The sequence below is a fragment of the Diceros bicornis genome, chromosome 23 (genome assembly GCF_020826845.1).
Source record: "Diceros bicornis minor isolate mBicDic1 chromosome 23, mDicBic1.mat.cur, whole genome shotgun sequence".
In the NCBI taxonomy this organism is placed as follows: Eukaryota; Metazoa; Chordata; class Mammalia; order Perissodactyla; family Rhinocerotidae; genus Diceros; species Diceros bicornis.
Window position 1 is genome coordinate 51,357,391 of NC_080762.1, and position 72,089 is coordinate 51,429,479.

The following is a 72,089-nucleotide window of genomic DNA, read 5'->3' on the forward strand; positions in this document are numbered from 1 at the left end:
ACAATTATATACAGTAGATAGTGAATGCATTCTCTTCAGTTACCAGACAAGAAGATTGAGCCACAAAAAGACTAGTGACTTGCCCATGTCCACACACCTTAGGACCAGAGATAAAATGAGAACTGAGGCCTCCTGATTTCTGGTCCAGGATGCTTTCCATTATAACACACTATCTTCCTAGTTGCTCTTCTTAAAGTCTATTATCTGTTGCAGACAAAATGCCAAAAGAAAATCCCATCAGTAAAATAAGCAACCTACTAGTTAGGATCTAATAAAATATGCTCAATATATGTTGCATTCCTTTAGTCTTATCCTTATTTATTCTAGACCAAAAAAGAGTAAATAAATGCATACCACCAGAAATTTACCAAGAGACCAATTATTTCACAATTTTGTGCTCAACACTAACTCGTATGTCATCCTTTATTTGGAAACCATTTGTGTTATTCTGGACCAAAATATTACTAATAATATAAGAAATGTTGCTGAATCTAATTCATCTTTGGCAATTAAAATGTGTGAGTTTGCTTATCAGTTAAATTAACTCTACCAGATAGACCTTATTTTTTATAGACTTGATTCAGTTTCTCGGTAAAATGATCTTAGTTGGGCATGAGGACATAATATTTTTTTCACTTTCTAGTTTGACTTTATAATCAGGGAGAGTTTTATGATCATTTAAGTCCTATTCACTGCCAAATGCCTGCAATTTAATTCCGTATACTATGCTTTGGGCAGGACATTTTCCAGTTTACAAAGAAATTTTTCTCCAAAGAATACCTGTTGGCCCCAGATGTGAAATTGACTGATGTCAAACATTTAAAAGAAAACAAAGGTTATGGAAGGCAGCAATGGAGTGGGGAAATCATTCTTGATTTGATTTTCAAAAAATAATGGAGCAGTGCCTGACATACACAGTAGAAACTCAATGAATGTTTGTTGAATGAACACATGAATTAGTTAATATTTATTCCTGACATGTATCTTAGCTACTACCTTTTCTGGTAAGCCACAGACGTTCCCAGTCTAGGTTAGGAGATCCTCCTGTTTCCATTGCACTCCATCATACTTAAGTCTTAATTTGTCATCAACGTAGTTGTTGAGGTTAATATCATCATTATTGCTATACTTATTGGATGCCAGAGGCTGAGGCAGTGAGATTGACTCATTTTCCAAGGTCACATAATCAGTAAGGTAAGAGCCATTTATCATCACTTACTACACTTTATCATACTCACCTTTTTAACTTATCTCTCTAATCTACTGTTAATTCCTTGAGGATTGTACCTGAGTCAGAGTCAGCTTTGAATAATAACAAAAACAGTAGCAACCAACAGTTATTGAGTGCTCGTACTACTTTACATGACTGACCACATTTAAGCTTCACAACCTGCTTATGCTGTAAGTACTATTATTAAACCTACTTTACATAAGATACATAGTAGTTATTTCTTTAAGAGATATATTCCTATACTTGAACTTATTGCAAAATGTTATAAGTATTTTTTCACTTTTTAGTTATTTATAATTTTTAAAATAATCTTTTTTTTTAGAACAGTTTGGATTTAAACAAAAAATGCAAAGAAAGTGCAAAGTTCCCATATACCCCAAACTCAGTTTCCCTTATTATTAACATCTTACATTAGTATGGTATATTTGTTAATTATTGTACAATTGTACACTTATTGAACCAATATTGAGTCAGTACTTTATTCAGATGACCTTAGTTTTTACCTCATGTTCTTCTTCTGTTCCAGGATCCCATCCAGGATACTACATTACTTTTAGTTTTCATGTCTCCTTAGGCTCCTCTTGGCTATGACAGTTTCTCAGCCTTTCCTTGCTTCTGATGATCTTAACAGTTTTGAGGAGTACTACTTAGATATTTTGTAGAATATCCCTCTATTGGAATTTATCTGATTTGTTTCACATGATTCGATTGTGGTTACGAGTTTGGGGGGAGAAAGTCCACAGAGGTAAAGTGCCATTTTTATTCCATCAGAGCAAGGGTACATACCATCAGCATTTCTTATCATTGTTGATGTTGACCTTGATCACCTGTAGTGTTTCTCAGGTTTATCTGTTGTAAAGTTACTCTTTTTTCCCCGTTTCCATACTGTACTCTTTGGAAGGAAGTCACTACATGTAGCCCTTACTTAAGGAGTGGGGTGTTATGCTCCACCTCTTTGACGGTGGAGTATCCATGTCATTATTCAGAATTCTTCTGCAAGGGTTATTTATCTCTTCCTCCCCATTTATTCATTTAGTCAATCATTTATTTATATCAGTATGGATTCATGGATATTTATTGTACACTTTGGGTTACAATACAATACTACTTTATTTAGTTTCACCAAGTGCTCCTGCTTTGAGCATTGGGAGCTCTTCCAGTTGTCTCCTGTGTCCCATTGCTGTACCCACACCAATCTGGGTTTTTTTCTTTGAGCAATCCGTTTTTGTTTTTTCTGAGGAAGATTCACCCTGAGCTAACATCTATTGCCAATCTTCCTCTTTTTTTTTTTTTTTTTTGTATGTGAGCTGCCACCATAGCACGGCCACTGACAGATGAGAGGTGTATGCCCATGCCAGGGAACCGAACCCAGGCCACTGAAGCACAGCACACTGAACTTACACTAGGCCACTGGGGATGGCCCTCTTTGAGCAACTCTTTACTTTCTGATACTAAGAGATATTTCAGGATCATCTTATACATTTCCTGCCCTCAGTCATTTTTCCAAGGATCCCTGGTTACTTTGATTAGAGAATGCTATTAGAAACCAAAATCTGTGTACTAAGTATATATACACATAACTATAAATATATCTATATGTAACCATCTGTATCTATATTAAGCTAAAAATGAGTTCATACTGGTGTCTCTAACACTAATCTATTACTACATGGATCATTCTAGCCTCCTCTCCTTGCTTTTTTGTAAACTACTCCAACAGTGAGAAACCTGGCTCACACCAATTGCCATCCATTTACTTAATTGTTCAATTCCAGTATATATGTTTAGCAATATCAGAATTGTTGGCTCACACCCCAGTGGCAAACAACTTTATCAACTAGAGTACAGTGTCTATGTGCAGTTCCTTTTGCCTTTAGTCTTACCAACTCTACTCATTTCCAAATTTACTTAGGTTGGCAAATTTTACCCTGATCCTCTTCAGTGAGATTGTTCTATACATATTTTAATACATTTAGATTATTTTGTCACAGCCTGTATTCCATCCTGGGATTACCCAACCTTCTAAATGATTTAAAAAAAATGTTCATATGTTAAGGTTCACTCTCTGCTGTAAAGTTCTATGGGTTGTAAGAAATGCATAGTGTTATTTATCTGCCATTATGATATCATACAGAATAATTTCACTGCTATACTAGGCATATTCAACCTTCCATCTCCCTGATTCCCTGGAAACCACAGATCTTTTTACTATTTCTATAGTTTTGCCTGTTCAGAAATGTCACATAATTGGAATCATACAGTATGTAGCCTTTCTGGACTAGTTTCTTTCACTGAACAGTATACATTTAAGTTTCATGCATGTCTTTCATGGCTTGATATCTTATTTCTTTTTACTGCTGAATAATGTTCCATTGTATGGATGTACCACAATTCATTTATCCTTTCTTCTATTGAAGAGTAGCTTGGTTGTTTTCAGTTTTCAGTGATTATGAATAAAGCTGCTATAAATATGTGTAGGTTCTTGTGTGGACATAAGTTTTCAAATCAGTTGGGTAAGGACCCAGGAATACAATTTCTGGATTGTATGGTAAGGCTGTGTTTAGCATTGTAAGAAGCTGCTAAACTGTCTTGCAAAGTGGCTGTACAATTTTGCATTCCTACTATCAGTGAATGAGAGTTCCTGTTGCCCTGTAACCTCACTAGCAATTGGTATTGTCAGTTTTCTTGTAATTTAGCCATTCTAATAGGCATGTAGTGGTAGCTGGTTGTTTTAATTTGACGTTCTCTAATGATAAATGACATTAAGCATCTCACATGTTTATTTGCTATCTGTATATTTTCTTTGATGAGGTGTCCAGATCCTTTTCTTATTTTTAAATGGGGTTGTTTCTTTTATTATTGTTGAGTTTTAAGAGTTCCTTGTATATTTTGGATACAAGTCCTTTATCAGATAAGTGTTTTGCAAATATTTTCTCCAAGTCTGTGGCTTGTTTTTCATTCTCTAAACATTATTTCACAGAAGTTTTTTATTTTAATGACTTAATTTTTTTCTTTCATGGATTATGCCTTCAGTGTTGTATCTAAAAAACTCATCACCAAAACCAAGGTCACCTAGATTTTCTCCTATGTTTTCATCTAGAAATTTTATTATTCTGCATTTTATGTTTAGGTCTATGATACAATTTAAGTTAATTTTGGTGAAAGATATATGGGCTCTGTCTAGGTCTTTTAATTATGATTTGTTTTGTAAATAAACATACAATTTTTCCATTTGTTAAAAGACTATCTTTTCCCCATTGAATTGCCTTTGTTCCTTTGTCAAAGATCAGTTGACTATATATGTGTAGGTCTGTTTCTGGGCTCTGTATTATTTCCATTGTTCTATTTGTCCATTCTTTCCCCAATACTACACTGTCTTGATTACTGTAGTTTTAGAGCAAGTCTTGAAATCAGGTAGTTTAAGTTCTCCAATTTTGTTCTTCTTCAGTATTGTGTTAGCCATTCTAGGTCTTTTGAATTCCACAAAAAACTTTAGAATCAGTTTAACAATATTTACAAAATAGCTTGCTGGGATTTTGATTGGTATTATATTGAATATGTAGAACAGGTTGGGAAGAACTAACATCTTAACAATATTTAGTCTCCCAATCAATGAACATAGAATATCATATCTCTCCATTTATTTATACTTTTATTTACTTCATTAGGGTTTTGTAGTTTTCATATGTAGATCTTATATATAATTTAGATTATATACCTAAGTTAGATTAATACCTAAGTATTTCATTTTCTTAGATGCCATTGTAAATGATACTGTTTTTTAAATTTTAAATTCCAATTGTTCATTACTAATAAAGCAATTAACTTTTGTATATTATCCTCATATCCTGTGAACTTCCTATATTTATTATTTCCAAGAGTTTTTTGTTGTTGTTGTTGTTGTTGATTCCTTGGGATTTTCCACATAGATAATCATGTCATCTGTGAATAAAGATAGTTTTATTTCTTCTTTTCCAATCTGCATACATTTATTTCCTTTTCTTGTCTTATTGTACTGGCTAGGACTTCTAGTATGATGTTGAATTGGAGTAGTGAGAAAAGATATCCTTGCTTTGTGTACTATTTTAGGGAGAAAATGTCTAGTTTCTCACCCTTGAATATGATGTTAGCTGTGAGTTATTTCTAGAGACTCTTTGTCAAGTTGATAAAATTCCTTCTATTCTTTGTTTGCTGAGAGTTTTTACCACCAATGAATGATGAGTTTTGTCAAATGTCTTTTCTGTATCAGTTAATAAAATTGATATGATTTTTCTTCTTTAGCCTGTTGATGTGATGGATTACACTGATTTTTGGATGTTGAGCCAGCCTTGCATAACTGGAATGAAGCCCACTTGATCTTGGTGTCTAATTATTTTTATACACTGTTGGACTCAATTTGGCAATATTTTGTTGAGGATTTTTACATCTATGTTTATGAGAGATTTTGGTCTGTAATTTTCTTTTATTGTAATGTCTTTGTCTGGTTTTTGTATTGGGGTAATGGTGGCTCATAGAATGAGTTAGAAAGTGTTCCCTCTGGTTTCATTTTCTGGAAGAAATTGTAGAGAATTGGTATAATTTCCTCCTTAAATGTTTGGTAGAATTTGCCAGGGAAACCATCTGGAACTGGGTGTTTTCTTTTTTGGAAGGTTATGAATAATTGATTCAACTTCTTTCATAGATATAGTTCTATTCCGATTTTCTATTTCTCCTTGTACGAATTTTGGTAGTTTGTGTCTTTCAAGAAATCGGTCCATTTCATATAAGTTATCAAATTTGTGGGCATAGATTTGTGCTGAGTACTAATTTATCATTCTTTTAATGCTCATCCTTTTAATGACCAGTGATGACAAATCTTTCATTTCTGATGTTAAAAATTTGTGTCTTCTTTCTTTTTTTCTTAGTTGGCATGATCAGAGGTTTGTCAATTTTATTCACATTTTCAAAGATGTAGCTTTTGGTTTTGTTGATTTTATCTGTTGTTCTTGTTTTCAATTTCACTGATTTCTGCTCTAATTTTTATTTCTTTTCTTCTGCTTGCTTTAGACTTATGTTGCTCTTCTTTCTCTAGTTTCCTAAGATGGAAGCTTAGATTAATGATTTTAGATCTTTTTTTTTCTAATATATTCATTTAATGCTTTAAAAAACACCTCTCTAAGCACTGCTTTAGCTGATTTTTGGATTTTGAGCCAGCCTTGCGTTACTGGAATAAATCCCACTTGATCTTGGTGTCTAATTATTTAGGTGCTGCATCCTACAAATTTTAATATTATATTTTCATTTTCATTTAAAAATATTTTTAAATTTCTCTTGAGACTTATTCTTAGACCCATGTGTTATTTAGAAATATGTTGCTTAATCTCCACATAGTTGAGGTTTTTCCAGTTATTTTTCTGTTATTGATTTCTAGTTTAACTGTATTGTGGTCTGAGGACATAGTTTGTATGACTTCTATTCTTTTAAATTTGTTAAGGTGTGTTTATGGCCAAGAATGTAGTCTCTTGGTGAATCTTCCATATGCACTTGAGAATAAGGTGTGTTCTGTTGTTGGGTGGAGTATTTTATGTTGGTTAGATCAGGTTGACAGATAGTGTTGTTTAGGTTAACTATATCCCTACTGATTTTCTGCCTGTTTGACTTATCAATGACTGAAAAATAGGTGTTGAAGTCTCCAGCTATAATAATGGAATATTCAATTTCTCCTTGCGGTTCTATTAGTTTTTGCCTCATGTATTCTGACACTCTGTTATTAGGTGCATACACATTAAAGATGTATTGTCTTTATATTTTGCTGAATTTGATTTGATAAATTTTTAAATGGTTTTTACATCACGTTCATGAGGAATGTGGGACTGTAATTTACATTTCTTGACAAGTCCTTTTAGATTTTGATATCAGAGTTGTGCTGACATTATGAGTTAAGAAGACTTCTCTTCTATATTCTGAAAAAATTTGTGTAAGATTGGTATTATTTTTTCCTTAAATGTTTCATAGATTGCAATGATGTTTAAAGTTTAAACTATAAACTTAATTTATTTCATAGTTTCAGGGCTGTTCAGATTTTACATTTCTTCTTGTTTTGGTTTTGACAAATCACATTTTTCAAGGAACTAGTTCTTTTATCCAATTTATCAAATCTTCTAGCATAAAGTTATTCATAATATTACCTTATTATCCTTTTTTTTTTTTCCTGAGGAAGATTTGCCCTGAGCTAACATATGTTGCCAATCTTCCTCTTTTTGTATGTGTGCTGCTACCACAGCATGGCCACTGACAGACGAGTGGTGTAGGTCGGCACCTGGGAACCAAACCTGGGCCACCAAAGCAGGGCATGCCAAACTTAACCACTAGGCCACTGGGCCTGGCCCTTTATTATTCTTTTAATGCCTGTAGGTTCTGTAATAATAACTTTCGTTCATTCTCTATTTTTTTTTTTTGATTAGCCTAGCCCAGGGTTTATCAATTTTCTTAATCTCTTCAAAGAGTCTACTGTTGGCTGCGCTGATTTCCTCAATTGACTATTTTCTATTTCCTTTTATTTCTGCTCTTATCTTTATTATTTTATTTCTTCTACTTATTTTTATTTTAATTCACTTTTCCCCCCATCTTTTTAAGTTAAAAGTTTAGAACATTGATTGTAAATCTTTCTTCTTGTCTAATAAAATTATTTGAAGTTACTTGTTTCTCCAAAGGCTACTTTAGCTGCATCCCACACATTTTAGTATGTTGTGTTCTAATTATTACTCAGTTTGGGCTATTTTCAAATTTCTACCTTGAACTCTTTTTTGACCCATGTGTTATATAACCTCATATAGCTTAATGTACAAGTAGTTATCTATTTAATGGGTATTTTGTTGTTAATGACTTCTCATTTAATTCCCTTGTGGTCAGAGAACATAGAGTATATTATTTCAATTCTTTGAAATTTATTGAGAATTATTTGATGGCCCAGAAAATTATAGATCTTTGTGAACGTTCCATGTGCACTAAAAGGAATGTTTATTCTGCAGTAATTGGATATGGTATCCCATAACCCTCAACCAGGTCAAGTGGTTTACATAGTGATACAAATATATATTTTTGCTTATTTTTGTCCATTTATTCTATCAATTATAGGAGAAGGGTATTAAATTCTCTAACAATGATTTTGAATTTGTCAAGTTTTTTCCTTAGTCTGTAAAAAACTGCTTTATGTATTTTGAAGCTATTATAAGGTGCTTACCTTTTTTTTCTTTTTGTGAGGAAGATCAGCCCTGAGCTAACATCTGCCAATCCTCCTCTTTTTGCTGAGGAAGACTGGTCCTGGGCTACATCCATGCCCATCTTCCTTTACTTTATATGAGATGCTGCCACAGCATGGCTTGTCAAGCGGTGCGTCGGTGTGCGCCTGAGATCCAAACCGGTGACCGTTGGGCCGCTGCAGTGGAGTGCGCGCACTTCACCGCTTGTACCACCGGGCCAGCCCCAGGTGCTTACCTTTTACCGATCCTTTTCTCTCTACTAGCTTTGGTCTGCCTACTTCCTGACTTCCTTTAAATCAGAAAAAAAAAAAAAACCATCTATCATGTGTCAGGTATTCTTATATGGAGTTTTCCTGTAATATATATCCAGACATAATACTAAATGATACAAATAGTATGATAGAAAAGTACAAGATACCATGAAGGTGCATAAAACAAGGAACTAACCTAGTTATGGGATCAGGAAGAGCTTCTCCATGGAAGCGATATATTAATGGAAAGGTGGGAGTTAGTGCTAATAGGAGGCTGTGAAGGAGCATTCCAAGAAAGAGAAAAGTCATGTGCAAAAGCCCTGAGGCAGGGAGGAGCTTGGCTCTTTGGAGAAAATGAAAGTCCAGAATAGCTTTACTCTAGAGTGAATGCAGAAGTGGCAGAGGAGTGTTGAACAGAGGCATATGTGGAGGCTTTGGAGCATCCTGAGAGCAGTAGAAGCATTAAGAGGTTTTAAGTTAAGAAGCGCTATGATCTGATGGGCAATTTTAAAAGAATACTGAAACTCCTAAGTGAGAATAAGCTGTAGAAAACAAGAAATGGATGCTTGGAGACCAGTTAAGAGGTGACTTAGGTGATTAAGGTAAAGAGGAGATGACGGAGGCTTAGGTTAAAGTGTATGCTGTAGAGCTGAGGGAAGTGGAAGGAATCAAGACATATTTTGCATGTAGAATTGTTAGAACCTGATCACGGATTGAATGTGAGTGGTAAGGAGAATAAAGTGTCAGTGATGACTTTTGGCATGTGTTGAAATAGATAACTATGAAGAAAGAGCAGATTGGGGGGAGGGAAATAGGTTTTAACATGCTGAGATTCAGATGCCTGAGGCACATCAACGAAAAAATATCACACAAGCTGTGAAATATATGAGCTTGAAAGGAGGATTTAAGCTAGAGATATATATTTGGGAGTTATAAACAGATGGCAACCAATGCCATGAGAGTGGATCAAATAATTTAGATAGGAAGTATAATATAAGAAAAAAAGAAGACTATAATGCAATCAGAAATAATTCTAACATTCAAAGGTCAGAAAGAAGAAAGGCTGGTGAAAAAGAATGAGAAAGAGGGACCAGATATACAAGGGATGCTATAGGAGCCAATATTTTCCCTCAGTTGTTATTTGCCTTTTAGTTTTGTATGTGGATTCTTCCGGGTCCAGGCTGTTTCTCCAAGGTCTGATGGAGGTCATTCATTTTTGTGTGGTCATTCATTTTTCCTGAGAGTCCCACTGCACACCTGCTGGGCCCAAAACTTACAGTAATTACTAGCAAATTTCTTTATATTCATTCACATATAGCCATTTTCCTTAAGGCAGTCCCAGAGTATCAGGATGGCTGGCGAGGAATTGCTTCTGTAATCAGTTAAATGCTGGCCTGGAACCAAGAGTTGGGTTTTTATACTAAGTCCTTGAAATACAGCCAGTTTATTTCCTTTATCATGGTGAATTAATTTCCTCTTAGGGGCCCCTTTTGTCTTCTCCTACAGTTAAACCAGCCTATTCTTTAGTAGTGAGAAGAGCAGGGTGACGAGGCATTCTCCTTAACACCTTCCATTTATTATCAGATTTCTTGGTCAAGGTTTACATCACTGGTGAAGATGAGATGTTATAGGATATAGTAAATTAAGTAACTGGAAACCCAGACAATATTCATTTGAGAGTGACAGAACTTTCCTTGGTGTAACCCAGCCAGGAAGAACCGGCAGAAATACCATGGTTTGGGAGTCTTATCACTATGCCCTTGAATGCAAGACTTGAAGTATGGCTACATTGCCTTGAAGTATGGCTATGTGAAGAGAGATGAGACCAATGGCATTCACCTATAACAGAGGACGAATATAGACCGGGTGTATAGATGTACATACTGAGTGACCCCCAAATAATGAATATACATTAGGTATTTGTAGTTGAGATTTTTGGGAAGGGAGTAGCATATACTCCTGGAAGTGTGGATCAGAACTGCCAAGGGTTATACAGTTTGAAAATACCATGAGGCATTCTGATACATAATTCTGGTGGAACCTGACTTATCCTGAGCCTCCAGTACGCCCAGTTAAAAATTATTATAATAAATCCAGTATAAGACAAGTAAACTGGGAAAATATATTTGCAACATATATAACAAATTGTTAATAACCTTAATACGTTTCTTTTAAATATGTGAAAAAATAGACAGAACTAATAGAAAATGTGCAAAAAAATGCAAACAAGTGCCAAGAAACATGATAAACTGTTAAGCAACAATGAAATATCAATATTTGCCTATCAGGCTTGTAATGATTACAAAACATAATTAAATTCAGTAAAGAGAATGGATTGTGGGGAAATGAGCACACTTTCATAGATTTTGGTGGAATTGTAAATTGACATAACATTTTTGGAGGATAATCAGGCATCATGTATCAAAATTTTTAAATTAAAACTCCCTGACCCAGAAATTTCCCTTGTAGAAATTTATGCTAAGAAATAATTAGACAAGTTCACAAAATTGTGTATACATGGCTACTCATAGCCAAATTGATATAAGAGCTCATACTGGAAACAATCTAAATACCCATATATATTGTAGTGTTTAAATGAATTATGGTATATCCATATAATGAAATTTTAAGTATTCAGTATTTTTATGTTGAAAAGTGCTTCTGATATATTGTTAAGTTTTTAAAAAGCAGATTATGGAACATTATTATAATAAATTACCATTTGTGTAAAGAAAAAAGAGCTTATATAAGCATGTTAAAATCTGGAAAAATAATCTCTATTAAGAATGAGAGATGAGATTATGGGGAGATTTTTGCTTCATTGTACTTTTTGTTACTTTTTAAATGCTAATGTATTATAAGAAGAATCTATATCCATTTAATAAAATAAAAATAATTGAATACAAGGTAACAAAAAAGTAAACATCTTAAAAATTTTACCATGAAAGATGTCTTAAGGCAAGAATGTAATTCCCAATTAGTTAAGAACCTGATTATGTCATGTGTGCTACATATTTTTTATCATTGTGGAGTTGGGGAGGAGTGGTGAGTGGAATAAAACAAAAGACTGGAACTAATAGACAGCAATTAGTATCATCAACATTTTCTCCATTTTCTGTTAAGTATTATCCACTTAGCAAAATTTACTTCTGTAAGATTGAGGGTCTTTCTCTGGTTCTTCTTTATCAGACTACTTCTTTTTTTTTTTTTTTTTTTTTGTGAGGAGATCAGCCCTGAGCTAACATCCGCCAATCCTCCTCTTTTTTTGCTGAGGAAGACGGCCCTGGGCTAACATCCGTGCCCATCCTCCTCCACCTTATATGGGACGCCGCCACAGCATGGCTCACCAAGCAGTGCGTCGGTGCGCGCCCGGGATCCGAACCAGCGAACCCCGGGCCGCCGCAGCGGAGCGCGCGCACTCAACCGCTTGCGCCACCGGGCCGGCCCCCAGACTACTTCTTTTCACTCCTGATTCAACAGGCTGCCAGGTTCACTTTTCTTTGAAAGCACAGGTTGCTGACAGTATTGCCAACGTGGAAAGGTGGAAACACAGAAAAAAAAATAGATAGCTTGATTCATATTGTTAACTCTGTAAACATATAAGCTGTAAGACATTTAAAAATATTTTGCTATTTTATATAAAATCATTTGTATTACAATCATCTTCTTAGTTTTTGCAGATAACTGTATCCTATTTGTATTCAACCCACAACAAAGAATTCTCTGTTCTCAAAATTTTGCAGATATTATCAATACTTGTACTTGATATTGTTCTGTCATGACGCCACCAAGATCTTGGTTAGATGGCTGTCACTCCAGATGAGTGGACAGGCAGGTCTCCCTCCCTCTGCACAAACAGCCTAGGTGGGTTTTGGTGTTTGTTGGTCACCGGTACTTGTAAACTACTTAAGAATTGAGTACCAGATTGTTAGTCTCCATGTTGGGTAATAGGGCTCCAGAGAGGGTAAGTTCTAGGGCTCTGGTTCTTGGTGTATGTTTGGACAGCTCATAAATGCAAACAAACATATTACTCTTCCAGGTGGAATGTGGAGGAAGTATAAGTGTCACTCCTGACTTACATTTGTCATCGCTTGTCTAGGATTTTCTTATATGAGACAGGCGCCCCCTAGTGAATAGAGGGACTGAAGTTGGCCTCCACTATAAGAGAGGCTGGGGAAACAGCTGAGGCAGTTTTAACAATTTCACATTGTATTAAACAAGATGCTGAGGTTTCGTGTATGTGAACGCAGGTGAGGGTGGGGATCTGTTCTCAGTAAAAAGCATGCAGGATTTCACAATAGAGAAGAAGTAATCAATTTTCTAGATGAAGTTTGGAAATTTCAAACTAATCCAAACTTTGCTAGATCATCAAAGTATATGAGTAGATCATTGATCTTGATCCACCTGCCAAATGTAGAAACTTCACTGGACTTTTTTTATATAGCTACTAGAATCTGTCTGAAACATATAACTTGGGGTTGAGACTTGAGAAACTATAATTTCAATCCAAAAAACTTTAATCTGGCAAATACATTTGATAAATTACATTTTATTTGGTTAATTTCAAGAATAGAGCATTTAATGCAGACTGGTTCCTTGAGTGATATAATAAATCAGTTACTTTTAATTATCTTCTCTCCGTAAATTTCCTGCACTTATAATGGTCTTTATTATGCTTGAAAGACATATAAACTGTAATTTTTCATCATCCAGCACTGAGTTAGGTCCTCAACAAGGAACCAAAAATAATTTTTATCCTGTAGGATACTTCCAATATAAAATACAGTCAAAGAATATATAGCCAGGTTAACTGGAAAATAAAGAAATCAAATAAATATGATAAAAGCATTCACATTATTGTAACTGTCCAAGGGCAGAAACAATCACACACTTGACTCAGTGGCCTTTAAATGTCGCCTCCTAAATCAACAGTTGGAGAAAAGATTAAACAAAAAGTAGGTGACCTCTTTAAATAAAAATTAGGTGAAAAGGTTACTGGACTGTTCTCAAAGGTCTTGTTTGATGTCAGAAACTATCAAATTATGAATTGTATGTAGTATATTTTTGTTATTTTGCAAGGGTTCACTTTTCAGGGGTAGAGTTTCCTATTTCCTCCCACCTTCTTGTCTAAACAATTTTTTAGAATAAAAAATTACTTTTTCCTGTCTCGCCTAGATTGCCCCTTGTTCCCTGAGCAATTACCCTTTAAGATTCACCGCAAATCCTTCAGGTCCAAGCGGACTTCAACTGTAAGGCCCCTCTAGGCCCTCCCTCTTCTCTGAACTCCTAATGGCTTCATTTAACACAATTATATTGCTTTGACTAATTCATGTATATTAAAAGTGTCTACAGCACACCGAGTAGACCCCAAAGTCCATTCTCCATCATTGTAGCATGGAAGACAAACATCCCTTCACTTATGTAGAGGGATAACTTGTGCATTTCCCTTGTCACGGTGACAATCATGTGCTGGTGTGGGTGCAGGAAACAGAACACAAGGTAAATCGAGGTGGGTGACAGATAAGGACCAAAACACCTCGTCCATCTCATCTTGGCCCAGACGCACCCCGGGCCGACGCGAGGTTACCCGTGGAAAGGCGGCGTACTCCTCCTCAAGAGCCTGATGCCGGGGAGGGAGGCGGGGAAGGAGCTTGGGGAGACTCGCGGGGGAAGGCGACACGCAGAAGCCCACGTGTTTTGGCTCCGGCGCGACCGCGGAAGGGGGAACGAGGAGCGCGGGGCGCGCGCCTGCGCGGACCCGGCTCCGGCCGCCCCCCGACGGCGGCATCCCTGCGCGCGAGTCCCCGCGCGCGGGCGGGAGGAGGGGCGCGCCGGCCCCTCCGCCCCGCGCGCGCTCACGTGACGCGGGCCCAGGAGATTGGAGCGGCTGCGGCGCGAGGAGGCAGGCTGGTGCAGTGCCCGGCGCTCACGGCAGGGTCTCCTTCTCCTCCTCCTCCGGGGAGCCTTGACGGCACCTTCTCCTCCGCCCGGCTCGCAGCCGCCGCATCCCCGCCGCCGCGGCGCCCCGAGGAGGAGGAGAAGACGCGGCTGGGCCGCCGCCGTGAGAGGGGTCCCCGGCTGCCGCTCCCTACCTCGGCCGTCGCCCCCGAGGTCACCCCTCCCGCGGGGTCTCCGCTTTCTCCTCGCGCCGCCACCAGCGCCCGCTTACCGCCGCGATGGGGCTCCTGGACTCGGAGCCAGGCAGTGTCCTGAACGTGGTGTCCACGGCGCTCAACGACACCGTGGAATTCTACCGCTGGACCTGGTCCATCGCAGGTAAAGCCGCCGCTTCCCCATCTGCGCCCAGCCCTGCGGGACACACCGGTCCCCGCCTCGGAGCGCCCCGGCCCTGCAGCCCCACCGCCTGCGGCTCTTGGGATGCTGCGGATCAGAGGCGGCGCCGGGCGCGGGGGCCGCGGTCGGGCACTGGTTAATCTGATCCGAACGTTAAGGCCTCCTCCCCCCGACGCGACGCTCGCAGGGTTTTCCTCTGAGCTGCCACCATCTCTCATCAGCTCCTCGGATGCAGGAGCTGACACATCAGATGGAGGCTGTGCAGCTAAGGGCTCGTCGCAGGAACCGCCCCACCCTGTGCTCCCGCATCTCCCCTCATCTGACAGTTCTAACTGAGGCGCGGGATTGGTTTTAACATTTAATAATATTGCGCACGGAGAGATGGCTGGAGGAGGGGGAGGCTCCATTGGTGGCTGTCTCTGCGTCTTCGCCCTCCTGGTTGCTTTGACACAACCTGCTAATATTTTCTAGTCTAGCTCATCCATCTACAGTATAATTTGGAACGAAAAGTAAAAAGCCATTGTTTGGCCCCTTGAACCTTGAAGAATGCTGGTTTCTGAGGCCTCTTCAACAGCACATCCGTTTGAACTGTTGTCTGTAACCGCTTGCGCAGTGCAGTGCGGTCAGGGGGAGGGGGAGGCTAAAACACTGGGAAAGAAAGAAGTCTTTACGAAGAGGGTCTCTACAGCAGCACCTAGAGGTTGTCCCAGAAGCCTACATATATACGGTTTTCTTAAATCAGCAAACTTTTCCCTTTAGCTGTTGCAGTTTATTTGACAGGGCTGTCAGTTGGTTGATTTATGCAGCTCTTCTGGCGGGAGCACCTGTAATATGTTATTTTTACATTTACCATTTGTTTGCTTCATTTGCTTCACTTGCTTTTGGTTTTAAAGAATTTAAAAGTTTTTGAAATAAAAAATAATGTTAACAGGATTTTGGAAATGATCTTATGATTTAAAATTTTCTAGTCCTTTTGCGGTATTGCACTGCATCTCAGCAGTGGAGGAAATCCACGTTCCGCCGTATGACTCTGCCTTCCGTCCCTAGAACTGAAAATATATTCCTGTAGTGTTTGTATTTGTTGTTAGAGTAAATGGGGTAGTGGGTACAGCATGAGAACAGTACAATACATGGAATATATGTTGTGGAGAAAATGTGTTGCTGGAATGATTTCTGTGTGAGATAAAATGATTCTTTGACATTGATGTGGCTTTAACTTCTTTAGAAAAGTGTGTTTTAGTGTGTTTTTTTCTAGATCTCAATATTGAGAAATAAGCTATTTAATTAGCCATTGCAATTGAAAATGGTTAAAAGGCAGTTTTTAGTGGATTTTTTCCTTTTTATGTCTTTTTTCTATGTACTCTTACACGGAGGATATGCTGTACCTACAAAAACTGGGCAAGATGCACCCTTCCCTTCATCTCTGTGATTTTGGTTATTTGAACATTGCATCAGGGTTTCCCATTACACAATCGGTCAGAGCTGAACATCAGACTAGCTCTTTGGCAGGTAATTGCACTTTGCATACTTGAGAACTCAGACATTGTTGAGGTCCTCCAATCTTGGTATAGCGCCACACCTGGACGTTCTCATTCCTGTCTGTCATTCCCTTCCTATCGCAGAGCTTTCCCATCTCTTGTGTCTCAGAAAGAACAACTGAGAGCAAAGGTAGACTACACCTTTCTGTGATGGTTCCTAATGATGTTTGGGTAAAAAATATCGTGAATGAAATAGGAAATTTTGTGCAGTTGCCTCATGTGAAGGCTTGCTACTAGCGTGTGAAGGGCATATAAAATAATATCATATTGTGGCCCAAGCCTTAGAAGTGAGAGTAGCCACTGGAACACAAGTGACCTCTCACTCACAGGTGGGAGGGGAGGTATTGGCCCATGCCCTGGCTATCCACTTAACGAAACCTGAGACAGCTTCCTTGCTTTCTGTAACGAGCTACTAGTGTAGGTGGATGGTATTTCTTAACCAGCATAGAGGCTTAGTGGGATATAGTCTGTTGTGGCTTGCTGCTGGGTAAGGAGGAATATTTTTCAGATTGAGGCAGAATAGACCTGAAACCTGTGGTATCCCATTTCCTTTCCCTGCCTCCCCCCTCCTTTCCGTGCTCTCCACCTTCCTTTTCTTTGCCTCCTTCACACTGTTCCAACCCCAAGAGGATCTCCTCTCACTACAATTTCGTGAAAATCTGGGTGAAGGAGTTTCGAAGTAGAAAAATGAGGCTGAAGAAAAAGTTGATGAGTCAGATGTTTGGAAAGAGGGGGAAATAAGAATGGGTGGAGAGAAAGATGATCTTGAGAAATAGTGGGGTGAGTGTGGGGAAAGGATACAGATTATTCAGGGAGAGCAGGAAATGAGCAAGGAGCTGTGCCATGAGTGCTCCCGTTCCCAAGACTGTGGTTATATGCACAGTCCTGTACAGATCCTCTACAGATCTGTAGAGTATATTTGATGATCCAAGAGATTTTTGCCCTAGGGAAAACAGTTTCTGGAGAAATATCATTTTGAGCAATTATATCAAATGGTGCTATTTAATAAAGCATGTCCAAAGCAATGTTTGAAAAGTGGACTTTTCAATGGCGCATATCTAGCAAATACAGAATATGGTCCGTAGTGTATTAACACAGAAGATGTTACTGTTACTATATTATTAACACTTTATACATTGGAATTTAAACTTTGAAAGAGATGTACTTTTAGAAAAGCAGCAAAAATAATTTTCTACTTCTCTATATTATATTTTTAGATACTTTGAACAAGTAAGTTAATCTTGGTTTATTTTATATATAGAGAGAGACTGATGTGAGACTTTATACCTATTAGTGGTATGGGAATAGGTCCTCTGATGTCATTGTGTTTGTTTTCTTCTTCTATTCTTTCACTTTATGAGTACATTAAAATTATTAGCACTGGCATCCTGGTCACAAAGTGTATATCTAATCAAGAAAAGTTGTATCGAAATTTTTTAAACAGATGCATCTAAATATTCCCCAATCTATAAATACCCAAATTATCTACATTATCCATTGCATTCACTGATTATTTTAATAAGTACTTATTGGTAGCCTTTTGTGTAACTGACATTTAGCCTAGAAATGTCTTGGAAAGCCAGTGTGCCCACGGTAAGGCCAGGTGTCTCCTGAGCCACCATATTTCTTTTTGATCACATGTTTTTAAACAGCCATTGTTCGTGGAGTATGTATACACGTGCACGTGTGTGTGGGGGGGTGGTTGGCATTGCTCTCTGTTCACATTTTGGTGAAAAATTTATGTCTATTTGAGAGTTGAAGTTAGAGCATAAAAGGCCAGCGTAGCTGGGTCCTTAAATTCACTTTGGAGGGAGCAGAAGGGAGAAGGGGATGAGTGGTACAGGAGGAGGAAGGATTCCTATAAGAGATAAAATTTGAAGGCTAGGCTTATATAATCATTCATTCTTTCCACACGACTCGCCATGTGCAGGCACAGTACTGGGCTCTGGGGAGAGACTGAAGACACTTGGTCACTGCCCCCGTGCAGCTTACGAAGTCTAGGGGTCATGGCTGTGGTCTGAGGTGGTGTGATCTGTCAGTCAGGCCTCCCTGGGGGCTAGGGAAGGTCAGAAAAGTCCTGCTCTACTCTTCTCATCTCTGCTTCTGTCTTTACTGCAATCTTGAGTTGTGACGAGAACATGCGAGCTCTATTTTTAGAATCTTGTAGCTGTTTCACCATGTGAAGTTGATGTGGCTGCTGTCCGAGAGTACTTGGATAGGTAGACTAAGGAAAAGGGTGTCAGAGACTGAAAATGCATGGAAACTGGGAATGTGCTTAAGGGCCAGTGAGTCATCTGGTTTGCCAAGACTGGGGCTTGAAGTCAGCTGGGATGGGAGCAGGTCGGTCCCAGGAGTGCTAGGCCCCAGACACCGTGTGTCTTACACTGTACAGTGTAGTTACATTAGTTTTATTATTCGTCATAGTCAGTGTTTGGTTCTTCATCCATGTTATGTCTAGAATAGGTTTTGTTTTTTTGGTTGGTCCAGCCTGGGAACCCTGTCACCATTTTTGACGTTTCTTTGAGAAAAGACCTTCTAAGTTCCAGGCAGCTAATTCAAGACGAGTGGAGCAGTACCAGTTCTGAATGTGGGATCTCCCTTGGTTGGTGTTTTAGTGATTTTCTAGAATTATCCTTCTCTCATAACCTCCCTGAAGACTCTAGCAAGTCCATGCCATTTTAGAGTTCTGTTTGTTTGTTTGGTTCTTGTTATTCCCTTCACTGAGGTCTGGGTCTGCTGGACTGTAGTGGCTGATACTCTTGTCTGTTCCCCAAGAGCACAGAGCAGAACATCCTATCGCAGATGGAATTCTAGGAGGGTCAAACAGTGCAGATTCTAAAACTGGTGTCAGGACACAGTTTTCCATAGTCAGATTCTTTGGCTTAGAGAGACGTGGTTTTAAGAATTACAGAGATAATTATATCAGACAATGCTTTTCTGATCTTAAGAGCCGGAAAGAAGCTGGTCATCCTTTTAAAATTCAATTTGGTTTATTTTTTTCTCAAGTCATATGATAATGTCATTAGTAAGTAATTTAATATTATTAATATAAGGTTTATTTTGGATTTATTGAGTCACTTGTTAATTTGAATTAGATATATATTAGCACATAGAGAAGAGTTGCATAATGGAATTTGTCTTTTCTCACTTTGGATGGCTCTTTTGTCCTTTTCAATATCAGAACATCCTCCTGTTCACAAAACAAGGTGCTGTTGTTTTATTTTCCCTTGCAATGAGAATGTACTAGAATCCATTTTTAAAAATCATGTGGGTTTGGACTTTTAGAAAAGAGAAGGGAGGAAATACATGGCCTTTCAAACACCAGTTTCCAAATTTCCATTCTGACGTGGTCAGGCCGCATTTCCCCACCCACAGACCTGCAACTCCCTCCAACTTGGGTAACTCGCCCTTGAGTAAAATGTGTGCGTGTCCAACTTTGTGTTTCCCATCACACTGCTCCTTTTGCCTCTACTGCCCTTCCCGCTGTCTGCCTCTGCAGATGCGCTTTCGCCAGGGCCCAGCGCCGCATCCCTCCTTCACAAAGCGTTCTTGGCTATGGTACCCGCAGCGGGTCCTTCCTTCATCTGGTCCCCTTGCCCTTGGCACTTCCTTGTGTAAGTCTTTGTGCCATTCTTTCTCTGACTCTCTTGTTTTGAACTGTTTAAACCTTCATTATCATTTACTTTTTCACTTCTTTGTATTTTTCTCCCCAGCGCTAGGGAGTGCCACATATATTTGTTGATTTGATATGTATCAAGAGATGACCCCCTTAATCTAACATAATTTCAAATAGACACTAATAAAGTTTTGAACCACACTAAATTACAGATAGTTTTTTTAATGATCTTTATCATAAGTTAGTCATAAATTCAATGACGACTAAATTTAATGAAGAAATCAAACCATTAAATCATTTATTAGCATAAAATAGTTACTTTCAAGAGATATAAAATCAGATACGATTCTTCTGTCTTCATTGTCTCTGCGGAAGCACTGTTGTGTGTGTGGATGTGAGGAGGGCGGCAGGGAACAGAGAATGGAAAGAACTCTGGCCCGGGGTTCAGATGACCCAGGCTTTAGTCCTGGATCTCTGCTCATTAGCTGGGAGAGTTTGGGCAGGTCCGTTTGCTTTTCTAACCTCAACTTTTTTCATCTGTAAATTGAGACAGTTGAATTAGGTAGTCTCTAAGGTCTGACCTGGCTCTAAAATTCTGGATACAGATGCAACTTGTAAAAATTCTTTAGATAGGTAAAGCAATTTCAGATAAACAGACGTTAATCAGTAATTCAAAAGCCTCATTTGATGCAATAATTCCAATCATTTCCAATGAAACTGTTATCAGTGCTGCCCAAATAGTAAAAATAACAGATTCATATTTAGACTTTTTTACTTTCTCTTATCTGCTCCATAAGAAATAGGTAAAGGAAGAGAAAAACAAAGGGATACAGATATTTCAGCACCTGCTTTCACACAGCACTGTGTTTGCTGCCATGATACTGTACCTATTTAATTATCTAGATATTCCTTGAATAACCACGAGTTAACTATTTCGTCAAAAGCAGGAGCAATACATTAAAGAATAAGTTTATTATACATTATTTATGTAATGTATACCATTATACATTACGTTTATTATGTAATATGCAGCTTATGAGTGTGGCTTGTTACATGGTCTTGGGCAAGTTATTCATGATTCTTTTGGTCTCATATTTCTACCTAACCATGAGAAGATTGAAACTCATGATCTCCTAAGGCCACTTGATTGAATCTTTATAGTATCTCCTATAAAGCAGTGGCTTAGATAGTCTAAACTTAATCTTACTTTATAGTTTTCTATAGAAAATGCAAAACTTGGTCATATATCATTACAAAAGATTTTCAATTATAGGCACTTTATCTTTGAGCATTTCTAACAACTTTGGAAGTATGGCTTAAAATTTTAGTAAAATTGCTAAGAATGTGTGGGTCCTAAAATACGGGGAAAACAAAAGAAACGAAATGATGTTGGTGTATGTTCCTTAACCAAAATGTTAATTTTAAAATGTTACTTTTGTCGTATATTTTTCTTCATGGAATGTTGTCATTCTTAAACAAATACGTCGGTATGGTATTTTATTTGTGATTACATTTTAATTAGAATGTAAGTCTTGGAATTTGAAAGCAGGTGCATGAATCCACTGCAGGAATCAGTTACTCACTGTTAGGTGTAATCATGTAAAGGCATTTGTGGTTTTGAACTGGAGTATTCAGAAGGAATAAGCTTCTCTGTTTCATTTTATTTGTTTATCGAATGAAAACTTAAGCACAGGTATGTATTGTTAAAGAATTTCATATGTTTTTGCACACTCATGTTCATAGTGGCATTGTTCATGATAGCCAAGAGGTGCAGGCAACCCAAATGTCAAGTGATGGATGAATGGATAAACTAGATGTGGTATAGACATGCAGTGGAATGTTACTCAGCCTTAAAAGGAAAGAAACTCTGACATATGCTGCAACATAGATGAGCTTTGAGGACATTATGTTAAGTGAAATAAGCCAGTCCCAAAAAGACAAATAGTGATGATTCCACTTATGTGAGGTCTCTAAAGTAGTCCGATTCATAGGAACAGAAAGTAGAGTGGTGGTTGCCAGGGGCTGGGGGCCTGGGGAGTTTTTGTTTAATGGGTCTAGAGGTTCAGTTTTGCAAGATGAAAAAGTTCTGGAGATTGGTTTCACAACAATGTGAATATACTTAACACAAACTGTATACTTAAAAAAGTGATTAAGATGGTAAATTTTATATTACATGTTTTTTACCACAATTAAAAAAAAAGAATTTCATATATTATGGAATTAATATGATAGCACCTCTAGATTTAATCTTTCTTCAGTGTTCAATGGTAAAATAACTGATTCTTTTTTCAGCTTATAGTAAAATGGCCTTATAAAGACAATGCATACCTGTTGCCTTAAAAAGGTACCCAAGGGGCTGGGAAGTAGCAGATAACAGGGAAGACAACCTTGCCTTTGTATTTTGCTTTACAGTTTTACCAAGAACCTCAGACAACCCTGGAGATAGACCTGGCAGGCACTGTTATTTCCATATGTTGGAAGTCCCTGTGTCCTGGAAGCTAAGTAACTTGTGGATGAGCGCTGTAGTGGAAATGGGTCTAAATGGGTTGTTTTGTTTCCCCATCACACTAGCCAAAGCAATAATCAATCCTCTGACCTGTGTGTCTTCTCTTATTTTACCTTATCTTATAACGCTAGCTTATCTATATAGTATCGCTATTTAGAATACTAAATCTGAACAAAGTCGTAATACCCCCAGAGATAATCTAAAGAGACGTCGGAAATGCTCAAAGGTACTGTAAGGGCTGTTGTATGAGATTAAACTAAAAAGTGATATTTATTTATATAAATTTATATATTTATACCATATATATGAATATATATAATTTACATATAAAATATAAAAAGTGGTATTTAGCTTGAGAAGATGAAGTTGACTTCCATATGATGGAGTAGATAGGACGATAAAAAAGTATATTCAAAGTGAGGTATGAAATTGTTTGGCAAATTTCATAATACAACTAGAAACTATTGTTAATTAGTGAAAAGGAATAAATTCAGGATCAACAGTATTTTACCCAGTGGATATTCAGCTTATAGAACTGTTAGCAAGAGAATATTTTGTCCAAAGTCTCCAGTAAAACACACATACACACTCCGATGGTATCTTCAGTCTTTTTTTGCTAAAGGGAAACACCATTTCAATTTTCTTAAAACCTTAAGATCATTGGCAGCACTAAGGGGGGATGTTTGGACTTTAAACCCCCAGATTAGCACAGGGAGGCAGTTTTATGAATGCTTTTTCTGAGAATCTCAGCAAAATGTGAAAATGGGGTCAGAAGGAAAACTCTGTATCTGCATTCCATCTTGGCTTCCAGGATGTGAGGCGTCATTCTTCTGTATCAGATGTATTTATGAATAAAATGTATATTTTTCCCCCAGACCTCTTATTGCCCCACATCCCCCTGCTGCCCGGCATTGTTTCGCTTTTCCCTATGAACTAGCTTTTACAAATATGTCCTTTTTTTAACCATGAATTTAGATAATCATCTGCACATGGTGAAACTCTGCATTTATTGAGCTTCTAGTATAGGACCGTCCTGGGCTGTAAAATGTTGTAGTATGCGTTCTGTACACCTAATCTCACTTAATGTTCACAGCATCCCCATAAGGTAGGTATTGTTTAGCCATTCTGTGATGAAGAATAGACTTAAAACTACGCAGCTGGAAATAACAGTGCTGGGATGGAGTCAGGACCTTTCTCCTTCTCACATCGGTGACCTTCTCATGATGTGGCACGGCCTCCCTGTTCATCCCACAAATACTGTTTTATTGCCTCCTAATAATAGTGAACATGTATGGGATGCTTGCTGAGTGCCAGGCGCTATGTCCAATGCTTTATATGTATAATCACATTCAATCCTCGTCTTCCTGTGGGCTGAATACCATTGTTACCCCCGCTTTCCAAGTGAGTATACTGACTTTCCTTGAATCTTATCCATCTGGTACTAACCCTCCCACATTAAACCTCAGAGTAATCAGTCTTCAGCTTGACTCACACATTAATTCACTCATCTCATCTATGTTCTTGTCTTTTCTCCTTTGCAGCCTCTGAATCCATCCCTGTTTGTCTGCTTTCTATGGGGAACTTTATAATTTCTCTTACTTTCTACGTTTATCATGATCTCTCTTCAGGCAAACTTGGAACCAGAATTCATTTTTCCTTTCTTTTATAACTGCTCCCTCATTCTTTCAGGCTCTCGAGTGACCATTACACAACTGAGTTACACAGAACATTGTTGCCCTCTTGTTCTAACCTGCGCCAGACCGCTCTCAGGCCATTTGTTCCCTGCACCTTCAGACACTGCAGCATACCCTTGTCTTGCGGTGAAGACCCCTGTTCCCTCCTGTGCCCGTCACACCCTGACCTCTTGGTCATTTTTGAGCCCAGCCTCTGCCTGGTTCACCTCTGCATTCTGCAAGGGCTGCCCTTCCTTACGTTCATCCAGGCGCTCTTCCACACCCAGACCATCATCCTCGTTCCTGAGTACACAGGGGGATAAAACAGAAATTTCCCTGACTCAGTAGGAAACGCATCTCTCTCATTCATCCACCACCTTCAGAATCTGTGTTTTATTTCTAGAGCATATCTCAGATGGTTCCCTGCCCCATTGCATCGAGTGGTGTGAAGACCCTTTCTCCCCTACCTCTGCCCTTTACACCTCCTGATACCCAGGCTCTTACTTGGCTTCGAGAATATATTAAGCATCCCATTTTAAGCTAGAACCTAGAAGAGGCCTTACAGCGTCATTGAGTTTATCCCTGTCAGATAAGATCTTTCTCAAACTCTTCTTGACAACAGTCATCTACATTTTTCATTAACAATTCCTTTTAACAAATGTTTGAGGGTGCTTGTATAGTAGGCATTGTTATGGAGGTACATGAAGGAATCAGGGCTGTGGCCCAGACCCTCATGGCATTTCTCACGCGTGGAGGAAGACATCAATTAATCAGGAAAAGGACTGCAGATTCTTTTTGGGGCCTTTAGTATACAGTGTGACGTTGAGTAACCGTTATTTTTGTGTAGTCAGTAGAGGCAAATGGATTTTTAACAATATCACTTGCATATTAGTGATTAGTAGCCAGGTATAAAAAAATGGAGTTGATTTGCAGTTGTTGGTTCTAACTTATTAAAGAAGGATGAATAGTTTCAGAGGATGATCTGTAGTACATACTTCTTGATGCCTTAATGTACTCCGAAGCTACTAGTTGGTTGTTAGACTTGTGCATTTCTTTTGTTTATGGTAGGTTAAACAGATGTGGACGTCAAAAGAGAAAGAAGTAGCTGGTTTATTCAGTAGACTCTTGGAACAAGTCAACCAAACTTTTATGACATGATTACATATTATGTAAAGTAGGCGCCCCTTTCTGAGTAGTCTTAGAATGGTGCTTCTTAGACTTACATGTGTAAATCACCTGGGAATCTTATTAAAATACGGATTCTGGCTTAGTAGGACTGGAGTGAGGCCTGAGAGTCTGCATTTCTAGTAAGCTTCCAGGTGATGCTTTTCTCCTGGAGCATGGACCACACTTTGAATAGCAAGGGAATGGAGTGTTCCTAATTTCTCTGATAATCTGCTACTATATAGTACTCTGAAAAAGGAATAATTTTAAAATGTTCTTAAGCTATTAATTTTAAAATATATGTAAGAAAACCAAACAATGGCATGGATTTTTATAGAACATTTAGTTTTGTTTTTTTTTCCTGAGGAAGATTTGCCATGAGCTAACATGTCACCAGTCTTCGTCTTTTTTTGCTTGAGAAAGATTCACCCTGAGCTAACATCTGTGCCCATCTTCCTCTATTTTGTATGTGGGATGTCACCACAGCATGGCCGTTGATGAGTGGTGTAGGTCTGCACCTGGGATCCAAGCCCGGGCCACCAAAGCGGAGCATGCTGAACTTAACCACTAGGCCACGAGGCCGGCCCCTACGTTTAGTTGTTTTTTACCCCAACAGGGACTTTGTGTATCTTTTAGAACCGTATTGACCAATAATTGTTGCTCATTTTACCTGAATCAAAGGGAGATTTAGAAATGTCTTGAGTGTTGGTTCTCACAGTAGCAGTGGCCCTAATAATAATATTAATTTTCTAGGCACTTGGTGGCCTTGATTCAGTCTGCTAGTCCTCAGCCATTTGCTAGGTGCATCCACTGTGCAAGCCTTTGTGGCTGTAGAGAGAACGGTACAGCACCTGCCCAGTCTGGTGTGGGACATGATTAAGCAGACAGTGACCGGACTGATATGGTATGATAGAGGTAATCACAGTGTGCTTTACGAATTTCAAAAGAAATAGATATTTACTACTGTTTAAATGCCAAAAGAGCTCATGTTGGAGGGGCTTCCTACAGAGGGTTTTCAATTTGAGCCTAAAAGCAGCTCTGTGATTTGGGTGATCTTGTTATTGCCCCATTTCACGTGGAGGAAATGTGGTTCAGAGAGTTTCAGGTTCACAGTCATGGAGTTAGACAGGGACCATGAGGGCTAGATCCAGTTGTTCTTCATTCAGGTCCTGTCTCTGGCCCGGTGCCACATTCCCTCTGCTTTACGTGACTTCATCACCCGACTAGGATTATTTCCTACTGTAGTCTTGTGCTCTTTCTTGTTAATTCTAGGAATCTGGATGTTCTAAAAATTAAAAATTTTACTAGTTTTTCTTCTGGGAGATGATGGCCAGCTTAGACTACTTGGGGAAGAAGTTCATTCTGACTGGTGGAAATCCTGAGTTATAAAAAGCTTTAAAAGAAATCAGCCTTTACAAAGGGAGGAGATCTATTAGAGATTTTCAAGAAAGTTGCTTTAATATACGTAGTGATAATTTGCTGTAAGAATTAAGTACTATTGTTTGTATATAAGTAGAGATTTCTAAAGGACGTGGGTTACTTCAAAACAATTGATGACAAATATTTTATTATTTATTAAAATCTGGTTTACATTATCTAAAAAAGAGGTTTTTTTTTAAAAGAGTCTTTCTAAGTAATTCAGAATTCACAGTTATACTTGTTATGTATTTAATCTCCTGAATTATAAAATATGCTATCTTCTCAATATATGTTATAAAATGTTCTGTCTTTTCAGTTTAAACTCTTCTCCCAAGATTAATTATTGATGGTAATTTTTCTTTAACTTGGTTTAACTCTTCTCTTGGAAGAGAGGAGGATATTAGTGGTTTGATTATTGTCAATAATAATGACAATGCAACATTGATTGAGCTCTTATTCTGTGTTAGACACTGTATGTATAGTATCTTATTCCTCCCAACAACCCTAATATCATCTGTAAGGCCAGAGAGACTAAGTAACTTGCTCAGGTTTATTCAGCTGGTAAATGAGGGAGCTGAGATTCTATTGCTGGTTGTCTGACTTGAGGGTCCCTGTTTAGAACCTAGAGAACTCCTCTAGATCAGGAAGAAAAGGCCTAGGTGACATCGAAGGGCTTGACTTTTACTGAGAAGGGCTCAGATTATTCCTGACATGAGACACACTTGTGAGATTTGGAGTGGAGAGGGAACGGGTGCTGCAGAAGGCATGACTTTGTGGTGTCCATGTGTGCTAGAGACTTTCACATTTAATCATCACACATCAGCCCTATGAGGTAGTTATTATTTCCTCATTAGAAAGAATAGAAAAGAACAGTTGATTCTCCATCTGTAGAGTCTGTGGCCTGCTCCATCGTTTTGAAACATCTTACTCTCTTGGTCTCCATGGTGTCATTTTCTCTTTTCCTTCCTCTCTGGCTGCTTTGATGCCATTTCTCCCACTCTGTCTTTAAGTGTTCCCCAGGGTTCAGTCTCATTCATGTTATTCTCTCATTTTATGTGCTCTTTCCCTTGTGATGTCAACCTCTGAGGCAGTTTTCATTGCCAGTGACTCCTCTGTGTGTCTACAGCCATGGCAGTTCCTCCGCAGCTTCAGAGCCCACTGGATACCTCCACCTGGTGTCCCACAAGTACTTCAGACATAAGACGTTTGAAAATGCACCTGATCATCTCCTTCCAGATCTGCTCCTCTTCCTTTATGCTCTGTCCTGGGTCATGACTTTACCATCTGTGCTGCCAGCCAAGCCAGAAGTCTGGGAGTAATCCTAAACTTTTCTTTCACTCACCTCTCACAACCATATCAAGGGTAGATTTTACTCTTATAACCTCCACATGTGCAGCTCCCCCTGGGTCCAGGTTTCCATTATCTCTTGCTTTATATGGTCTCCAAGTCTGGCCGCCCATCAGAATCACCAGGAGACCTTTGAGATCATAGCAGAGATTCTACTTGAGTAGATCTGGGTGGGGCCTAGGAATCTTTATTTTTAACAAGCCTGTGACTCTTATGTGTGCAGCCTAGCAACAAACAGAAGTTTGAGAACCACTGATCCAGCCAGTTTCCCTGCCTCTTGACATACCCCTTCCTCTTCTGGCCATCTCCTACTGCCTCCACATGACCTTTGAAAAGCCAAATTCGATCCCCTAATTTTAACCAATCCAGTATCTCCCCATTATCTACAGGATAAATTCCAGCCTCTTCAGCATAGTTCGTAAGACTGTTCCTGGTCTGATCTGACCTATAAATCTCCACAGTCATTTCTTGCCATCTTTGCTTGGATATATCCTTTACCTCAGGCCTGCATAGTTGCCAATATAAGTGTTTTATTTCTTGCTTCTGGGCTATTTATACATATGGTTTTCTATGCCAGGAGGCCTCCTTCCCTCCTTGTCTCTTGGCAGATTCCTAGGAAACAGTCCAGATGTCTGCTCTTGAAGGCTACCTTGTCCCCTCTCTCCTGTCCTACCACTGTTCTTAAGACTGGTCCCTGACACTGCACTCATCATGCTGCAAAGCAATTGATTTTTCATGTCTGTCCCCTCCACTAATAGATAATGAGTTTTGAGAGGTCAGGGACCAAGTAACCTACCCCAAGTCTCTTAGCTCAGAAGGAGCAGAGGGTCTGACTTCAAAGTCTGTTCTGTCTATCCTGCCATGCTGCGTCATTTTAAGATACAAATCAAGTTAAGAATAAAAACCTGTTGGTGGAGGATGTTCAAGGGATGCCGCACTTCAGATGGACCATTTTCCCTCCCATTTTTTATACAAGAATAATTTACACATATAAAAGAATAATTACACTCTTTAGTGAAAAGTTTGTGAATTTTGATAAATACATATAGTTGTGTAACGATTACTTGGCCTTTTAATACAGATAAAAGTGTATGATTGCTGACCAAACTAATGTTTGTAAATAAATCAGTCCTACGTGACATGAGCTTTATGAAATAGTCAAAATGTTTTAAGTGGACACTATTTCCCGAGAAAAAGTTAATCCTTAAGGGTCTGGAAGGGTTAAGGTAATGCATCTTACTAATTCATATTATTAAAATAAAATCTCTTGCTCCTGAACTTGATTTGCTATAATATTTAGCTTTAGATTTGCTTTAATTTAATTTAAAACCAGGACAGGGAACTCATTACCAAAGGAGACAGCTCTTTCTACTTACAGAAAGAAAGACCCAGTGGTTAGAAATTTTCTGAATTGAGGTGAAATTTAGTCCCTAAAATTTAGTCCCTAAAACTTCTTCTCATTCTGCCCCCTGGAAATATAGAATAAATCTGGTCTCGTTTTGGGTCGTTTTAGTATTTGCTGAGGCCTCTTTCTCTCTTCCAGGCTCCACATCCCCAGTGCTTGCCCACCACTCTGTGTCATGGCTTCCAAAGCATGCACGGCCCTAGACCAGGTCTGCCAGATGCAGCACCTGAGAGTGAGACTTGGTTTGTGTGAGTTTCTGCTGTCCTCCTTTCTGCTAAGGAAATTTTTGTAGGTCTCTCTTATTTTCTTTCCCTTAAAGGAACATGATTGATAGTCACAATTCTATCTTAAAATATCGTTTGTACCAACAATTTAGGAAGAAATCGATGAGAAATTATCTTCTTTAATACGAAGGTGCCTGGTGACTGAGTGGTGCTGGAATAGCCACCAGGATGCATGAGGCTCGTGCTCCACTTTCTTTGGCAAGTCTCTTGACCTCTCTGAATCTCATTTTGAGATAAAGGGATTATTTCTAAATCTGCAATTCTACAATTCTAGTTCAAATAAAGGTTTACATGACAACATGAAAGCCTTAAAAATTGTTAATAAATAGGCTCAAAATAAGAGCAAAATCACTAAGACATGAAGATGTAAACATTATGTTACTAAACATATTAATAATATAAAATACACAAATAAGACGATTTGTCAAACAAATTGACTAGAGTCAATTTATATTTGTGCCATACTGATTCCCCCCGCCCCCCAAAAAAGCTTTTCAAATAGAGAAGTTCCAAGAATGTTACATAAAACCCATTTGAATCTTGGTATTCCTTGATGACAGAATTTGACTTTCATGGGGGCAGGAAGGATAGGGTTTTAATGGAATTTTTTTCTGTAATAAATTCATGGTATGGAATCCCACCCATAACTATGTAGGATTAGGATATTGACAACGTCTAGAAATATGTCTTCTTTTACTCTAATATGCATAATCTAAATTTGGATTCAGTGTAACTCGAATGAATAGAGGATTTAATTTAGCTTTAAAATACGTTATTTAAACATTTGAGTTAATGAAAACTTGGAGAGTTCATTATTTTCATGTATTTAAAGATTATAAAATACATAAAGCTTCAGTACTCATGATTTTCCTTTACTGTTATAATCCACCATCATTTTTTTGGTTCAAGACTTGGGGGGACCTGTTAGTAATGGTGAATTTTCATATCATTATATGACACTATTGTGACACACTCAGTCCTTATTTTTACTAGAAAAAGGAATAGATAAAAGAAGTGTAGGATATTTGAACCTTGTCAGAAGTAATAAAGGAAATATTAATGCCAATAAATTCAGAAACACATACATAACAGCAAAGTCATGCAGAAATTTCCTGTGAATATTATTATAGGATGGGAGTGGTTGCTCTGTGGTTCAGGTGCTGGCAGTTACTACACCTTCCGTCATAATCATTGGAGGTGGAGTCTGTGAGACTGTCTGACCCTTGTGAACTGGAAGGGCTAATTTGAGAAGGGTATGGTGTGAAATGTGGCCTTTTATAGGCTGAAAACTGGGCTTTGTTAAGTGGTTGCTGAATGAATGCATGACTTGCATTGTTGGGCAAAGAAGAGAGGGCATTGCCTTTTTTCCCTGGAAAAAGCAAAGAAGTAAAGACGTTGAGCCTCATAGAGCACACACGTACTCACCAAGTACCCGGTTGAAGTGCTGTTGACTTCAGGTTAAAATTGTATGCCATCAAAGAGGAGGATCTGGGAAGAGCTGAAGGAAAGGGTTGCTGGACACTGAAGAAGCTTTAGTACTAATGAATGTACTGTTGGATTTCACTGCAGGGATAGAGAATAAAGGACTAATATGAAAAAAATTACCCACCCCTCATTTATTCATCAAATAAATGTTTAGGCACCTTGATAGGCCTTGCAATACAAGAATGAAAGACCCAGCCCTGCCTTCAGAGAGATTACATTTTAGAGGAAGGTCATGGGACAGTGTGATGGCTGCTGTAATGGAATAGAATCATGTGCAGATGCTCGGGCAGTACACAGTGGGTCCCCTGACTAGTTAAAGTTGCCTATTTTCTTGATCCAGTTTTGCTCGCCTTCAATTCCATTCTTCCTCCTAATTGTTATTTTAAAAGGTAACAGTTTTCAGAAGTGAAAAAAAAAAAAAAACCAAGAGATCACCTAGTTTCTTGCTACTCAAAGGGTGGTCCATGGAATATTGGCATAGCATCAGTTGGAGCTTTCTAGGAAGTGCAGAATCTTCCTAAAAATGGGCTGCACCCTAGACCTACTGAGTCAGAACGTGCATTTTAACAATGCCCCCTAGGTGATTGTTTTTCTCGTCAAAGGTGGAGAAGCACTAATCCAGTTCGCCTTCTCTTCACCAGGTTTTGTAGATGAAGGGGATGGAGAGTGTGTGCCCTGAAGGCCCTACACCCAGTAGCAGAGCTGTTTGCTGATAGAGTCTTTCGTGCTTTCTCTGCTGCCTCAGTTACTTCTTTCCTCTTCTATCGGCCTCTGTTAGTGTTGCATGTTGTCAGATCTGCAGCTTCTTACTCGTGTCTCTTTCTCTGTCTGCCTTTGGTAGTTCTCTCTTTAAATTTCTCTGTTGAATGAGAGAATGGTACAGGTTACCCACCCTATACATCAACAAGAATGAGCACTTTTATTTATTCTTGATTTCTGGGAAATTTTTGGACCTATTTCTCTAATTTTTTTTTTTTTTTATGAGGAAGACCAGCCCTGAGCTAACATCTGATGCCAGTCCTCCTCTTTTTGCTGAGGAAGACTGGCCCTGGGCTAATATCCATGCCCATCTTCCTCCACTTTGTATGGGACGCCGCCACAGCATGGCCTGACCAGCGGTGCCTCGATGCGCGCCCGGGATCTGAACCGGCGAACCCCTGGCCGCCACAGCAGAGCACGCGCACTTAACCCCTGGCACCACCGGGCCGGCCCCTCTCTAATATTTTTTTACTTGTTGCTCAGAACTTCCTTTGAAGTCAGTAGGAATTCTGTGTGCGCTAAGAGTGAGAAATAGTCCATGATGTTAGAAATGAGAGTCTCCTTACAGATCAATTCATCTTGCTTTCTTTGTTACATAGGTTATCCCGTAACAGAGTCCTTTTGCTATTTGCATCAATCTCATGGAAGAAATAGTATCTGCTCTCTGGTGACCTGGAGTAGAACAGGGCTTTAGGGTTTAGGGGGTTTGTATTAAATCTTTTTTCTATAATACAGAAAAATAAAGATCTAAGTAGATAAACAGCCCATGTTTTAAGTGAGCCTTTGGTGTAGAAAGATATGGTCATAGAAGGATAATATGACAGCTTTAAAGAAAAGTGAATAGTCACTGAGAAGACCGCAGTGGCACAGTGTCTTGCACAGCAGTCAGCCACTCGCTCCTTGTCAGAGGTTTACCTTCTCTCCTGTCTTCTAAGTATTTTAGTTTATTTTTAGCTCTGGAGTATGTTTTGATTTGAGTGATAGAACCATAATTTCCATGGATAGATAGGTAGTAGGCCTCCTCTGTAAACTATGAAATACAATGAGTTTTTCTGTTTTGCTTGTTCTCATGTGTTTTTCTTTCAAGTCACTATCCCACCTTTCTAACAACTCTTATTTCTTAGAAACCGTAGTTATATGTCACTTCTTGACTTTGGAGACTGTGTGATTAAATATTGTTCTACTTGTGTTTCACATCTTGTGTCTTATTTTCTATTGACAATATATAGAAACAGATTGATTTATTTTTATGTAAAGTATTTTGAAACATAATCGCCTAGTCCAGAGATTTCTTGCATATATTGTTTTAGTAAAATTGTCACTTTAAATAGGGGAACATTGTAATAAGCAATTAAGTTAAATTCCTTTAGGCTAGGTTTAGGAACTGGCTGAAAGGTTAGAAATTTATTTTTCTTTATTATTTAAAAAATATATAATATTCCTCAGAATAGAACATAGAAATGTTTTGTATTACCAAAAATAAATTAGACATTAGATTCACAACCTTTAAAACACTGTTTAGCTTTTAGAAATATAAAAATTAATTTCAATATCTTTTTATAATGTATTAGAATATTACTTTTTGTTAACCCCAGAATTCATTTTCATGCTTCTCTTAGAAATGTTTTACTTGTGGCAAAACTCTATTATAAAATTGATTCAGGGCTGCATATTTGAATATTAAGGACAATTGATTCATTTTAATGAAATAACACGTTGCATTATATACATTATATTTATACATATGTAAGGTAAATGATTTATAGCTTTAGAGAAAAGCATATAAATTGGTTATCTTATGGGTTAAAAAAATAGACTCATGTTCTCAAGGAAAAAGTTAGAAAAATGTCTTAAATATAAGGATTGTCATTTAAATAGATTACAGAACTATAATGATCTCTAACTTAATCTCCTAATATAACTGGACTCCTGTCTTCAGTATCCAGAATATCCCAGGAAATGGCTTCCATTGGCTCACACCTCTTCAGTTGACTGATTCTTTCCTGCTTTAGGCACAGGAGGGAGCGATTCTAAACTGCCCTGATAAATTTCACACATTTAATATGGAAGACAAGTTTTTGTTTTCTGTCTGTGAAGTCTTTCATTAACTTTTCATCCCAAGCTTATTCTATATTTTTAGTGAGCTTATTTCTTATGGTTCTTTATAAAACATAATGTGTGCCATATGTAATGAAATTTCATTTTCAAAAGCTCACAGGGATCGGTCCTGTTTCTTTGGTTTTTATACCATGTATTTTGTTGGGGCTCAAAGGGCAGTGATCTGTATTTGGTCAAATTAGGAAAATGAAGTTGAAACATTATAATTCCTAATAAGTTCATTTTATGAAACATTTATTGTGTAATGAATTTTATACTATTTTGTTCTCTCTGTAGACAAACGTGTGGAGAATTGGCCTCTGATGCAGTCCCCATGGGCTACACTTTGTATCAGCACATTTTATCTCCTATTCGTGTGGCTGGGTCCAAAATGGATGAAGCACCGAGAACCTTTTCAGATGCGCTTCGTGCTCATTGTCTATAATTTTGGGATGGTTTTGCTTAACCTTTATATCTTCAGAGAGGTAGGTGTATTAAAATCAGTCTATAATAATTCCCCAGGGTTATTGAAATTACAAAATGAAAATGTTTAAAACCATCATTATAATATTGTACCCCAAGATAACTGTTATCTACTCTGAAAGTAAATTTTATATTATTCACATTTTTCATTTTTGGATGACAAAAATATGAAACATACATAAAGTATGGGACAGTTACTTAAAATGGAATTTTGAAGCAGACAGTCTGGATCCTAAAATAACCCTTACTAGCTGTTCTGACACTGGAAGTTATTTAACTTTTCTGAAACTCATTTTCCCCATCTGTAAAGTGGGGATAATACCTACCTTCTGTCAGAGATAAGTGATATAATTTTTGCATAGTGTTTGGCACTTTAAGCACTCAGTAAGTAGCCGCAGCTATTTATTTATGATTCTCATTCAGCAGTTTCAGGTTTGGTAAGTGATCAAAATATGCAGATGTAAAATAACAATTTCAAGTTAAATCCTATTACAGAATGTCAGTGTATTTTGAGTTGGAGCTAAAATGAGTTAACTGTTGGGCCGGCCCCGTGGCTTAGAGGTTAAGTGCGCATGCTCCGCTGCTGGCAGGCCGGGGTTCGGATCCCGGGTGTGCACCGACGCACCGCTTCTCTGGCCATGTGAGGCCGTGTCCCACATACAGCAACTAGAAGGATGTGCAACTACGACATACAACTATCTACTGGGTCTTTGGGGGAAAAATAAGTAAATAAATAAAAGAAATAGTAACTAATGATTAGAATTTATAAAAAAAATAAAAATAAAAAAAATAAAATGAGTTAACTGTTAACACAACTGTTGCTGCTAATCATCGTGTACTTTTCTGGGCACCAGCAAATTCTCCATGATATTTTGAAAGGAAATCCTAAAAGCTAGATTGACACAGCCATTTTTTAAGTTGTAAGAGTATAAGAACTTTGTTTCCCAAGAGACTCCTCATTAAAATTCTATATGAACCCATAGAACTGGATTGGTGATGCTAGGAAAATAAATAGTACTCTCCTTTAAAAAAAAATCTGGGGCCAGCCCCGTGACTTAGCGGTTAAGTGCCCGCACTCCGCTACTGGTAGCCCGGGTTCGGATCCCTGGTGCGCACTGACGCACCGCTTGTCGGGCCATGCTAAGGCAGCGTCCCACATACAGCAACTAGAAGGATGTGCACCTATGACATACAACTATCTACTGGGGCTCTGGGGAGAAAAAGGGGAAAAGAGGAGGATTGGCAATAGATGTTAGCTCAGGGCCGGTCTTCTTCAGCAAAAAGAGGAGGATTGGCATGGATGTTAGCTCAGGGCTGATCTTCCTCGCAAAAAGAAAAAAGAAGTAAAAAAAAAAAGTCTTTCTTTAATTGACAGCTTAGCCTACAGAATTTCAAATTTGTAAAAAACTTTAATTTATTTGGATACTTTTACCTAATTTGTTAGATGCAAACCACTATAGATCAAGAATAGAAATCAGTGCAGCTCTTAGATCTAAGTCATGGTTAATCAAAATTTCTCTTAATGTTATGAAGTAGATACAGTTGATGTCTCAGTCCAAAAGTTACATGTGATTTTTAATTTAGACTTCAATTTTAGAATAAATTGACACAGTAAATTTTAGAAATTCTAACACATTTCATGTGTTTATGTTTAATGTGTTAATGTTTAATGCATTTGACATTTTTTTAGACAATATTGCTTTTAAAAACAATTTAAACGTTGCATATTGTATTTAGTGTTTTTAATGCTGTATCTACAAAAACTTTACTCCAAATATTATTCCCTTTTTCCCCAGTTATTCATGGGATCATATAATGCAGGATATAGCTATATTTGCCAGAGTGTGGATTATTCTGATAATGTTAACGAAGTCAGGGTAAGTACATTAAAAATGCTGTTAATGAGTAGAAGTGGGTTTTAATTTTATAGTCCCCAGTCTGTGAAAAACGTACTTTAATGTAGTGGTAAATGTGTATTGGATTGTTTTGAGTCAATAAAGCTATGCTTTTCTTTTCAAGTGCATGATTGAAAATGTATTTGCATACCTCTATTATCTTCTTTTGTTTGGTGGCGTGAGAGTGAATATGTGTTGGATTACTGGAATGCATTACTTAAAAAAAAAAGTTTCATGTTTAGTGTAAAGATGGTATTTTAGATTTTTGTTATTTTTGATCAAGACTAGAAACTTGTAAAGAAAGTCTAATTCTTAAGAAAGTCTGAGGAAAAACAGACATTTTATAAATGATGTGATGTTTAGCAAATAAAGCATAGCACAATTGGTATATAAACTCAGTTTTTATTGTAATTGCAGAAAAATAAACCACTAGTAATATAATGTTATCATATTTTACTTTCCAGCCACCTACATCAATAAAATTACCATTTTACTCAAGCGGAAGAAACAATAAATTATTTTATGATTTATTGAACTCTTCTTGTGTACTGTGGTTCATATTAAAAATTATATATTCATAAGACATATATATAAAACATATGTTATGTGTTTTGTGTTACATGAAATATATGTGGTAATAATATATATAGTAGCTTCCATTGAAAAAAATGGATTTTTGAAATTGGAATTGGAAAATATAAATGTCAGTATTTATCAAGACCCAAGAGCAGATGGCTTTGTCCTTACCATTGTGTGTCCATGTGTTCATCTGCCTGTTGGAAGACTTAGGCACGGATGAAAAATCACCCCGTTGGGTGTCATGTTGGTTTTATTCATTCAGCAAATGTGTGTTGAACAGCTACTGTGTGCAGATAGTGTGGGGGGGGGTGCCCTGGGGATACAGGTGAAAAGACAGATGAGCTCCTGCCTCTATAGAGCTATTATGCTAGAGAAGAGGGGAGAGGCAGACAGTAATCACAGCACCAAACGGTTAACAACAAAATAAAACCCTGGCCGAGGCTGAGAGAGAGTGAGGGGAGCTGCTTTATTTAGATTCGTTGGCTAGGAGAAAATTCTTCTGATGACCACACTGCAGAGAAGCTCCTCGGTGGAGAGCTGCCTCCTGCGGTCTTGCCTGGTTTGGGGGAGGAGAAAAGGCAAAGAGTTTATCTTGCTTTCTTTTAGGAGTGCGCTTAGAAAAACCCCTGGATGAAACAACATACTAACATTTCGAGGATAAAAGTTTAAAAATACCACTCTGGTAATTGTGAACCTACCCTCCTGGCATGCATAAAGGGTCAGTTCTTTAAATAATGAGCTATTGTGAGAACTGTAATCTAGGGAGAGAAAGAACCAGAGATTCACCACAGATTGCGTTTGCAACGTTCCTCCCACTCTCTTCTCCTCTCTCATAGTAAATGTAGTAGAATGAATATTTCAGTCAGAGACTCATTTTTGTATTCATTGTTATGTGGCCAAGAAGTATCACTTTTCACTTTGATGTAGACTATTCAAAGATAATGCAGTTTACAAACTAAAGAGGATTATTTATAGCTATTTGTGAATTGTGGCTAATTTAGAGGCCCAGATGGGAGAAAAAATAAGACATTATCTGTTACCTTCTAGATAAAGTTTATTTTGCCAAAATGGTTGTAATTACTTTGTTTTAAAGTACTAACATAATAGTGAACCTTAAACCTAGTGTTGCTGTGAGTAGCTATTTCAAGCCTGTTTTCAACCAGTTTTATCATTTTCAACAATATTATTGCTCAAGCAAATTCAGTAAATAATTCTCAACCTGTAAATACGAGACTTTATTTATTTATTGGACCTTTCTCTTTCTTCCTTGCTCACACTTTAAAATTGTAATTTTGTTTTTTAAAAGCAAAAAACAAAACCAAAACATACAAAAACCCATGACAACTAATAGACACAGGAATAAAATGAGGAAGGGATCTTTCAACTCTGAAACTCCGAAGCCGGTCTAAGAATAAGTCTGTCAAACCCCTGACGCACGAAGGTTTATAATCAGATCTCACTTATGTCCTGCCTTCTTTGTTATTTGTACATAGGGCATTTATTATACAAAATACGATGTTAAAAAGTGGAGTTTAGGTTGTTATTATAGTAGGATTCTTGTGAAATATTTTAAAACATATATACAGAGGTCACCTCTCACTGGGTCCTTGGATCCTTAATCTCAGCATGTAACGTAATCTTTCTGCACCATCTGGTGTCTTAATTAGAGCCAGGAAAAGACAAGACTTATTCATGTAAGCAGGATTATATTTATGACCTAGGAAATATTTGTTGTTTTTGTTTATTTGTTTCAGTTGATCATTTTAAAGATTTTACTGCCTAATACAGACTACTGTGATTGGGTACTTACTTTGCTGCACGTTAAAGTGAGAGAGAGTCAGACACTAACAGAGACCAGTTGCTACACAAACATACTTGCAAGAATGTCTGAGGTACAGTACAGGCTAAGCGTGAACAACTGACATACCTTTACGAAGTGACTGTCTTATTTTCTCTACCAGACTGAAAACCTTCGCAGTATGAGTGTGTTGGCAGCTCTGTGTTCCGCAGTCTGTACTGCATGACATCCAGCTACGTAACAGACGGAAAATTTTCTCCAAATTGTTGGCACTGTGGACATGTAGCTTTGGCTCTTTCTTTCCCATTTTTCCCCTGTGGATAGTTGCTCAGGTTTCTCACCTACCTAGGCAAAACATGAGTCCATGCCTCGCACATTTTGTGCAGTGAAGATGATTTAGGACTTATTTACAGTGATTATAAAACCATATGATAGGTGTGTATAACACGCGTTTCCTTTCTTTTTGCAGATAGCTGCTGCTCTGTGGTGGTACTTTGTGTCTAAAGGAGTCGAGTATTTGGACACGGTGTTTTTTATCTTGAGGAAGAAAAACAACCAAGTCTCCTTCCTTCATGTCTATCATCACTGTACAATGTTTACGTTGTGGTGGATTGGAATTAAGTGGGTCGCAGGGGGACAAGGTGAGCATTTCCAGGAAAATATCTGCACATGTTGAATTACAAAAATGTGTTGGGTGGAAAGTAATGAGAACCTGGGAATTTGCCTTGGTCTGTAATTTAACTTGCTAATTATTTCTGTGTTAATTTCATTTTAAAGAAATTTGAAGAAAGTTAAGCTTTAGCTTTTCACCTGTGACTACTTTAACACCTAAAGATTTGCCCCAGAGATGAGCATAAACTAAGCCTAAATGTAGCAAATAATATTTTGATGGGGAGCAGTTCCAGTGGTTCTGATCCAACGGATGCCAAGATATAACCCGTTAGCCTGAAGGTTCCATCTCTAGGCCAAGCCCAGAGCCCACCCCTGCTCTGAAATAGGCCTTGCGTGAACCTGTCAGTTCTTACTCAAAGGAAATTGTATATAACCTTGTTAATGTTAAAGAGGATCTGAAGTCATAGTTTGGCCAAGATCTGCCTCCAGCTTTTCAGATGCCTGTAGATTGAAGATGATTCACATTATTGAGCTGGAAACAGATGGCTCCTCTGACGGGGACCCAGGGTACAAGTCATTATGGTACAGTTCACTTTGCTACTTTCCATTTAAAACTATTTAGAAACCTAAGCAATAAGTACTGTTTTCTTGTTGGTATGTATATTGGCATGTCTAAAGGCAATAATGGGACATTTACAAATCTATTTAAATAATTATATGTACCATGACTTTCCCCCCAAGAATAATAGAGTGAAAAGTAATACAGGCACTAGTTCTATATTAGGGCCTACTTAACCCACTGGAGTACCCCATTTAAAAAGTCGCCCCTTTGAAAGTCCTTTGCATTTGCAGAACACCCATTTTTATTTATATGCTAAAAGCTTGAGTCTCAACTTTAAAAATACCTAGCATGATCTGAAGGGAGAAGGCTTTGCCATTGGTACTCCTTTACAATTTTTATTCCTAATCTGTACTCAGGATTAAATGTTAGAAAATAATGTGGATTCATTTATTTATGTCCAAATGATTTATTGCCTAATAAGGGTTTCTGTATCTTGTAATTACCTCTTGTTTTGTCAAGCATTTTTCGGAGCCCAGTTGAATTCCTTCATCCATGTGGTTATGTACTCCTACTATGGGTTAACTGCGTTTGGCCCATGGATTCAGAAGTATCTTTGGTGGAAACGATACCTGACTATGTTGCAGCTGGTGAGTTAAATGCTTCTAAGATTTCTTCTGGTGCAACACTGAAAATGTTTGAGTTTATTATTTGTAAAGTGCTGAGTCATTTTCAAGAATTTTCTTTTACAAAGTCGACTTTCTTTGTGCTCCAGCTGTGAGAGTTGAGGCTGCTTGGCTCTGAGCTACCTGTGCAGAGACCTAGTGGTCTCAGCCACTTGCTTTTTTTTTTTTTTTAATTTTTTGTTTATTGCAGTAACATTGGTTTATAACATTGTAAAAATTTCAGGTGTACATCATTGTACTTCTATTTCTGCATAGATTGCATCATGTTCACCACCAAAATACTAATTACAACCCATCACCACACACATGTACCGAATTATCCCTTTCACCCTCCTCCCTCTCCCCTTCCCCTCTGGTAACCACCAATCCAATCTCTGTCCCTATGTGTTTGTTTATTGTTGTTATTATCTACTACTTAATGAAGGAAATCATACGGTATTTGACCTTCTCCCTCTGACTTATTTCACTTTGCAAAAGACTAGACACAGCTCTTGTTTCTCTAAGAGAAATACTCTTTAAAAATATCTGTGAAATGGATGAGTCAAGATCTAAACATACCACATAGTTTAGTAAGTACATAGACTCATATGTGACTAGAAAAATAATATAACTTTTTGTCATGTGATTTTTTTGTTTTGTTTGTACTTCAATTGTTATTAGTACCTCTCTTCATCCTGTCTTTGCTTAAATTTTCAGTTTTCTGTTCCATCTTTCAGTCCTTGTTAACAGATCCCATACATTTAGAGTGTAGAAGTTGAAGCGAAGGCACAGAGCCAAGGAAGATTGGGGTAGAGGAAGGAACGAGGACAGAGAACTCTTAATTCTCCAACACACAGTCCTTAGAGGGCAGAGCTAGGTATTTTCAGATCTAGTCTTTAGACCAGACAGTTTTCAGCACATACCCCAGTAGGACTTCTTATAGCATCCTGGTGCATCAGTGTGACATTCAGAGGTAGACACTAGCCCAGAATCAAACTGGAAATCCAAAACCAACCTGATAGCTCTTCTTCAAGCCTTGGAATTTATTATAATTTGCTTTAATCATAGCGTGTGCACGATTTTATCAGTGGAATCATGTTTGGAAATATTATCCACCCCCACTTTAAGTTGCTAAACAGCTGGCTAACCAAACAGGAAACACAACTTTTGGGGAATGCTGGATGTGAAGGATTCATTTGTAACCAAAATGCTACAGGAAGCTTCCTCCAGTTTTTGTGTAAGCTGTTTAGACAGTTTGTGTAATTCATTTCTCTCAGTAATTAGTAAATGGTCCTAAGAAAATGAAGGGATGACAAAAGTCATGTGAACTATTTATATCTATTTCATTGGAGCCTGCATGTGGCTCTCCTTGAGTGATGCCAACTCAATTACACCCATATACACACCCTTTTTCGATGATGCAGGTTCTAAGAATTGTTGTGAAATCAAAAGTTCTTAAAATCTGGATTTACCATGGAAAATTTTATAAGTTGTTTAATCTGATATAAATTTTGGGTTTATGTGGAATAAATTATTTCAATAATATTTAATATAATAATCAGTATTGATAATGCTGTCCTTAAAAGAGAAAGCACAATTGTCCATTCCAAATAAGATGTTAATTTTGTGAAGGGGAGTGTATTTCCAAGCCAGTTCTCACAACATTAATCATGTAAGTTAATCTTGTAAAAACTTAACCTTTGTTAACACCATGGAATTCATAATTCTTATATCAAGAACCATTCATTTGTTGATATATCAGAATTTAAACTGACTTGCCTCATCTTAATTAAAAGCATCTTAATTTTTGCTTTTCTTCTTTTAAAAACTCTTAAAGTTGAAAGTGATTCTCTCTTTTTGCACTTATTCTCAAATATCTATTAAATTTTACCAAAAATCTTAGTTTTTAGAGGATAGTGTTAATTCAAATGCATATTTACCTGTCTGCTATTCTGTAAGAAACAAATAATGAACCATTTTGATAAGTTCATTTTTAAAAGTATATGTACCAGCTTGCTGACAATTTTGTGGAAAGAAATCTGTCTAAAATGTGGGAGGAAAACAGAAATGGAAGAGCCGACAATACTGTTACTTTACTCTCTTAGGCCCCTGATACTCCCTCTCCTTAGATAACAACATTATTCAACATTATCCAGCAAGTATTCGTGGAGTCCAGACACTGTGCCAAGGATTCAGGGTTATCAGGGAGCCACACAGCGCCCTGCCCTCTGCAGGTGCATGCAGTGGGAAAATGGACAGGCAAGAAGTCGACAAATGCAAAAGACAATTTCAGATAGTTATAATCCTTGTAAAGAAAAAAGCCCACACAATCAGAACCCCTTTGGTTAATGGGATTGAGAGGGCCAGCCCAGCGTAGGGTACTTTAGTTCTCGTCATCAGGAAGGCCTCGTTGAGGAGATGGCATTCGAGCAGAGACCTGAGTGAGAAGGAACCAGGCGTGGGAGCCAGAAAACTATTAAACCTTGGACAGTGTGGCAAAATTTGGGCCTGTCTTAGCTAGAAAGAATATTCTGATATTGAGTTATTTACTGTTCACAGTAAATGTGCCCTGCGTTGTTTTGTTTTTCAGATTCAGTTCCATGTGACCATTGGGCACACAGCACTGTCTCTGTACACTGATTGCCCCTTCCCCAAATGGATGCACTGGGCTCTCATCGCCTACGCAATCAGCTTCATATTCCTCTTTCTTAACTTCTATGTTCGGACATACAATGAGCCTAAGAAATCCAAAACTGGAAAAACGGCTGTGAATGGTATTTCAGCAAATGGTGTGAACAAATCAGAAAAACAGCTAGTGATAGAAAATGGAAAAAAGCAGAAAAACGGAAAAGCGAAAGGAGAGTAAATTGAACTGGGCCTTAACTGTTGTTGACAGTGAGGAAGCTCCCGTTTCATATATAATTTCAGGGAAACAAGCAAATGAGGGTTGGAGGATGGGGAGAAAAAGGCAAATGTGCTCTATGTATTAGTAACCTTTAGACTGAGTAAAGTGTTAAATATGATACCCAGATGTTTTATTTATGAAGTTTTTATTTTAAACGTTTTTTTTATTAGCCTTGCTGTTGTCCAGACCAAAGCAATCATTATGTGACTTTGGAGACGCTCCGCCCTTCACATCCGTTTGTCTAACGCATGAGACTTTTCATGTATCTTATATACAGGCATTCTTCAGTCTGATGATCAAAGAAACACAGTCTTTATGCATTTTTTGGCTAAATCACTAATTACCTACTGATTAAAATCGGTCACCTTACATTTTCTAGTCCAAAGCTGGAAATGCAGATACTGTAAAATTTGCACATTTGAATTCGTTTGCTGTCTGGAATGGTCGAATCTCTCCACCTCTAGTCTGAATATACCCCTTTAGATGTAATTAAATTTTAAAAATCTGATGAACTCTGTAGACTCTTAGAGGCTCGATGATGATGGTGTTGGTAAAAATAAGAAGGAATTACAGTAAAATCCTGTCTGGTGACCCAGAGGTCACCATGACTTGTGGCACAAATCACTGTGGGGAACAATTTTTGTGATGAAAAGGCAGCCTTTCAATACTCCTGTTACTATCAGAAATATATTATGAAAATTAAGATTATTGTCTGATTGAAACGTGAAACAATTCGTGTCTTTATAAGTAACATAAAGTAGTGACATTTCTGTGCTGTTAGAAGAGAGTATGTTGATTTTTATTCGGCTTTCCTTGTTTTGATTTGTGGCTGTAACAGATTTTTCATATGTGGAAATATACCTACCTCTTCTGTTGGAAAGAACATTTAAAATTAAATAAATTTTAATTAAAAATCAAGGAGTCTTCTAGTGTAAATTTCAATATTAACTTTAGAATCCACTAGTCTTTTTTTTTTTTGCTTTTTTACAAATAGCTTACACCAAACTTTTCTGTGAAATGATCCTTATCTTTGATTGTGTTTAATTTTGGAGTGATATTTTCCTTGTGAAAAAGTTGCAAGATCATATTTATTAGCTAGATATGAAGAGTAAACCCATTTTGGTGCAATATTCTTGACTCCTTGGTGCTAAAGATCATTAAATTCAGTGCTTGATTGTTGCAAGGTATTAATTATTAAGACACAAAATGAATAAAAGAGAAAGCAGACAAAACTATAAAATTCAATTTGCTATTTACAAATGAAGTATTTCATGTACTATAAATGAACAACCGGAGATTCGCTAGGAAAGAAACATGTACAGTGTCATATTACACAGGTTCATTTGTTAGGGTATGTTGCACAGGCATCATAGAAAGAGAAAATGTGACCAAAAAAGCATGAATATTTCTAGGTATCTCAACATGTCCAAACTACATGAGCAGAATGTGTGCTGTTTGTGCAGACAAACTATTTCAGAGTATTTTGTAAACTATAAAATATTTGTTGTGCATTAAAATTACATACTTTTTCCCCAAAGGCATGCAGTCATAAGAATTATAGAAAATTTGCAACACATATAATAGTTTGATCTAAGAGGATTCAACACCTTTGTTTTGCTACTCAGTGTGTAATGACTAGAGATTTGTAAATCTTTGTGAAAGTTCTGTACTGGGTCCCCAGAGCTATTCATTCTCTGCTACCTGATTTCAGCACAATAAATATACTACTGCTGTGGGCAAAATGATTTTTTTTGTTAATCAGTTTATTATAATGTAAATTATCTGCTAGGTGTTTGTTTATTTATTCAATTGTTAATCTGAATTCCTGCTCCCAATTTCTAATGTAGAAAAGATATGAAATTAGAATGTGGGTCGTTTACACTTTCTGGTAAAAAGCTTATTTTTTTATGGTAGCATATTTTAGTTTAAAAATTAGTTGGCTTCGGAAGAGCTTTTGGATCCAGACGTAAAACATACCATTTTCTTCTAAATTATTCTTAAGTTTGTTGTTTCAAATGTAGGCTTTAACACTTTTAATGCTGTGCTTTTTTTTTGTTCCAAAAATAAAGTTGGGAGCTCTTGTGTTCTTATATTTAAATCATTCAGTCCTAACTATACTTTAAGGTTCTTTATCAAAGATGGTTTTAAGGTGTGATAAATATAGCCTTTTCTAGTAGCTTTCATAATTTCTCTATCAGCATCACACTAAGTTGCATGCCTCATACCTAAAAATCGATGAAAGAGGATTGCATCCTCTTTTGGTAAAACTTTGTCACTAAAGAAACATTTTCTTATGTAGAAAACAGGAAATTTATTAAATATTTGCAATAACAGGAAATACCTGAGGCGTGTAACAGTGTGCTTTCCAAAAGAATTGATGATTGTGGCTCTTCTCTTTTCCCTTTTCTGTGTCCTTCTTGACTCTGTTTGCTGATGGACACTGTTGACTAGTTTTAGTTTTGTTAATTTAGTCATTCTCTTTTTCTCTTTTTACTCTCGAAGCATTCACAAATATTTTCATATGGATTATTATTTTCACATTTTAGAACATGGACTCTAGCAGTGTTTTATATTTATTAGGAATATTTTAATTTACAGGTTTGTTCCATTTATGTAACTCAGTTACTCTATAAATAAGAAAGAAAACCTAGAGATGGAAATGATTTCTGCTGTCTTATCCGCTTGACAATACAATTCAGGCATTACATATTGACTATTGGGGCAAAACTTGTTGTTGTTGCTGTTGTTGTGGAGGAAGATTCTCCCTGAGCTAACATCTATTGCCAATCTTCCTCTTTTTTTTTTTTTTTCACTTAAGGAAGATTAGCCCTGAGCTAGCATCTATGCTATTCTTCCTCCATTTTGCATGTGGGACACTGCCACAGCATGGCTGATGAGTGGTGTAGGTCCATACCCAGGATCCAAACCCGTGAACCCAGGCTCCCGAAGTGGAGCATGCCGAACTTAACCACTACGTCATGGGGCCGGCCCCTGGGGCAGCACTTGTGAATCTCACCTTCATTAGAATGTAGCATCACACTGAGCTCTTCACGCTGTCTCAGCTCTTTCCTTGTTACAGCTTTACTCTCAGCTAGCTGTGTTCTTAACACAGTTCTTATTGAGAAAAAGATGACTACAGAGGTGTGGGATGCAAAGTGGCATGCTCAGCACAGACTTGGGTGACTGACTTGGATCCTGCTGGATGATAAATAGGGCTGCAGTGTTGAGAGGCACTGTGGCGCTGAGCTACATACATAGGAGCACGGCTTCTGAGCGGTAACCATAAAACCTGCTTAATGAGATTGGTCATGTGTCACTCAGCATGCGAGCAGTTTTGACAAATAACCTTGGAAAGCGAGTCCTTAATAATGCACTTTAGAATCCATGCTTAATCTTAGGTATTTTAGGCAGATGACATCTGAACCAGAAGAATAGTTGTGAAAAGGAAAAGAAGTAGAGACAAATTCTTTGTTTCAAAACATTACAAATCATACAGGTATTACAAGTTGGTTTTCCTAATATAAATTATGGAGGCAAGGCACAGATGTGAGTTGAAAGGCAAAACTTTTTTTTTTTTTTTGTAAGTTTTTAAAATAGGAGGATGTAAAGTAACTCTATGTTCCTGAAGGAGATTCAGAGATCTAAATTAAAAATTATGGTTGACATGTAGAACCACTACCAGATGAAGACAGATTCTAGAATATATCACTAACAGAGCATTGTGACTTATGGAGAAGGTGCTTAATAGCTGTCTTTAGATGATGATTAATTAACAAAAATTTTAGGTTGGCAAGGGAAGATCTGAGTTACCCCTTGGTGTTCTTTTAGACTTATAGATCCAGGTTTTTACTATATCCCTTGAGAAACTAAACTTTTTTCTGCCTGTTAAAAATGCCCAGAACTGAGGTCTCCTTTTTTCTTTGCCTTGTTCATTTTACCACATAAAGGCATGTTTACATGTCCACATGTGAAGAAATTTTCCTTCATGTCTTTATTCCTTAGAGATCCATCTGGTCTTAAATAGAAATCTAACTAGAATTTTTTTTTTTATTTCTCCCATTTTCATAGGTGAGGTTTTCCCAGGGAATGTGTTCTTCAAGTAGTACCTCCTTTGAGAATAAATGCATGCTGAAACATCACTTGATTTCTACCTAATATTAAAAAAAAAATTCAGGTGACTAAAGTTGAAGATCTGATTGGCTTTATTCAATGATTCATGAATTGGGCAGCATCCTTTGTAGCAAATAGAAAGGAACTCCTAGGAGCTGTACCAAATGGAAGGCTTTTATAGGCAGGAGAGGGAAAAGAGTGCATTGTTTCAGGCAAAGTCGTCTTCCTTTAGGGGATGAAAGTGTTTGATCAGGCGATTATCTTGCTACTGCTGACCAGGAAATTCCAGCCTGAGTGGTTAAGATTACATTCCTGGGGAGCTTGAAACTCCAAATGTTAGGTATTAAGTCTCAGTTTGGCAATGTGGGCTTAGCACAAGTGACTCCATTTTGGGCCTGTTGTCTCTTTTTTTAACAATTCCCCCCTTTTGATCAGTCTCTCAGCTTAGCTGAGAGGTGTTATCAAAATTGAAGGCATTAGTGCCATTCTTAGCTATTGCTCTGAAGATCTCACAGTTTTTGTTGATCCTTTGTGTGGTATTCACAGGTCATGATGTCTTTTGCTTAATTTCTGTGATATTCATAGACCATGATTTTAGGTTCACAATTTTTTTTTTTTTTTTTTTTTTTTTTTGTGAGGAGATCAGCCCTGAGCTAACATCCGCCAATCCTCCTCTTTTTTTGCTGAGGAAGACGGCCCTGGGCTAACATCGGTGCCTATCTTCCTCCACTTTATATGGGACGCCGCCACAGCATGGCTTACCAAGCAGTGCGTCGGTGCACGCCCGGGATCCGAACCAGCGAACCCCGGGCCGCCGCAGCGGAGCGCGCGCACTTAACCGCTTGCGCCACCGGGCCGGCCCCTAGGTTCACAATTTTTATGTCAGTCATTCTCTTCATTTCTTTTCTGACATTCCAGTCTTAGGGAGATCATTTGTTTGGTGGCTAGCAGCTGTGAATATGCACGTAAAGCTTTTAAGAGAATACAGTGCACCAGGGAGACCACTATGACTGTTATAAGTAGGATCGTTCCCAGTGTCTGGAGTGCTCTTTGGAGCCACGATCCCCAAGACCCAAACCAGTCAAAATCAGATAAGTCCAAGAAAGACCCCATTAAAGGAAACACCTTTTTAAGCCAAGTGGTTTGCTCAGTGATCTTATGTAACTGAGTCTCAACTTCCCCAGAAGTGTTAATCCAGGTGCAGCAGGTGGTGTTGGCCTCCTTGCCCAGCTAAAAGATAATTAAGGGCTATCCTATTGGCAAGAACAGCTTTGGCCAGCGAGTCTAAGAATTTTTGGGGGGCAGCTATTGCTTTAACAGCGGATTCTGCAATATTTTCAAGAATTAAGGAGAGGTGCCTGATCATAGCCTCATTTACATATATTCCTAACCAGGAAAGTAGGGCCCTGCCAAAGGAAGCAAATCCTGAATCATGAATACCTCCTGTTAATTCCCATCTGAATCTGTGACTCAGGACTGGAAGGGTGACAGCCATGGAGGCCAATAAAATTTTAAAGTGTGTAGACCACACAGGCAGTTTTGTTCTGGTTACCCTTGCCTTGTGTCCCTTTCTCTGCATACAGCCTGGATGCAAGTTACAGTCCCCAAGTTTGGGGTTGTTGATCAGAGGCAGGGAAACGGACCAGGGGGTGTCTAGATTCATGGACAGATAAGTTTTATGATGGCAAGTTCAGCAGTCTGAAAGTTTACCCCCCTTAGCGATGGTCTGAGAGAGAGATGATGGCGCTATTTTCTATACCAATGCCAGAGTAAAGGAAAGAAAGAGAAGAGAAGTTTTCATGTTTAGTTCAAGTATGAAATCTTTTATTTTTTTTCCTTGTTTATTATTACTTTTATTTGTTTTAATTTTTTTATTGCAGTAACATTGGTTGTATAAATTTCAGGTGTACATCATTATACCTCTGTTTCTGCATAGATTACATCATGTTCTCCACTCAAATACCAATTACAATCAATCATCACACACATGTGCCTAATCATTCCTTTCACCCTCCCCCTCCCCCCTTCCCCTCTGGTAACCACCAATCCAATCTCTGTCTCTATGTCTGTTTGTTGTTGTTTTTATCTTCTACTTATGAGTGAGATCAAATGGTATTTGACCTTCTCCATCTGACTTATTTTGCTTAGCATAATACCCTCAATGTCCATCCATGTGGGGTCACAAATGGCTTCATCGTTTCTTATGGCTGAGTAGTATTCCATTGTGTATATATACCACATCTTCTTCATCCATTCCTCCCTTGATGGGCATTTAGGTTGCTTCCCAGTCTTGGCTATTGTGAATAATGCTGCAGTGAACACAGGGGTGCATGTATCTTTACCCATTTGTATTTCCCTGTTCTTTGGATAAACACCCAGCAGTGGAATAGCTGGATCAGAGGATAGTTCTATTCTTAATTTTTTGAGAAATCTCCGTACTGTTTTCCATAGTGGCTGCACCAGTTTGCACTCCCACCAGCAGTGTGTGCGAGTTCCCTTCTCTCCACATCCTCTCCAACACTTGTGGTTTCCTATGTTGTTAATTATAGCCATTCTGACGAGCGTGAGGTGATATCTCATTGTACTTTTGATTTGCATTTCCGTGATAATTAATGATGTTGAACATCTTTCCATGTGCCTGTTGGCCATCTGTATATCTTCTTTGGAGAAATGTCTATTCAGGTCTTTGGCCCATTTTTTAATTGGGTTGTTAGTTTTTTTGTTGTTGAGATGTATGAGTTCTTAATATATTTTGGAGATTAAGCCCTTATCAGATGTATGGTTTGCAAATATCTTCTCCCAATTGTTAGGTTGTCTTTTTGTTTTGTTGATGGTTTTCTTTGCTGTGCAGAAGCTTTTTAGTTTTATGTAATCCCATTTGTTTATTTTTTCTGTTGTTTGTCTTGCCTGGTCAGACATGGTACTTGAAAATATGTTGCTAAGACTGATGTCAAAGAGTGTACTTCCTGTGTTTTCTTCTAGAAGTTTCATGGTTTCAAGTCTTACATTCAAGTCTTTAATCCATTTGGAGTTCATTTTTGTGTGTGGTGTAAGATAATGGTCTACTTTCATTTTTTTGCGTGTAGCTGTCCAGTTTTCCCAACACCATTTGTTCAAGAAACTTTCCTTTCCCCATTGTGTGTTTTTAGCTCCTTTGTTGAAAATTAGCTGTCCATACATGTGTGGGTTTATTTCTGGGGTCTCGCTTCTGTTCCATTAATCTGTGTGTCTGTTTTTGTGCCAGTACCATGCTGTTTTGGTTACTATAGCTTTGTAGTATATTTTGAAATCAGGCAGTGTGATACCACCAACTTTGTTCTTTTTCTCAGGATTCCTTTAGCTATTCGGGGTCTTTTCTTGTTCCATATAAATTTTAGGATTCTTTGTTCTATTTCTGTGAAAAATGTTGTTGGAACTTTGATAGGGATTGCATGTAATCTATAGATTGCTTTAGGAAGTATGCGCATCTTAATTATGTTAATTCTTCCAATCCAAGAGCACAGAATATCTTTCCATTTGTTTGTATCTTCTTCAATTTCTCTCAGCAGTGTTTTAAAGTTTTCAGTGTACAGATCTTTCACCTCTTTGGTTAAGTTTATTCCTAGGTATTTTATTCTTTTTGTTGTAATTGAAATGGGATTATATTCTTAATTTCTCTTTCTGCTGCTTCATTGTTAGTGTGTAGAAACACAACTGATTTTTCTATGTTGATTTTGTATCCTGCAATTTTGCCATATTCATTTATTATTTCCAAAAGTTTTTTGGTGGATTCTTTAGGGTTTTCTATGTATAAAATGATGTCATCTGCAAATAGTGGCAGTTTCACTTCTTCCTTTCCAATTTGGATCCCTTTTACTTCTTTTTTCTTGCCTGATTGCTCTGGCTAGGACTTCCAATACTCTGTTAAATAGGAGTGGTGAAAGTGGGCATCCTTGTCTGGTTCCTGTTCTTAGAGGGATAGCTTTCAGTTTTTCACCACTGAGGATGATATTAGCTCTGGGTTTGTCATATATGGTCTTTATTATGTTGAGGTACTTTCCATCTATACCCATTTTATTAAGAGTTTTTATCATAAATGGATGCTGTATCTTGTCAAATGCTTTCTCTGCCTCTATTGAGATGATCATGTGATTTTTATTCTTCATTTTATTAATGTGGTGTTTCATCATGATTGATTTGCGGATGTTGAACCATCCCTGTATCCCTGGAATAAATCCCACTTGATCATGGCATATGATCTTTTTAATGTATTATTGTATTCGATTTACTAGTATTTTGTTGAGGATTTTTGCATTGATGTTCATTAGTGATATTGGCCTGTAATTTTGTTTTTTTGTGTTGTCTTTGTCTGGTTTTGGTATCAGGGTAATGTTGGCTTCGTAGAATGAGTTAGCTTTCCCTCCTCTTCAATTTTTGGAAGAGTTTGAGAAGGATAGGTATTAAGTCTTCTTTGAATGTTTGGTAGAATTCACCAGGGAAGCCGTCTGGTCCTGGACTTTTATTTTGGGGGAGGTTTTTTGATTACTGTTTCGATCTCCTTACTGGTGATCAGTCTCTTCAAATTTTCTATTTCTTCTTGATTCAGTTTTGGAAGTTTGTATGATTCTAAGAATTTATCCATTTCTTCTAGATTATCCAATTTGTTAGCATTAGCTTTTTGTAGTATTCTCTTAAAATCTTTTGTATTTCTGAGGTGTCTGTTGTAATTTCTCCTCTTTCATTTCTGATTTTACTTATTTGAGCCTTCTCTCTTTTTTTCTTGGTGAGTCTAGCTAAAGGTTTGTCAATTTTGTTTATCTTTTCAAAGAACCAGCTCTTGATTTCATTAATTTTTTCTGCTGTTTTTTTGGTCTCTATTTCATTTATTTCTGCTCCGATTTTTATTATTTCCCTTCTTCTACTGATTTTGGGCTTTGTTTGTTCTTCTTTTTCCAGTTCCTTTAGGTGCACTGTTGGATGGTTTATTTGAGATTTTTCTTGTTTGTTGAAATAGGCCTGTATTGCTGTAAACTTCCCACTTAGAACCACGTTTGCTGTATCACATAAATTCTGGCATGTTGTATTTTCATTTTCATTTGTATCCTGGTATTTTTTGATTTCTCCTTTGATTTCTTCATTGACTCAGTCATTGTTCAATAGCATTTTGTTTAATCTCTAGATATTTGTGGCTTTTCTGATTTTCTTCCTATAGTTGATTTCTAGTTTCATACCATTGTGCTCAGAAAAGATGCTTGGTGTTATTTCAGTCTTCTTAAATTTATGGAGACTTGTTTTGTGGCCTAATATGTGATCAATCCTGGAGAATTTTCCATGTGCATTTGAAAAGAATGCGTATTCTTTGGTTTTTTGATGGAATGTTTTGTATATATCTACTAGGTCCATCTGTTCTAGTGTGTCGTTTAAGGCCAGTGTTTCCTTATTGATCTTCTGTTTGGATGATCTATCCGTTGGTGTAAGTGGGGTGTTAAAATCCCCTACTATTATTTTGTTACTGTCTATTTCTCCTTTTATGTCTGTTAATAATCGCTTTATATGTTTAGGTGCTCCTGTGTTGGGTGCATAGACATTTACGAGTGTTATATCCTCTTGTTGGATTTTTCCCTTGATCATTATATAGTGTCCTTCTTTGTCTCTTGTTATAGCTTTTGTTTTAAAGTCTATTTGTCTGATATGGGTACTGCCACCCCAGCTTTCTTTTCTTTGCCATTTGCGTGGAGTATCTTTTTCCATCTCTTCACTTTCAGTTTGTGAGTGTCTTTAGGTCTGAAGTGTGTATATGGGTCTTGTTTTTTAATCCAATAAGCCACTCTATGCCTTTTGATTGGAGCGTTTAGTCCATTGACATTTAAAGTAGCTATTGATAAGTAGGTACTGTCTGCCATTTTTTTACCTTTTTTCTTGGTGTTTTAGTAGTTCTTCTCTGTTCCTTTCTTCTTCTCTTGCTCTCTTCTCTTGTGGTTTGATGGCTTTCTTTAGTATTATGTTTGGGTTCCTTCCTCTTAGTTTTTTTGTGTATTTATTATAGGTTTCTGATTTGTGATTACCATGTGATTCATATATAGTAACCTACATATATAGCAATCTGTATTAAGTTGATGGTCTCTTTAGTTTGACCTCTATCTGAAAGCTCTATTCTTTTACTCCCCTTCTCCCACATTTTATGTTTTTGATATTATATTTAACCTCTTTTTTGTGCATTTGTATCTGTTACCCTCTTATTGTGGAAATAGATAATTTTTCTTATTTGTAGTCTTCTCTTTCCCCCTTAAATAAGTCCCGTTAGCGTTTCTTGTAGGACTGCTTTCTTGGTGATAAACTCCTTTAATTTTTGCTTGTCTGGGAAACTCTTTATCTCTCCTTCCATTTTGAATGATAACCTTTCCAGGTAGAGTATTCTTGGCTGTAGGTTTTTTCCTTTTAGCGCTTTAAATATAGTGTGCCACTCTCTTCTAGCCTGTAAGGTTTCTGCTGAGAAGTCAGCTGACAGCCTTATGGGGTGTCCTTTGTATGTAACTTATTGTCTTTCTCTTGAGGCTTTTAGGATTCTCTCTTTATCTTTAATTCTGGACACTTTAATTATGGTGTGTCTTGGTGTGGGCCTCTTTGGGTTCATCTTGTTTGGTGCCTTCTGTGCTTCCTGTACCTGGATATCTGTTTCCTTCCTTAGGTTAGGGAAGTTTTCAGCTATTATTTATTCAAATAGATTCTCTGCCCCTTTGTCTCTCTCTTCTTCTTCTAGGACACCTATAACATGGATGCTAGTGCACTTGATGTTGTCCCAGAGGTCCCTTAGACTGTCCTCACTCTTTTTAATTCTTTTCTCTTTTGTCTCTTCTGCTTGGGTGATTTCCTCTAGTCTTTCGTCCAGCTCGCTGATCCATTCTTCTGTATCCTTTACTCTGCTTTTAAGTCCTAGTGAATTTTTCATTTCCAGTATTGTATTCTTCATTTCAGATTGGTTCTATTTTATATCTTCCATTTCTTTGTTGACATTCTCACTGAGTTCATCCATTCTTCTCCCAAGATCAGTGAGCATCCTTATGACTCTTTGTTTGAATTCTCTGTTGGGTAGTTTGCTCATTTCTGTTTCATTTTGTTCCTTTTCTGGGGTTTTGTCCTGTTCTCTTAGTTGGAACATATTCTTTTGCTTCCTCATTTGGCCTCTTTCCCTGTGCTTGTGTTTATGTATTAGGTAGGTCAGCTATGTCTCCTGATCTTGGAGAGGTGACCTTATATAAGTGATGCCTTATGAGGCCCAGCAGTGTGCTTCCCTCTCATCACCAGTTCCAAATGTTCCAGGAGTGACCCCTGTGTGGGCTACGTGTGTCCTTCTGTTGTGGCAGGGTTGCTCTTGCTGTAGGTGCCCAGGGAGGCTGAGCTGTCTCCCTGGCTGGCTGGTTGTAATGCTCAGCTGTGTGTAGTTGTTGTGGGCCCTTCAGTCTTTTTATCGGGTGTGGGGAGCCCTAGCACAGTTGGCTGCAAGGTCTAATAGGACATTCCTGTTGTGGTTTTTCTGTTAAGTAAGTAGGCCCCCAGTGTGGCTGGTTGTTAGGCTCAGGGGCTTACAATTGCTATAAGCCTCTGGCCTATAAGGCTCCTGTCAGCTCTCTGAGGATTGCAGCTGGGTGGGGCTGGCCTCAGGCAGGGGAGCACCCAATTGTTTCAGGCTTTGGAAGATGGGGCCGATCCTCTATGTAGCTGTTTGAGAAGCACAAGTCTTCTGCAGCTGACAAGCCCTACCACCCATGGGTCCACACATGCAGTCAACACAGTCCTGCCACATGCACGTGCCCCAACCCTCTGAAGTGGACCCAGTAGCTCCAAGGCAGGAGGCCCACTCACTCCACCAATGCCCCACACTCTCCACCCGCTCCTCGTGCATACCTGCCCCACAGAGGTGGACCTACTGACCAGGCTGCAGAGCATCCAGGAAGCCTTCTTAGCAGGCCCACAATTTGCCCAAGGGCTTGCTGTTGGGTGGGGCCAGTCCCTAGGGTGGGCTGCTTTCCTTAGCTGAGCTGGATTAAATTGGTGCTCTAGTGGGTGGGGCAGGCCCTGGGCTAGCAGGCCGCAGGGAGAACTCCAATGGCGTCTGCCAGCGTCTGTGTCAGCAAGCCCACACCAGGTCACAACAATGGCCGCCACCAACGTCCCAGTCCCTTGAGAGGTCTTACCTCTCACCAAGATGCACCCAGAGCCTATCAGGTGAGTCTCTTTTGACCAAAGGACTATGCACCTTTCTTGTGATTTTAGGTTGCTTTCTGAAACAGGTGAATTTGTGCATATGCCCTTTAAGAGCCAGCTTTAATTTCTTTGTGACCCAGCTTTTCTGGGCATATTCCCCGTTGTTGTTAGTAGCCAGCAAAGCCAGATACTATGCCACTTGTCTCCCTTGTGCTGGGTCCAAAAAATGCCTATAGCGAGAACACTCCCCGGCTCAGGTCCGCTGTTCCTCCAGGGAAGGCTCCGTACCTTTGGGTTACCTCTGGGCAGCCGTGAAGGATTGCAGCTTGTGAGGGGGGCATTTTTTTCTCTCCAGAAGGGAATTTCTGCCTCTTCTACCTCAGTTAGGACTGTCTTTTGTTGCAGGGTTTCCTGTTATCCAGTTTTCAGTTCTCTCTCAGGTAATTTTTCCAAGAGTGGTTGTAAACTGGCTGTGTCCGTGGGAGGAGGTGAGTTCAGAGTCTGCCTATGCTGCCATCTTGACTTCTCCCTAAAGTATGAAGTCTTGTCTTTGAAAGGAAGTGGTCTACCTCAATGTTGGCTTGAGATAGCACAGACACAGATCTGAGAGAGATGACTCTGGTAAGAATTCTAACCCTCAGCCAGCTCCTGCCATCTTCCCAGGATCCTAGATGCAGGCTCCAAGTAGGTTAAAGGAGAGGATGTACCTCTGGTACCTGCCAGAATTGTACAAGTTTTTTCGTTAATTTTAATTTTAGTTTCCCTTGGCTGCTTAAGGGAATAATGTAGCTGTTTACCAGAAAATTTTTCAGAGTCCTGTCAACCCCAGGAGGGGCCCATACAGGGGCCCTCCTTCAAGGTAGATATGGGGGTGTCTGTAAGGTCTTTAACTTGGTTGACTTTTGTTTATGGTCATGTAAAGGCAATTCAGACAGAGGATTACTAGAATGAGTTCAAATAAAGGAGGACAGAGGAAAGCAGTAGGAGGTACATCAGTCTTACTGTTTTTGGTTTTTAGGCACCTCTTGTCTTTAAGTTTTCATTAGCCTTTTGCAACAAATATTTTAATGAAGCTATTTTGGAACTTTGAAGTCTTTTGGAGGCATCTGCGTACCAACAAAAATAAGTATCCTATTCTGTTTGTGTGATTTGGGAGCCTTGCTTTTAAGTGCACTTCTTAGATGATCTTACCTAACTGGAACATTCTTCATATTGGCCATTGTAATTTCCCTGAGGGCTGGCAGGAGTTTGATAGGACCCTTAGCTGCAAATGGAGTTCAACCCACATTTCTGTCTAGCCATACCTAGGTGCAAATAGGGTGCAACCCACATTTCTGTTCAGCCATATTCTGGGCCCCCCAACCTGATGGTTACCAAGTGAAGCTCTGAGGACACAGTAAGATTTTGCCATTTTTGATATATTTATAGCTTCCAGGGCCATAGTTCTTAGACGTACAATAAGTAGTTGTGCTGGAAGTTGGCATGCTTAACTCTGTAGAATTTAAGGATCTCATTTCTTTTAGCAAAGCTCTTGGTTCTCTTGGAGCCAGATTAATACCTAAGAGAGAGGTGCCACTAGGTTTGGAATTGTGTGTGTTTTACAGTGTACCTCATTGCATGGAAATTTTCATGAGGTTGGCAGGTGACCTAGTGGCAATCTAACTCATTCCATAACCAACATATCCTAACATGGGAGTCTTAGAGTCAGGTGGAGAGCACTCTTCCAGCTTTTGAGTGCTTGACCCATGCCCACCAATTTTTGTGGCTTTTTGGCTTCTGAGATTCCTATTAGCACTAGACTTTATTTACATAAAACAAGACAAACAAACGTGCACCTCAACATACCAGCAGTAATCAAGGGATGTTATGTCAGACTTCACGCACTAGCAGCAACCGAAGAGACATTACTGCAGACTGGCCAAGAGAAGGCCCTGCACACACCACCAGCAGCTCCCAATGTGGCATTGGGGACTGAGGAAAGGACTGAACCAGCAAAGGCCAAAAATGAAGACTGGACTGGGTTTCCAAACAAAAGGTGAATTGTGGACTGGAAAGCCAACCAGATTGAGAGCTCACTGCAAAGAGAGCAGAGCTCAGCACTGAGAGGAACTTAACCACAGCCCTCAGAAATGGCAAGAAATACAGAGAACTCAAAAGGATTCGTGGATATCACACCTGTGTTTATCGTTGTCTCCAAATGCCATCAGAAATTTGCTTCAGATCCCGAAGCTGCCACCAAATCTGGTAAAAAACAAAATTCAACTGAGTACATTTGAAGATCTAATTGGCTTTATTCAATGATTCATGAGTTGGACGGCATCCCATCTAGTAAATAGAAAGGAGCTCTGAGGAGCTGTACAAAATGGGAGGATTTTATACGCAGAAGAGGGAAAGAGTGGATTGTTTCAGGCAGAGTCACCTTCCTTTAAGGGATGAAAGGGGTCTATCAGGCAAATTACCTCACTGGTGCTAACCAGGAAATTCCAGCCTGACTGGTTAAGTTTATATTCCTAGGGAAGTTTGAAACTGCAATTAGGTTAGGTATAAAGTCTCGGTTTGATGACATAGGCTTAGCACAAGTGACTCCATTTTGGGCCTGTTGTCTCTTTTTTAACACTAATTATAATAATCTGATGCAGCTATCACAAGGTCACATTGTAATTGAAAATCTACACAGAGTATATGTCCAAATTAAAAGCCATTCTAAAACTAAAAAAATCTTCGAAGGTTTAAATAATACAGCTATTTCTAAAAAGATAGGGTCTTGAAATGATTGTGTATTTTCCAATTTAAATATAAGACTGTGTGTGAGTTGTAAGAGTATTTTTTTGAGTCCACGTGCACATTCCATATGCTCTGTCAGTCTCCAGGTATTCTTGAATCCCTTTTCTGCAGTTTTAGAGAAGCCAGGTAGGTTGATCCTTTCCTCAGTTTTAAATCTTTTCTTTGAGTTTTCCATGGGGAAAAAGGAAAGCATCCAGTTGAAATTCCTTCTTGGTCATTCATGATGCATTATATTTAAACTGAGTTCTCCTCCCTGTGAGGAAGCCGTCCTAAGAACCAGTCTTTCAAGAGTAATGGTTACCTAGCTATTTGGTAATGAGAGGGTGGGTAGATTATGAATCTTGCACTGTGGTAGGATTATGTTAGTGACAGTCACACCTCACCTTTGAATGTGGCTTGTGTTCTAATTTCATTAATAAATCTGGGAATCAATTACAACATTTACATTTTTATAAACATATTATATAGTTAGGGCTTATCAGCTGTACACATTCTTTTGGATTTCAAATATTTTCTGGGTTCAATTCTCAGTGAAAATTTAATAAAGATGTTATATGTTCACAAAAGAACAAACAACTGCTTTTCAAAGCTATATTTATTCAACAACATTTAAGTGTTTTCATTATGCTTGAATTACTACTGTCAGCCCTTGTAAAATTAGTGTCTGGTCTTTTTTCCAGTTAGAAAGCAAGTATGAGAGCTTGTGAGGCAAAAGAGCAGCCAGATGAATTTGGGGAACAAATTTCTAATTTGTCATTACAGTTGGGATTTGGAGTTTACATCCTAGAGTCTACACTAGATACAAAATACTTCAGAAATTCAGCACCGTCTTTAGGTCAGTGTGCCAGATGTTTATTGGATCTATGAGTTCATTCCTATCCTCTTGATATGTTTTCCCTCCCTCCCTCCCCTGGTATTATAGAGTCTGGAGGACTAAAAGTTGCATTTCTTAGATTCCCTCACAAATTTAGGTTTTGTCAATGTGAGGCACTTGTGAAATTCTTGGAAGGCAGAAGGGAAATGGATGCCATCCTTCTGTAGTAATGCAATCGTATAAATGGGCTCCTTACAGACATAAGTGTTGGCAACAGCCGTATTACATCTTCCACATGTTGGCAACAATTTTGTGAATGCAAGCTGTGGTAATGGTGATAACAATCATGGCAGATGTGGTCATATGAATTTGGAGTTGAGGACTAAGGGAGGCCTTCTGACTTTCACTCCTCTAAGTTATCAATAATCTTATAAGCATCTAATCCTTTGAATTAAAGCTCTTTTTTGCTTGAAATACCTTGAGTGGTATCTATTTCATGCAGTGAACCTTACCTAATTAAGTATTCAGCACCAAAATTTGATCAGGAAATAGACTGCCAAAGATAGTAATATGGAATTGGTTATCTGACCTAGTTGAGTTTACAGGCAAAGAAAACTTCATGACCAGTGGGAAATGGAATACTGTTTTCCATGTAGCAAATAGCTGAATTTTCAACTATGGTTATCTAGAATGAAATAACTTTTGAAAGCAAAGCCTTTGGCAGATCAAGTGGCTGCTGCATTGTAGTGTTATGATGGAAATGAGGAATATAAAGACTTGAGTGAGAGAGCTGCTTCTGATGGCCCTGCAGAATTTACAGAAGGGATATTAGCTCATGTTGTATATTCTTGGCTGCCGAGGAGACCTTCTCATGTCTCATAGCTGCAGATCTGAACTGTCTCAAAACAAGACCCAAAGTTTGATAAAAGGGGGTTTCAGAATTACAACTTAAGTTCACAGTCTCCATAGTTTCCTAAGTGAAAGTTGTGGCATTAATTGGAAAAGGGTGGACCCCAAAGAACTGGAATGGGGAAATTTAGATACATTTGGATAAATCTGAGAACTTGAATCTCTAAATCTCATTGAATATCCCTGACTAAGAAAAGCAGCCTCTTCTCCCTTGTCAGAGGACATTAGTCTTTTGTTGCTTGAAATCCTGTAATGACTTCAACCAACGTAGTTATCTTCTAAAGGGATGCTATCTTGCTGCTGCCTGCCTTCTACTCTTTCAATGCCATCAGATCTGTAAGGAGCATTAGATCATAGCATGCCCTAGGGGGACAGGTACAAAATCTACCCTGGGAGGATTATAGGATTTGGCTAATTTTCACCTGCAGAAATGTATAGAAATAGATTGTAATAGTGCTAAGCAAAACAGAAAGAAACATATCTGTAGATTGGATCGAAGTGATTAATGTAGGTGCACTTACCAGAAATTCTTAATTTGAGGACATAGTTCAACAATGAGGAGTAGCTTTAATGATTTCTCAGTTTTTTTTTTTTGTACATACAAACCATTTTGCTTTTTAATAAAAAGTGTGAATTATATTTGAAAGCATATGTAACTTTTCGGAATCTCATCCCTGAATATTTTTATAATCCCAATTCCATTCAACTCTCCCAACCATCAGTGGACATCCACTGGTCCAATTACTCTAATTGGTCTACATTTTCAATAACAACATGCCCTTCCTTGCTTCTCTACTTTTGTCTTTGCCATTCCTACTAACCTTCTCTACAAGAAAAATGGAGAGTTGAAGGGAAAACTTTATCCTTTAAGGCCTACTGAAATATTGCCTGTTCTGTGAAGAGGTACTTCCCATGTTGAGTTACCTCATTTATATTTCTTCTCACATTTATGACAACCATCTGCTTCTATACCTCTTTCCCTGGTAAACGTTAGACATTTTATGTTTGAGAGCCATGCTGATATAGTCTCTTCTAAATGTTAGGTAATGGGTAAGTAAAGATTAATTCTGGATTAGTTAATTTAAGATTAATATCATAATAATGATATTTGAATATTTCTTCCCCTTATTCTTAAGTTATAGTCTTTGCTTTGGCAAGTGTCTCTAGGGACATACTGGCAAACTTTGTCTAATATACTCCCCACTAATCCTGAGTGAAATCTCTAGCTACTGTAAAGGTAGAAAACACAGTTTTGACATAGATTATAATTGGGTCAATTTATGGGCCTGATTTTTCCAACCCTCCTCATAGAATCTAAATTGGAATTTTTATTTTCTTTAGTCTAAAAACAAATATATACAAATATGTATGTATGTGTATGTATATATTTTAAAAAAACAGTATAAGTCAATATACAATTTTGCGATTTTGTGTGCAATAAAAAATATTGATTGACTACCTATTATGTATTAAATGTCTTTCTGAGTTTTTTTTTTTTGATGTCATAATGGTTTATAACATTGTGAAATTTCAGAGGTACATTATTGTTTGTCACTCACCATATAAATGCGTCCCTTTACCCCTTGTGCTCACCCCCACCCACTTCCCCCTGGTAACCACCAAAGTGTTCTCTCTGTCTGTGTGTTAGTTCATCGTCCACATACGAGTGAAATCATGCTATATTTGTCTTTCTCGCTCTGGCTTATTTCACTTAACATAATACCCTCCAGGTCCATCCATGTTGTTATAAATGGGATGACTTTGTCCTTTTTATGGTTGAATAGTATTCCATTGTATATATATACTACATCTTGTTTATCCACTCATCAGTCAAGGGACACTTGGGTTGCTTCCACTTCTTAGCTATAGTGAATAATGCTACGATGAACAGAGGGGTGCATAAGACTCTTTGGATTGTTGATTTCAGGTTCTTTGGATAAATACCCAGTAGTGGGATAGCTGGATCATAAGGTATTTCTATTTTTAATTTTTTGAGGAATCTTCATACTGTTTTCCATAGAGGCTGCACCAGTATGCATTCCCAGCAGCAGTGAATTAGGGTCCCATTTCTCTACATCCTCTCCAACATTTGTTATTTTTTGTCTTGGTGATTATAGCCATTCTAATGGGTGCAAGGTGATAACTTAGTGTAGTTTTGATTTGCATTTCCCTGATTAGCGACATTGAACATCTTTTCATTTGCCTATTGGCCATCTGTATATCTTCCTTGCAAAAATATCTGTTCATATCCTCTGCCCATTTTTTGATCAAGTTGCTTGTTTTTTTGCTGCTCAGTGGTGTGAGTTCTTTATATATTATGGAGATTAACCCCTTCTCGGATATATGATTTGCAAGTATTTTCTCCCAGCTGGTGGGTTGTCTTTTCTTTTTGATCCTGGTTTCATTTCCAATGCAGGAGCCCTTTAGTCTCGTGAAGTCCCACTTGTTTATTTTTTCTTTCCTTTCCCTTGTCTGAGCAGACATGGAATTCGAAAACATCCCTGTATGACTGATGTTTTCTTCTAGGAGTTTTACAATTTCAGGTCTCACCTTCAAGTCTTTGATCCATTTTGAGTTAATTTTTGTGAATGGCGATAGCAGATGATCTACTTTCATTCTTTTGCATGTGGCTGTCCAGTTTTCCCAGCACTATTTATTGACAAGACTTTCCTTTCTCCATTGTATGTTCTTAACTCCTTTGTTGAAGATTAGCTGTCCATAGACGTGTGGTTTTATTTCTGGGCTTTCAATTCTGTTCCGTTGGTCTGGGTGTCTGTTTTTGTGCCAGTACCATGCTGATTTGATTTTTATAGTTTTGTAGTATATTTTGAAGTGAGGGATTGTGATGCCTCCAGCTTTGTTCTTTGTTCTCAGGATTGCTTTAGCTATTTGGGGTCTTTTGTTGCCCCACATAAATTTTAGGATTCTTTGTTCTATTTTTGTGAAGAATGTCATTGAGATTCTGATTGGGATTGCATTGAATCTATAGATTGCTTTAGGTAGTATGAACATTTTAACTATGTTTATTCTTCCAATCCATGTGCATGGGCTATCTTTCCGTTTTTTTATGTCATCGTCAATTTCTTTCAATAATGTCTTATAGTTTTCATTGTATAGGTCTTTCACCTCCTTGGTTAACTTTATTCCTAGATATTTTATTCTTTTTGTTGTGATTGTAAATGGGATTGTCTTCTTGAGTTCTCTTTCTGTTAGTTTGTTATTAGTGTCTAGAAATGCAACTGATTTTTGTAAGTTGACTTTGTACCCTGCAACTTTGCTGTAGTTGTTGATTATTTCTAATAGTTTTCCAATAGATGCTTTAGGGTTTTCTATATATAAAATCCTGTCATCTGCAAACAGCAAGAGTTTCATTTCTTCGTTGCCTATGTGGATTCCTTTTATTCCTTTCTCTTGCCTAATTGCTCTGGCCAAAATCTCCAGTACTGTGTTGAATAAGAGTGGCTAGAATGGGCACCCATGTCTTGTTCCTGTTCTCAGAGGAATGGTTTTCAGTTTTTCCCCACTGAGTATGATGTTGGCTGTGGGTTTGTCATAGATAGCCTTTATTATGTTAAGGTACTTTCCTTCTACACCCATTTTGTTGAGAGTTTTTATCATAAATGGAAGTTGGATCTTGTCAAATGCTTTCTCTGCATCTATTGAGATGATCATGTGTTTTTTATTCCTTGTTCTCTTAATGTGGTGTATCACCTTGATTGATTTGTGAATGTTGAACCATCCTTGTGTCCCTGGTATAAATCCCACTTGATCATGGTGTATGATCTTTTTAACGTATTGCTGTATTCTGTTTGCCAATATTTTCTTGAGGATTTTTGCATCTATGTTCATCAGCCATGTTGGCCTATAGTTTTCCTTCTTCGTGTTGTCCTTGTCTGGCTTTAGTTTCAGGATGATGATGACCTTTTACAATGTGTTAGGAAGTATTCCATCTTCCTCTATTTTTTGGAATAGTTTGAGAAGGGTAGGTATTAAATCTTCTTTGAATGTTTGGTAAAATTCTCCAGAGAAGCCATCTGATCCTGGACTTTTATTTTTGGGGAGGTTTTTGATTACTGTTTTAATCTCTGTACTTGTGATTGGTCTATTCAGCTTCTCTATTTCTTCTTGATTCAGTTTTGGGAGGTTGTAGGAGTATAAGAATTTATCCATTTCTTCTAGATTGTCCAATTTATTGACATATAGTTTTTCATAGTATTCTCTTATAATCCTTTCTATTTCCGTGGTATTTGTTGTAATTTCTCCTCTTTCATTTCTAATTTTATTTATTTGAGCATTCCTTCTTTTTTCTTGGTGAGTTTGGCTAAGGTTTTGTCAATTTTTTTATCTTCTCAAAGAACTAGCTCTTTGTTTCATTGATCCTTTCTACTGTTTTCTTTTTGGTTTCAATTTCATGTATTTCTGCTCTAATTTTTATTATTTCCCTCCTTCTGCTGACTTTGGGCTTTGTTTGATCTTCTTTTTCTAATTCTGTTAGGTTATTTTAAGGTTGCTTATATGGGATTTCTCTTATTTGCTAAGGTGGGCCTGTATTGCTATGAGTTTCCCTCTCAGGACCGTTTTTGCTGCATCCCATATGAGTTGGTATGGTGTATTTTCATTTTCATTTGTCTCCAGATATTTTTTGATTTCTCCTTTAATTTCTTCAATGATCCATTGGTTGTTCAGTAGCATGTTGTTTAGTCTCCACATCTTTGTCACTTTCACAGTTTTTTTCTTCTAGTTGATTTCTAGTTTCATAGCATTATGGTCAGAAAAGATGCTTGTTACGATTTCAATCTTCTTACATTTATAGAGGCTTGCCTTGTTTCCCAACACATGGTCTATCCTTGAGAATGTTCCATGCGCACTTGAGAAGACTGTGTAATCTGCTGTGTTTGGATGGAGTGCTCTCTATATATCTATTAAATCCATCTCATCTAGTTTTTCATTTAAGTCCATTATTTCCTTATTGACTTTCTGTCTGGATGATCTATCCATTGATGAAAATGGAGTGTTAAGATCCCCTACTATTATTGTGTTGTTGTTAATATCTCCTTTTAGGTTTGTTAATAATTGCTTTATGTACTTTAGCGCTCCTGTGTTGGGTGCGTGTATATTTATAAGTGATATGTCTTTTCGGTGGAGTATCCCTTTTATCATTATATATTGCCCCTCTTTGTCTCTCATTACCTGTTTTATCTTGAAATCTACTTTGTCTGAAATAAGTATGGCAACACCTGCTTCCTTTTGTTTGCCATTAGCTTGGAGTATTGTCTTCCATCCTTTCACTCTGAGCCTGTGTTTGCCTTTAGAGCTGAGATGTGTTTCCTGGAGGCAGCATATTGTCAGATCTTGTTTTTTAATCCATCCTGTCACTCTGTGTCTTTTGTTTGGAGAATTCAATCCATTTACATTTAGAGTGATTATTGATATATGAGGGCTTAATGTTCCTATTTTATCACTCATTTTCCAATTCTTTTGCATTTCCTTTGTTTCTCGTCCTGTGTGTTTTGGAGTACCAATTCAGTTTGGTAGTTCTGTATGATGGTTTTCTTAGTTTTCTCTTTATTTATCATATGTGTTTCTGTTCTGATTATTTGTTTAGTAGTTATCATGTGGTTTGTGTAAAAAATCTCATAGGTGAGATAGTCCTTTTTCTGATGGCCTGTTATTTCCTTAGACTAAGTCAATTCCATCCCTCTCCTCTTCCCCTTCTAAGTTATTATTGTCACAGTTATTCCAATGTTATAATTAAGTGTTTGCTAATCTATTCTGATAGAGAGCTGCAATTTTTCTGATTTTGTCTACCTGTTTTTCTCCTTGCTCAAAGCTTTGCGTCCCCTTTCTTTTTTTCAGGCATGAGGGCCTTCTTGAGCATTTCTTGTAGTGGGGGTCTTGTGGCAATGAACTCCCTTAGCTTTTGTTTATCTGGGATAGTTATTATTTCTGCATCATATCTGAAGGATATTTTTGCTGGATAGAGTATTCTTGGCTGAAAGTTTTTGTCTTTCAGAATTTTGAATATATCATTCCACTCTCCTAGCCTATAGAGTTTCTGCTGAGAAATTGGCTGAGAGCCTGATAGGAATTCCTTTGTACTTGATTTTTGTTTTTATCTTGCTGCCCTTAATATTTTTTCTTTATAATTGACTTTTGCTAACTTTACTACTATATGCCTTGGAGAGAGTCTTTTCATGTTGATATATCTGTTGATTTCATTCACTGGTATTTCCAGCTCCTTCCCCAGGTTTGGGAAGTTCTTAGCTATTATTTCTTTAAACGAGCTCTCTGCTCCTTTTTCCCTCTCTTCTCCCACTGGAATACCTATAATCCTTATTTTGCATTTCCTAATTGAGTCGCATATTTCTCAGAGAATTTCTTCATTTCTTTTTAGTCTTAATTCTCTCTCTTCCTTCATCTGGAGCATTTCTGCATTCCTATCCTCAATATTGCTAATTCTTTCCTCCATATTGTCAGCTCTGTTCTTTAAAGATTCCAGATTTTTCTTTATCTCCTCCATTGTGTTTTTCATCTCCAACATTTCTAGTTGGTTTTTCCTTATACTTTCTATATCTTTTGTGAAGAAGTTTCTGATTTCGTTGAATTGTCTATCTGTATTTTCTTATAGTTCATTAAGCTTTTTTATGATAGCTATTTTGAATTCTCAGTTGTTTAGTTTATAAAATTCTGTGCCTCCAGGATTGATTTCTAGGTGCTTATCATTTTCCTTCTGGCCTAGAGATTTAATATATTTTTGCCTACTGCTTGAGGGCATGGGCTTATTTTTTTCTAATTCTGAAAATATCTGGTTGCAGCTTCCACCTGCTGCCATTGGATGGGTGTCAAGAGCTCTGTATTCTGAGCCCACCACAATCCACGGGCAGTCTGGTGGACTGGCTGTGCTGGTGCTCCAGGCAGGGGGAGGGGCTCTTTCTTTCACCTGCCCAACCCTGGGGGCTTCTTGCTCTTCCCTTGCTATCTGCTCTCCTGGAGTGCTAGCTTGATTATGACACCCCCACAGCAGTTCAGTCCCTCCGTATGGGAATTTCCCATGGGCTGTGAGAGAATTTGGAGAAAGATGGTTTTCCTACAGAGGGATGCCCCTCCCCCCTCTCTCAGAGAGCCATGTGGTCCCGGTCCCAGAATGGCTGTCATTAGGGAACGTCATTCCTCCTTCCACTTCCTCCAGGGGCACCAGCACTTCCACCTTCAGATGTAAGGCTGTGTGGGTCTCTCATAAGTCTTGTGTGTTGTTTGCATGTCCTCTTGGTTTATATATGAATGTAATGAACCTCTTGGTTGGTATATGAATGTCCTTTTCGTTGTATCTTGGGGAGAGTCTAAGGGAGAAAGCTCACTGCGCCATGAGGCTGACGTCACCTCGATTTGTCAGTTTTTGACTAAAACCTGGAATCATTGGTGGCCTACATTAAAATGAGACATATGTTAGAAATTCATTGGTATAACATGGAGGAGAAAGTCCAAAAGCTTAGGGAGTTAAGAATCTTGGAATCGATTTATCATGTGCAACCCCCTTACTATGTTTGAGAAATACGTTCATAAATGTACAGTGGTAATATGTCCTTGAAAAATTCTGTAGTGGCTGTTTTCTGTAGGCTGGGGATTGAAGGGATGAAAACTTTCTCTCTATCTTCTTAGGTTTGTGGCTGAGACCTGCAAATTAAACTGACAAAAGACAGAGTAACAGGAGAAGAAGTTTATAACTTTTATTGATGCTGATATTTTTAATTTTTCATGCATGAGAGTGTTGTGGAAAAGAAGTGAAAAACCCAAAGAAGGGGTTAGATTTAGGGGATTATATATCATTTTAACAAAAGGAAATAAATTGTGGAGAAGTGTCCAGACAGGGAAAGAGATTCTTGGCTTCTAGGGGTGATAAATTGTGGGTAAGTGCCTAGGAAACATATGGGAGAAACTAATGGTAGACAAGGGTTATTTCATAAAGTTTATTTATGCAGACTCATCTCAGTGTTTGCATCCTTTCCTGTGATAAGTATTGTTCTCCTTTTCCTGTTACAGGAAAGGAGGACAGCTTCACAAGGGAAATTTATGCTTTGCTGCTAAAGCACATAGAAGGAGGGAAGAGAGCTCTTCTTGTGTCTGCTTTTTCTCAATTGCCTTCAGCTCAAAATAATCCTTAAGTCAAAGTTCCATGTTTTGGGGTAACATATTCTGATCAACTTCAGGATAATGAGGGATGGAGTGTGCTGTTTCTGGAATGGGTTCCCTGACTTCAGTAGGAATGATGGTATTACACATTGCCAGAGGCCACATGGCAGTACTTAAATGCCAGAGACAAAGTGGACATGGTTATAGTAATGGGCAGCAGAGTCAGAGTGGTTATTAGAATGGCTTAGTCCATGATTATCTATGGTGGTGGCTAATTTATTATGATGTCCCTAGGACTGAAATAGATAAGCAACCTACCAAAGTCCTACTTGATCTGTTACCTGACTCTAAAGTTAGTGAATATAGGCCTGGCTTGAGTCATCATAATAGAGAGATACAGCCCCTCACCAATTTCCATATCTGTGTCAGTTCACAGACTCAGAGCTTCTTAAAGAAGGGACTGTTGGGTTCCATTGAGGAAATTCCCTATGAAAATGTTACAAGGATATCCTATAAATCCTCCTCCTAGCTTTCATCAAAAGGGAAGGGAAATAAGCAGACTTTGGGGCATGGAACACTGATCCGATGCTGATTATTGAGCACCGAGATTGCTACTGTGGTCAAAATGGCAGCTTATGGAGACCAGCTGATAAATGCAGTTTTGGCCTGAGTCCATTTCACATTGGGCCCAGTAGGTCCCCAAACCTACCCTCTCTGGTTCCTTAATGTATAGTTGGATTAGACATACTCAGCCTCTGGCTAAATCTCCACATTGGTTCTCTATCTCATAGGATGAGGGTTAATATGGCATGAAGGCCCAAGTCAAAGCTCCTAAAATATCTCCTCCTTTTTGAAACAGTGGACCAAAAGTAAGGCCACATTTATGGGTGAATGTCAGTGATTCATGCCAGCATCAAAGGCATGAAAGATTCAGGGGTGATGATTTTTTTATCATACACCCATTTAACTTTCCTGTTTGACCTGAGCAGAAATTGGAGAGTCTTGAAGAATGAGAGTGGATTATCATTAACTTAATCATGTAATTCCAAGTTCAATGGCTGTTCCAGATGTAGTCAGATGACTGAAGCAAATCAACATAATTTTGGCATCTGATATTCAGTTATCAATCTGTTAAAGTTTTTCTTCTCCTTTCCAACAGAGATAACAGAAGTAGTTTCTTTCACCTGCATTCCTTTGCGGTCTTATCTCAGGACAATGTCAATTATCCAGTATTCAGTAATAATCTAGGAACCTTGTTTGTCTCGTCATGTCATAAGACATTGCTTAGGTCCATCATGCTGATTGGATGTGGTGAGTAGAAATTAGCAAGTACCATAAATTCCTTGGTAAAGTACATGTGTGCCAGAGGGTGGGAGGGAAAAAAACTATGTAAATTCAAGGGCCATGAGGTCAACAAAGTTTTTGGCAGTCTAGTGGTCCATAGCCAGGTTGAGATTTTTTCTCCTCAGTGAAAGACCATTGCTACACTTTGTCAGCCATCACTACTAAAGAGATGAATTTCTGAGATTGGTAAATCTTCTTGTACTTTTGAAACAACATATATACATTTGAGGGTGCTGCTCTGACCCACTTATCAAGTAACCCATAAGGCTGCCAGTTCTGAATGGGGCCAGAGTAAGAGAAGGCTCTGTTACTACTATGGACTGCAGTGCAAGTTACTCTGTTATTTGAGCCTTGAGATCCAACAGATCAAATAGTGTTTGAAGTGTCTGGCAGAAAGCAATCCTGTAGGGGCCTCTGGCAAGCCTTAATTTAGAGTTACAGTACAGTCCTCTAGGGTTTTAGAGCAAAGCCATGACCTAACCTCCAAGTAACTATTCTTTTAAGAAACAGATTCTGTGGGCTGGCCCAGTGGCATAGTGGTTAAGTTTGTGCACTCCACTTCGGCGGCCTGGGGTTAGCCAGTTCAGATCCTGGGCACCTACCTATGCACCACTCATCAAGCCATGATGAGGCAGTATCCCACATAGAGCAACTAGAAGGATGTACAACTATGACATACAACTATCTACTGGGGCTTTAGGGAGGAAAGAAAAGTTAAAAAAGAGGAAGATGGGCAATAGATGTGAGCTCAGGGCCAATCTTCCTCAAAAAAAAAAAAAAGAAAGAAAGAAAGAAACTGATCTTGGATTGCTTCTAGACCACAGTAGAAATTTGTATATCTGATCACGGAATATCAAAGAATCACGTAAGCTGAGCTGCCCGTCATGGGCTGGGTGTCATCTGATCCACCAGGTCATAGACTAGGGCATGCACAGCAGCACTCCTTCACCAAGTAGGGGGTTATGAAGGCTCAGGTAAGTAGCATGAGCGGTGCCTCAGACCACCATTGCACCGCTCCTGCTGCATTGCGACTTCTCCCTCAACCCACATGTTTGACCTCTTGAAACCTCCTATGAAATGTTGCTAATTGTTTTTGCACTCCTCTGATCCATTTTGTGTTGTTTTGTGTCCTAGGATACTGACCCATATGGACACTGCATAGCTTTGGCTCCTTTTCCAGCTGGCTTCTAGTTGGGTCTGATCAATAAGAGGATGGATAGAGTGGGAATAAAATTGAGTATTGATGACAAGAAGTTCTAAGAAACTGTGTGTGTGACATTATTTGTGTTCCATGTAAATGCTTAGCAAAGGCACCTACTGTAGAAGAGGCTTTCAATAAACAGAGGGATAGGGTGACCCATTCTATGGATATTAATCAGCCTCTCTTCTTAGCCATCCCATGTTTGCTCAATGGCTTCATAAACAAAATGAGCAACGTGGAAGGTAATGGGCTGAATGGTGACCCCACAGATATCAGGGCCTAGTCCCTGGAACCTATAAATGTTACCTTGTTTGAGAAAAGGAATCTTTGTAGATGTGATTAAGTTGAGAATCTTGAGACAAGGAGATAACCCTGGATTTTCTAGGTGGGCCCTAAATGCCATTACAAGTGTTCGTATAAAAGAGAGATGTGACACACACAAAGAGGAGAAGGTGTTGTGAAGATGGAGGCAGAGATTAGAGTGATGAAGGTCCGGAATTCTGGCAGCTACTAGAAGATAGGAGAGGCAAGGAATGGATTCCCCTCTAGAGCCTCCAGAGAAAATGTGGCTGTGCTGACACCTTGATTTCAGACTTCCATCCTTCAGAGCTGTGAGAAAATAAACTTCTGTTGTTTTAAGCCAACAGTATTGTGGTAGTTTGTTACAGCAGCCACAGGAAGCTAATACATACAGGGAGATTACACAGGGGCTTAAACAGTATAGACTTCTCAGCAAGGCTTATCTGGCCAGGACCACTGCTGAGTGAGTGCCCAACCTGCCAACAGCAGAGACCAACTCTGAACTTG

At 38.3% G+C, this 72,089-nt stretch overlaps 1 protein-coding gene across 1 annotated transcript; it reads left to right on the forward strand.

Annotated features, from left to right (window-relative positions):
• Positions 1-14,626: 14,626 nt before the first annotated feature.
• Positions 14,627-45,620, forward strand: ELOVL4 (ELOVL fatty acid elongase 4). Its single transcript, XM_058566732.1, has 6 exons — positions 14,627-14,999; positions 34,608-34,795; positions 36,590-36,670; positions 39,535-39,706; positions 40,759-40,886; positions 43,492-45,620. Exons 1-6 carry the CDS (start codon positions 14,900-14,902, stop codon positions 43,765-43,767), a joined length of 945 nt encoding a protein of 314 aa, XP_058422715.1. The 5' UTR covers positions 14,627-14,899; the 3' UTR covers positions 43,768-45,620.
• The last annotated feature ends 26,469 nt before the right edge of the window (positions 45,621-72,089 follow it).

Bases quoted from the DNA above. Each gene is read 5' to 3' on its own strand.
- ELOVL4 (XM_058566732.1), top strand. From the start codon at position 14,900: ATGGGGCTCCTGGACTCGGAGCCAGGCAGTGTCCTGAACGTGGTGTCC. The intron at 34,796-36,589 runs GTAGGTGTATTA...CTTTTTCCCCAG, and splicing joins ACCTTTATATCTTCAGAGAG to TTATTCATGGGATCATATAA. The intron at 36,671-39,534 runs GTAAGTACATTA...TTCTTTTTGCAG, and splicing joins ATAATGTTAACGAAGTCAGG to ATAGCTGCTGCTCTGTGGTG.